The following is a 72,089-nucleotide window of genomic DNA, read 5'->3' as shown; positions in this document are numbered from 1 at the left end:
CTCTCAATTGTCACTGCCATGCCTCTCTTGCTACCACGGTAGCACCTAATGTGGTCAGCACCAATCGTGTTCGGGCAACAAAGCTTACAATCATTCACATTGGTTCATCCTGCTATGCCCCAGGCCTTTTGCTCTTCTAACGTAAAAAAAAGGTGGACGACCATTCGTCAAGAGCGCTGATATGCTAAAGGTTTACCTCACCCAGAAAAATCATATGTCTGTCATCTGGAAGATCTATTCGATGCCATCCAAATTTATTATGTGTTGGAGGTATATCTTGTCTGGATGAACCATGTATCCATCACTTGGAATGCTTGACTTTGCTAATGGATCATGTCCATTATCTTGGTTGGACCTGCAATTGGTCCTGGAAATGCTGGGTTGAAACTATCTTGTAACTAAACGCGTCCTCCATCCAAAAATATGGATAACATTTAGAGTAGTTTGTGGCATAAATACCTAAGTTTATTTCCCAGTTGCAGATTAATACCTAAATAAAAATTTTGGCAATAAAAATACCTTATGTTAGGGTCCTGGAACTTCCGTATGTATTTGGCCGTTAAGTGCCAGGTCAGTGTACATGTGTCATTTTCACATTGGTCCACATCATTTAATTATTATCTTTTATTTAAAAATTCATTAAAATATTTAAAAATTGGTTTTAAATTGAAAAAAAAATTAAAATTAAACCTAATTATAAATCTAAATCTACAAAAATAAAATAAAATAATAATATTAATAAAAAATCTAAATCTTCATCGTGTTCTTAATAGAGGCATCCCAACACTCAAAAAAAAATTTCACCCAAAACCCAGTTTATCCATCCACTTAAAATCTAAAAATTTCTCACTAAGAGAAGACTCATCTACTCAGTCCAACAAAATAAGCTCCACTAATGAACACTGAAGCCATACAAATATCCCCTAAAAAAAAATCTTATAAGTACAACATCAACATATATATTAAAGTCATACACAAATCTAGCACAAAAATCAACATCCTACCCCTACTCCTTTAATTCAAACCCATCAATCTACAAATACATATTATTATACAAGATGAGTCATAAATAAATAAAAGAGAAAAAAAAAGGAAATAAAAATCAAGAGGACCAGTATAATTTAGATCTATCCAACAAACAAAGTTCACTAAAAAATTTCAGATCTAAATATACCCCAAAATCTTAATGTATCAACCCATCTTTTTCTCTTCGGTACAATAAAAAATCCATGTCGAGATTTCTCCTCAACCTCCTCTGTTGCTAGAGGCCAAGTCCTTTGCCGTGATTTTTTCTCCAAATCGATATTGGAACGTAAATTCATCGTTCTCGGTACCGTTGGTGGTTTCGGCTAACCACTCTCCCTCCTCACGAAGCTTAACCCTCTAATCTCGAGCCTCTTTCTATGATATTGTTGCCACTGTTGCTGTTGCCGCCCATGTCAGCCATACAAACACCAGATCTCGTTACCAACTCTAATGAGCAAACAAAAACCCATCTCGCACAATCCTAAAATTTTTATTCACGATAGACCTTTTGCACAGCAAAAGAAGGAAAAATGTGTTGCAACCCACCGGAGACAGCTCAGAATTTCACATTCGAGGACCCATCGAGACAAATGATGTGATCGGGGTAGTTCTGGGCTGAAGATGAGGAAGGAAAAGGAAGAAGAAAAGGGGTGGGTGCATCTGAGTTAACGATAGGGTTTTTTAATTTAGGTTTAGTTTATTTTTTAATTCAGTTTTCTAAATCTTGTATTTTATTTATGTTTTTATTTCATTAAAAAAATTACGTTTTTATTTAAATTAAGTTTTTACTAATTTTTTTAATCTTTAAATTATTTCTAAAAAAATTAAATAAAAAATAAATAAATAAATGATGTGGACTAATAAAATATTAACACGTGTGTAGTGACCTGACACTTAACGGCCAGGTACCTACAGAAGTTCCAAGACCCAAACAGAAGGTATTTTTACTGCCAAAATTTTTACTTAGGTATTATCTACAATTGGAAGATAACCTTAGGTATTTATACCGCAAATTACTCTAACATTTACCCCCAAGCTTTGGAAACTTAAGGGTTTTCAGAGGCTTGTATTCAATCTTCCAGATGGCATGAGGGCATGTGGACGTTAAAAAAGTGGAAACTTTTTTGAATTCCAAATAAATTTACTTATGGTTGACAACTTCTTGGTTTTTGAAAGGAAGCGACACGTGGAATTATTTGTTTGGGTTGTGGGGATTACTTTAATTAATGGAGTGTGTGCAATATTGATTTGTGAAATGATGGTTGATCATGTGAATGAGTGTCCCGAGGAAAATATCATCACTTGAATATTGAGATTCCAAACAACCCATTAAATGCAAATATAACATCTCTTCTGGATCGTTCGATATATTTTGTATTTTCTTGAATATCATCTTGTAGCCTTTTGCTTCATCTTTCTGATCGGGCTTTCAACTATTTCATCTACCCTTATAGCGATATCATCTTGTAGCATTACTTGTACCCGCATAATGTAATTTGGCGGGTAACAATTTTGCTGGCAAAAATTTTTTGTCTACATAACTGTTATCTGCCAAATTACATTACATGGGTACAAGTTATGTCGATGCCAATTTGCGTTGGTAAAACCTTTACCTGCAAAAAAAAATACGCCAACTTTAATGGGTGCATCATTGCATCGAAAAAAAAACCAATGAAAATTTAGCCGAGACATAACAACAGCATGTCACCTTTAGGGCTGTACAAAAAAAATCGTAAACCGCCCAAATCGAATAACCCGCCCAAACCAAACCGAAAAAACCGATAAAAATTACAAACCGAAATAACCTGAAAAAATTACAAACCGCCCAATCTGTTAATTGGGCGGGTTGAAAATAGGTCCAACCCGCCCAATTAAACCGACCAACCCGATTTTATATTTTAGTTTTTTTTTTTAACTTTTTAGTTTTTATTATATATAACATAAATGATTAAATATAATAATATAAAGTTATATCCTGAATTGTTAGTTTTAAAGTCATATATATTGTGATAATTTTAATTTATCATTTTAATTTTTATTGATTTTGACTTTGAAACTAAAAAAAAAATAGTTTGGCCGGTTTGGGCGGGTTAACCCGACCAAACTGCCCAAACCGTTGGTCGGTTTACAGATTTTTTTTTTTAAATTGGGCGGGTTGCACTTAAATTTTAGCAACCCGAACTTTAGATTGGGTTAGAAAATATATAGGATAAATCACCCAAACCGACTGATGTACAACCCTAATCACCTTTTGCCGATGAAGAAAAGCACTAGTGTAAAGTTGTTTTGCTGACACATTTACCAATTGCGCCAAAAAAACCTATTTTACCGACTACGTATTGGTAGAAGGAATCTGCTCCAGTAAAAGTTTACCGACGCATGCACTAGTTTTGCTGGCACAAATTTGTGTTGACAAAACTCTTCTTTCTTGTAGTGAAACTATCAACAAAAACACGAATAATGACATGTCAGCTATCTGTGATCCCAACTACCCCTATCAACTTACAGAATCCTATAAAACACCATATTAAGTTTAAGACAGACACCTAAAGTATTTTCTTCCTTCGTGAGCTAAGTTTAGTGTAACACCCTAACTACCTTAGGCGTATTACGTGATTTTTAAACGTACTGTGCAGCTCGTTGCTAATCAACGAGGTTTATGGAAAAACGTGATTAATTAAAATTTTGCTTTTTGATTAAACTCGTAAAACATATTACAAAAGACTCGGGATCCCGATTATAAAAATATTTACAAAAAAGTTTAACTGATTAACTATTACATCAAAATAAAAGTCGTCTAACGACAGTTACAAAAATCTCAGCCTTGCTGTCCCGAGGATCGTACGCTCCAGGCCTAACCGCCCCGACATGTACAATCTCATAAGCTCGCTCACGGTCCATCAGCTACGGCCTTGCCTTTACCTACACATGAACATAAACTGTGAGTCGACAGACTCAGTAAGAAAAGCATAATAATATCATACATAAAACTAACTGCCGTGTCCAACACGATACTGAGTCCCGCTACTGCCATGTCCAACATGGTACTGAGCCACTACTGCCATGTCCAACATGGTACTGAGTTCTGAACGTTCATAGGGACGGTACTATTGACACGTAACAACCCGATCGGCCGAACCGGCCATACTCCGCCGCTGGTCATACTCCAGACCGTACCGACGTGTTACTATATCCTCCCGACGGCCGAACCTAAGTCATACTCCGCCGTGGTCATACTCCACCGTACCGACGGATACGTCAATAGCACGGAACCACCAACCAAGTGTCACCGACGGTCAAACCGGCCATGCTCCGACCGCCGGTCATACTCCACTCGTACCGACGTGACAGGGTTGGATGGTTCGAAGCCAACATACAACTAATGTAATCTAATAGGCTTCCTACATGCACGCTAAACATGTAATCTACATATGCATACTGTTATACTAATCTTACCTGATTCCGATTTCGTGTGCCGGCCAACCCGACCGGAATCGAAGCCGAGCTACGGATTACGGCTCCTAAACCATAAAAATCACAACGCTATAAGTTGACACGCTAAATCACTTCCCGGACTAAAACTTGGAACTAAAAGTTTCCCTATCGATAAAAAGCATGGCAATACCCCTAAAAACATAAAAACGAGGAAAACTAGTGGTCCCCGAATTTTCCCCAACCGCAGACCTATTGTCCAACCGAATTCCGGTTCTGGAAAATTCAGAACCCTCATCCGGAATTCCGGATGCACAACCGGAATTCCGGTTCCTCGCAGGCAGCCAACTAAAAATCTCATAACTCGACCAATTCAACCCCAATTGGTACCAAACTTTCCAGACCTGTTCTAAACACCCCAAAGAACAAATCTAAAGCCTCAAAACCACCCAGACAGCACATACACAAAAATCACCATTGGAGCTCAAGCTTTGAGTTCCAAACTCAAGCTTGAGCAAATCCACCTAACATGCATCCAAACCTAGTTAATTCTACTCAAATAAGCATAATATCACCTCTGAAAACTAATAGAAACAACAGCAACATCACAGAATAGATTCACAATGTTTTCCTTCCAAAAACCACATTTTACATAGAAAACTCAAAGCTTGAACAACCTAACTAATCATGCTTCAAACAACTCAATTAACATCAATAAAACATGCTTTGAACCTCAGAAAATAACAACCAAACACAAATGCATAATCACAAACCACAAAAGCATGCATGCATCAACAATATATCAAACTTTTCCTAAAAAATAAGAGGAGAAAGCTAGAAGACACCTACCACAATCAAGAATTCAATAAAGTTTTGCAAATCAAGCTTGAATCACCACAAAAATCCAAAACTCTCCAAGCACCCCAAGTTCAAATTTAAAAAGAGAGAGAGAAAAGAGAGTGTTTTGCTTGAAATTTTCTTTCTTTTTTTTTTTTCTAAACTTAATATTTTGAGAAAATGAAAAAGAATTAAGCTAACTAAGCACTATTCATTTCAGCCAAATAAACCATGAAATAAACATTTAATTTTTCAAATAAAAAGTCACTAAAGACAAAAAGTCATTGGGGCAAAAAGACCATTTTGCCCCTCCACCATAAAATCACAAAAATCATACTAAAGGGGTATTTTTGGGAAATTCTAAATTCCCGGCCAATCCCGACATTCCCAATGTCTAAAACCCGTCCCCAAACTACTAACATACTAAGTTGTGATTTCTACTGAGCCAAACGCCGAGTTCCAAAATACCGGACACCGGAAATGCAGAATATGCAAGCTACTGGATAACATAAATAACAGTACTAAATTATTTAAATAGCTATAAATAATTTCATAATTAAACATAAACAACTGCTAATTTCCAAATTAACTAAGCGGGCTTTACAACTATCCCCCTCTTAAAAGGATTTCGTCCCCGAAATCTAACCTGAATAACTCTGGATATTGAGCTCGCAAATCTGACTCTAGCTCCCAGGTGGCTTCTTCCACCTTACTGTTTCTCCAGAGAACCTTGACCAATGCTATGGTCTTATTCCGAAGGACTTTATCCTTTCTATCCAGGATCTGCACTGGTTGTTCCTCATATGATATGTCTGGCTGAAGCTGAAGACTCTCATAACTGAGTATATGAGAGGGGTCTGAAACGTATTTTCTCAACATTGAGACATGGAATACGTTGTGCACTGCTGATAAGGCTGGAGGCAATGCTAACCGATATGCCACTTGACCTATCTTCTCGAGAATCTCGAAAGGTCCTGTAAATCTAGGGCATAACTTGCCTCTTTTCCCGAAACGTTTAATCCCCTTCATCGGAGATACTCGCAAAAACACATGGTCCCCTACTCGGAACTCAACATCCCTGCGTTTCGGATATGCGTAACTCTTCTGTCTGCTCTGTGAGGCAAGCATTCTAGCTTTTATCTTTTCTATTGCCTCATTGGTCGGCTGAACTGACTCTGGACCTAGGTATTTCCTCTCCACTGTCTCATCCCAGTGGATAGGGGATCTACACTTTCTACCGTACAACAGTTCATAGGGAGCCATCCCTATCGTACTCTGATAACTGTTGTTGTACGAAAATTCTATCAACGGTAGATACTTACTCCATGAGCCTTCAAAGTCCATAACACAGGCTCTCAACATATCCTCCAATATCTGAATTGTCCTTTCGGACTGACCATCTGTCTGAGGATGGAATGCTGTACTGAATTTTAGCTTCGTACCCATTGCCCGTTGCAAACTTTGCCAAAATTTGGAGGTGAATTTCGGATCCCTGTCCGAAACTATAGACTTCGGTACCCCGTGAAGTCTCACTATCTCTCTGACGTACAGTTCTGCCAACTGATCCACTGAAAATGTTGTTCTGACCGGCAGAAAATGAGCAGATTTCGTAAATCGGTCCACCACTACCCAGATGGAATCATGCAAACCCGTGGTCCTAGGTAACCCGACCACAAAATCCATCGTAATATCCTCCCATTTCCATTCTGGTAGGGTTAGAGGCTGCAACAACCCTGCTGGTCTCTGATGTTCAGCCTTAATCTGCTGACACGTGAGGCATCGCGATACGAATTCTACCAAATTCTTCTTCATACCGCTCCACCAGAAGTACGGTTTTAAATCTTGGTACATCTTGGTGGTGCCGGGATGCAGAGAATATGGAGTAGAATGAGCCTCCTCAAAGATCTCATTTCTAAGTTCCGCACTGCTCGGAACACAAACCCTGGCTTTATACAAAAGCATCCCACTATCTGACATCGAAAAGTCTTTGGCTTGACCAGCCAATACCTCATCTCGGATCTTCACTAACTCCGGATCTGTCATCTGAGCGACCTTTATTCTTTCCAACAGATCAGATTGCAGCGTTAAGTTGTGAAGCTGACCTACCACAAACTCAATGCTGGATCTAACCATATCCTCTGCTAGCTGAGGTGAGATCTGAACCATACTAGCTACTTGCCCGGGACCCTTTCGCTCGTGGCATCGGCCACTACATTGGCTTTTCCGGGATGATAGAGGATCTCGCAATCGTAGTCCTTCACTAATTCCAACCAACGCCTTTGTCTCATGTTCAAATCTTTCTGAGTAAAGAAATACTTGAGACTTTTATGGCTCAGATAGATCTCACACTTCTCCCCATAAAGATAATGCCGCCAAATCTTCAGTGCAAAAACCACTGCGGCTAATTCTAAATCATGAGTCGGGTATCGCTGTTCATAATCCTTTAACTAACGGGAGGCATAAGCGATAACCCGATCGGCTTGCATCAATACACACCCCAAACCCTGTTTGGATGCGTCGCAGTAGACTACGAACTTCTCCTTGTCCGAGGGCAAAGCTAGTACCGGAGCAGTAATCAACCTCTGTTTCAGCTCCTGAAAACTAGCTTCGCATTTATCTGACCAGATAAACCGCTGATTCTTCTTTGTAAGTTCGGTTAGGGGCATTGAAATTTTGGAGAACCCCTCCACGAACCTACGGTAGTACCCAGCTAAACCCAAGAAGCTTCGATCTCCGTCACCGTCTTCGGTCTCGCCAATCTCTCGACGGATTCAATCTTCCCGGATCCACCTTGATCCCATCTTTACCCACAATGTGCCCTAGGAAGGACACCTGAGACAACCAGAACTCACATTTCTTGACCTTGGCGTAGAGCTTATGTTCTCGAAGTCGTTGCGCACCATCCGAAGATGTAACTCATGCTCCTCTTCCGATCGAGAGTACACGAGGATGTCGTCGATAAACACAATCACACGTATATCGAGGAAATCCTTGAATACTCTATTCATCGTGTCCATGAATGTCCGCAGAGCATTGGTTAGTCCGAAAGACATAACCAGAAACTCGTAATGTCCATACCTAGTGCGGAAAGCCGTCTTTGGAATGTCCTCCTCTCGGATTCTCAACTGATTATAACCCGAACGGAGATCAATCTTAGAAAAGACCGTCTTCCCCTGAAGCTGATCGAACAAGTCATCGATCCTAGGTAATGGATATTTATTCTTCACCGTCAGCTTGTTCAACTCCCTCGTAGTCGATGCACATCCTCATAGATCCATCCTTCTTCTTCGACGAACAAAACCGGGCTCCCCAGGTGACACACCGGGCCGAATGAACCCTATGTCAAGCAACCCTTGGAGCCGAATCTTTAATTCCTTAAGTTCACCGGAGCCATCCTATACGGGGCTTTGGAAACCGGATCCACCCCTGGTGCCAAGTCAATCACGAAGTCAATCTCCCGCTGAGGTGGTAACCCTGGAAGTTCTTCGGGAAAAACGTCCAAAAATTCCCGAACCACTCTGATGTCCTCTGGCCGAACGGTGTCTGGCCGAGTGGTGTCCACCACCACGGCCAGAAACCCTAAGCACCCGCCGTGCAATAATTCTCTCGCTGACATAGCCGAGATCACCGGGATCCGAGATCCCTGAACCGAACCCACAAATACAAACGGTTCTTCACTTTCCGGTTGGAAGACCACCATCTTCCTCTTACAAACCAATGCTCGCCGAATATTTAGATAGGAAATCCATTCCTAAAATAATATCAAATTCGACTAAGCTCATCTCTATCGATCGCCGCTTAACTCTCTACCATCTATCCTGATCGGCATAGACCTAATCCACCTATTGGAGATAACCAATTCTCCGCCAGGTAACAGGGTTCCAAACCCTGATTCATATCTATCAAAGGGTCTACCCAACTTACTAAAGACTCTGGCCGCCACATAAGAATGTGTAGCCCCAGAATCAAACAGCACTGAATAAAGCGAGTTGTTAATAAAAAGCTGACCTGTGACAACTGATGGGCTGGCATCTGCATCAGCCTGCGTGATAGCGAACACCCTGGCTGGAGTGGGTATCGTTGGAGCTCTCGGTGCCTCCCGGCCGAGCCGGGGACATTCCCTCTTGAAGTGTCCGGGCATGCCACAATGAAAGCATCCCTGACCTTTGCACTCACCCCGATGGTGCCTCTTGCAGCTAGGGCACTCGGGGTGGGAGAATCGGGTCTCAATACCACCAGGACGACTCCCTCTGTTCTGGTTCCCCCGGAACCTCTTGTTCTGACTCGAGCCGCCGGAAGTAGTGGGTGCCCCCTTCCTCTGATCAATGGCCGAACCACTACTCCCCCTACTATAGCCTGATGCAGGAGGGGTAGGAGCTCCGCCACTCACCGGAGTACTGGCTGATTCTGACATGCACCCCACTGCGCCCTCAGCTCGCAGTGCCTTCTCCACCATCTGAGCATAGGTGGTGCTGTCGTCCGTGGTGATCATCAGGTCATGCCTGATCTTGGGATTCAACCCGTCCAAGTACTTCTCCTTCTTGCTGAAGTCGGTCGGCACAATTCCCGAGGCTAACCTCGCCAACCGATCAAACTGAGTAGTATACTCAGTGACACTCATGTTCTCCCGCTGGGTCAGGTGTACGAACTCTTTCCTCTTGGCGCTTCTGACCGCCTCATTGTAGTATTTCGCATTAAAGAGTTCCTGGAACCTTTCCCAGGTCATGGTGGTGACGTCATGAATCTGAGACACCATGTCCCACCATACCAGGGCGTCCTCCTGGAACTGAAACGTGGCGCACACCACTCTGTCGTTACCAGTGACACCCATGAAATTCAGGATTCTGGTAATCACCGTTAGCCACTGTTCGGCTTTCATCATGTCCGGACCTCCCAGGAATACCGGAGGTGCTTGCTTCCGGAACCGCTCATACAATGGTTCCAATCTATGGGCCGCCACCACTATCTCGGCCTGGGCAGCAGGGGCAGGTGCCACTGGAACTACGGGCACAGAAACCGGCAGAGCACCCCGCCGTCTCAACCTCTCGAATCTCGAGGTCTTGTTCTTCGATCCGGCTTGCATCTCCGCAAACCGCAACTCCCAATTCCGGGCTCCCGATCGGCCGGGGGAGCCTGGGCACTGTGGCGGGTTCTCATCACCCCGGCCACGAGCCCTGCCTCGGGGACCTCTGCCTCGGCCCCTAGCAGGTGGGGGAAACTGAGCTCCCTGTCCCTGATTCGACCCTACGGAGTTGCCCTGACTCCTGGTAGTCCGCCTGGCGTCGATCTAGTTAGAACCGCCTGCGAAACCAAGAGTTGGCATATCAGGTCGTATTCAAGGCGAGCTTACTAATGCCGCTTAATTTGGAAATTAGAAAACGAAACATGCGCCTATTCTACTATCAGGCTACTAACATGCTTCCTAACAGGCTTTTCTTTTTCATAACTGAATAAAATAAACTACTAAAGCAATAAAGGCTTACTGAACCGTGAACCGAGCTAACTGCTGATGATGATTGTACATGTCGTGACGATCTTCTAAGACAACCCGCGCTCGATACCAAATTGTAACACCCTAACTACCTTAGGCGTATTACGTGATTTTTAAACGTATCTTTGTGCAAAATTTCGTTGCTAATCAACGAGGTTTATGGAAAAACGTGATTAATTAAAATTTTGCTTTTTGATTAAACTCGTAAAACATATTACAAAAGACTCGGGATCCCGATTATAAAAATATTTACAAAAAAGTTTAACTGATTAACTATTACATCAAAATAAAAGTCGTCTAACGACAGTTACAAAAATCTCAGCCTTGCTGTCCCGAGGATCGTACGCTCCAGGCCTAACCGCCCCGACATGTACAATCTCATAAGCTCGCTCACGGTCCATCAGCTACGGCCTTGCCTTTACCTACACATGAACATAAACCGTGAGTCGACGTACTCGCAAGAAAAGCATAATAATATCATACATAAAACTAACCGCCGTGTCCAACACGATACCGAGTCCCGCTTACCATGCCATGTCCAACATGGTACCGAGCCACTACCGCCATGTCCAACATGGTACCGAGTTCGAACGTTCATAGGGACGGTACTATTGACACGTAACAACCCGATCGGTCGAACCGGCCATACTCCGCCGTCGGTCATACTCCACCGTACCGACGTGTTACTATATCCTCCCGATCTGGCCGAACCGGCCATACTCCGCCGCCGGTCATACTCCACCTCGTACCGACGGATACGTCAATAGCACGGAACCACCAACCAAGTGTCGGCGACTGATCGGCCAAACCGGCTCATGCTCCGATTGGCTTGTCATACTCACCTCGTACCGACGTGACAGGAGTTGGATGGTTCGAAGCCAACATACAACTAATGTAATCTAATAAGGCTTCCTACATGCACGCTAAACATGTAATCTACATATGCATACCGTTATACTAATCTTACCTCGGATTCCGATTTCAGGTGTGCCGCCAACCCGACGAACCGAAGCCGAGCGGCGGACATCGGCTCCTAAACCATAAAAATCACAACGCTATAAGTTGACACGCTAAATCACTTCCCGGACTAAAACTTGGAACTAAAAGTTTCCCTATCGATAAAAAGCATGGCAATACCCCTAAAAACATAAAAACGAGGAAAACTAGGGTCCCCGAATTTTCCCCAACCTAGACCGGTTGTCCAATCGAATTCCGGTTCGGAAAATTCGAACCCTCATCCGAATTCCGGATGCACAACCGAATTCCGGCTCGCAGGCAGCCAACTAAAAATCTCATAACTCGACCAATTCAACCCCAATTGGTACCAAACTTTCCAGACCTGTTCTAAACACCCCAAAGAACAAATCTAAAGCCTCAAAACCACCCAGACAGCACATACACAAAAATCACCATTGGAGCTCAAGCTTTGAGTTCCAAACTCAAGCTTGAGCAAATCCACCTAACATGCATCCAAACCTAGTTAATTCTACTCAAATAAGCATAATATCACCTCTGAAAACTAATAGAAACAACAGCAACATCACAGAATAGATTCACAATGTTTTCCTTCCAAAAACCACATTTTACATAGAAAACTCAAAGCTTGAACAACCTAACTAATCATGCTTCAAACAACTCAATTAACATCAATAAAACATGCTTTGAACCTCAGAAAATAACAACCAAACACAGCCATAATCACAGCCACAAAAGCATGCATGCATCAACAATATATCAAACTTTTCCTAAGAAAATAAGAGGAGAAAGCTAGAAGACACCTACCACAATCAAGAATTCACTAAAGTTTTGCAAATCAAGCTTGAATCACCACAAAAATCCAGCTCCAAGCACCCCAAGTTCAGCCGAAAAAGAGAGAGAGAAAAGAGAGTGTTTTGCTTGAAATTTTCTTTCTTTTTTTTTTTTCTAAACTTAATATTTTGAGAAAATGAAAAAGAATTAAGCTAACTAAGCACTATTCATTTCAGCCAAATAAACCATGAAATAAACATTTAATTTTTCAAATAAAAAGTCACTAAAGACAAAAAGTCATTGGGGCAAAAAGACCATTTTGCCCCTCCACCATAAAATCACAAAAATCATACTAAAGGGGTATTTTTGGGAAATTCTAAATTCCCGGCCAATCCCGACATTCCCAATGTCTAAAACCCGTCCCCAAACTACTAACATACTAAGTTGTGATTTCTACTGAGCCAAACGCCGAGTTCCAAAATACCGGACACCGGAAATGCAGAATATGCAAGCTACTGGATAACATAAATAACAGTACTAAATTATTTAAATAGCTATAAATAATTTCATAATTAAACATAAACAACTGCTAATTTCCAAATTAACTAAGCGGGCTTTACATTTAGAGTGAGAAATTAGAAAGAGAAGCTCCTCGGAGCTCCATTGTAATTATAATACATAAAACCAAAGAAAGAAAATTTAGAGTGAGATTGAGAGAAATCAGAGAAGAAAAACACAGAGTTAAACTAAATGATTATCAACCAATATCTATGGTTTGAAATCTAAAGCAAGTTTGTAATTACTTGTTGATTTAGTGGAGATCAAGCTACTATAAGGCGAGCTTGATGGAGACGTAGCCCCTATTCTGGATTGAACTCTGCGATCGAACTCCTGTATTTCTGATCTAACTATTTTTTCTCTCTAACCCTAAAAAATCTCTTTAGTGATGTTTGTGTTTGATTGTGTTCTTGAATCTGTGTGTTTTTCTAAGTTCTTAATTTTTGGATAGTAATTGTGTGTGTTCTTCTCGATTTGGAGCCCTAGGGTTTTCTCTATGAGAGAGAGAATCAGCTCGATCGAGATCGATATCTCAAACATTCTGAGTGTTTACTTAGATTTGGTTAGGGTTTTAGCCTTGTGTGTTTAGGATGAATTGATCTTATCGGACACTATTTTTAATTTTACCATTTTTAGTTATGGAGACATGTAGGGGTGTTCGCAGTGCGGGTGGTGCGGTTTATGACCATTTTTTTAAACCAACCCGCACATCCAGTTTTTCTAATTTCCCAAACTGCACCCGCACCGCAAAACTAAAAAACTGCAGAAACTGCACCGCAAATAATGGTGCGGTGCGGTTTTTGCAGTTTGGACTATCACCAAATAACTAAACTATCACAAATACCGCAAAGCTTGAGCAACACCTGTCAAAAATACCATAAGGCTTAAAAATATGAAAAAAAAAATCAACAATACAATAGTAGTGGGCTTTGAGTTGAACATTCACATATTGGACCTAAATAAATATAAAAATTGGTATTTTTATAATGTGCGGTGCGGTTTGGGTTGAACTGCATATTAACAATTTAAAACCGCAAACTGCACTGCACTGCGCGGTTTAGGAAAAATTCAAACCGCAATCGCACCGCAAAGAATTTCAAATCAAATTTTTTTAGCGGTGCGGGCGGTTTGAGTAGTTTGATGAACACCCCTAAAGCATGACTAAATTTGCAAAATTATGATTTTTTGTCTTTGTGTATTAATTGTTGTATTTTATGAGTTAGAAGTTGTAGATTCTAACATCAACCAAACATCAAGGTTGTCGTGACTCATGGTGATGATTGTAGTTGTATTGTGAAGACTAAAAGGTAAGAATTAAGGGAATTTTACACCACGTAGTGAAATTTTAAACTTTTTTATTTTTTTTACTGTGGGGCGGAATTTTTTTCAAAAATATTGTGTAAGTTTTATATTGTGTACTGTGTTCAGTTTTCACGGTTATTCCATGGTTGTTTTATAGTTGTTCCACTGTTGTTTTAATTGTTCTATTTTGTTGTTTTATGATTGTTTTATAAAAAGAGTATATTTGTAAAAATATTCCGCGTGATAGTAAAATTGTAAATTTTTGTCCAAAATTTAGTATTTTTGTAAAAATTCCAAGAATTAATGTAGATAAATAAATGAATCTATTATGAGTGTAAGGATGTATAATAATTATAATAATAGGGTAAAATTGAGTTATTTTATGGAGTTTTGTCAATTTTGTCCCTTGTATGAATTAATTTCCTCTTCTTTTTGTTTTTCTTTTTTCTTTTTGAACAATTCTTCCTTTTGTTGCTTTCACATACTTCTTCCCCCTAAATTAATATGTATATTTTCTCTGACATCAAAATATACATGTATATTTCTAGTTATCTATATCCACAAATGTTTCTGTAGTAATGTCAGAGGTGACTTGGCCATTCACAAGATAATTAAGATGATAATATATATTGGTTTTTCAGAACAGTTCAAGGTAACTTCCATACCATTTCATAATTGACCAATATCAATATATATAAATATTAAATATGTATCTATATTTCATTAATTTTATATAAAAGTTTATAAGTAGTACCCTTTTGGGATTACTTCATGTTGACTATATAATTTTAATTTATTATTTTAGAAAGAATTGCTTTTACTTTGAATTACATGGAAATTATTGACCATTATTATTAATAAATGTGATGGCACAAATTATTATAATACTTATTAAATGAAAGTAAAATAAAGGAATCCCAGACCAACACATAAAGTGTAATATATATAATCAGATCATCTTTCTTATATAGATATAATCATAAAAAATCATATATCATCACACAATATAGATCAGAGAAGAATAAAAATTAAAATGTACGTAACAAGGCCTATGTCAATGTATAGAAGACAGCATGAGGCACTGTCAATAACACCTCAGTTGGAAGGTCCGAATTCTGGTTATCTTGTAATTTTTAACGAAGATGATTATGAGTTGAAGGAGAGTTGGACTGGATCATCATACAAAGACAACACCATCAGGGACTTGCCTTTCCCTCAGAACAAAATTCTCAAAGTTGAGGATGATGACTTCTATCAGGATGTCCTTTTTATCCCTGTTCTCAATCACCCATTATCTTCCAATCTTTACTATGCTATTGTTCAGGAGGGCAACCATATAGGGTACGCATATATAATATATGTATCATCTCTCTTGTTATGTATATATGTATGTGTATATCGATCGACTAATAATATAAATTAAATGATATTGCGATATCAAATAGACTTAGTTATGTATTTGATCTCAACTGTTTGGATCCTATTTCAATGGCTATTAATTATTAATGATATCGTATAATTAATAACATAGTCCTCTTTCAATATATGTATTACTATATTATTTTATTTTTAATGTGTTTTAGTGTTTATGTTTCTAATAATTTCGATCAACTGTGCATAGTTAATTTTGTAATTTTTTTGATAATTATAAATAGTATAGCACCATTCTCTCCTCAAATTTATTATTTTTTTCCTTCACTACTACTTAATATCTACCTCATTTTATTACTCTAAAAAAATAAGTACCTCATTTTTTATAGAAACTTTGGAAAATAATACCATATATGGCTAATTAACTGTAAAGTAATTTTTTTTAATTATTTGATTAAATAAATTTGTTTGTTACTTATAGAGAAGCATACACAAGTTCGAAGAAAAAGGAGAGCAGTACTAGCATATTCGGTAGCTATATTAAAGACGTTAAACCAAAGCCATTAGATCCATGTGATCAATATCAACAGGTTGAGATAACTCAACACCGCCATGGTTTCACAGCCACGTCCATTGCCTCAGATGGGTTTCCTCCTTACTTTTTGAGGAACAAACATTGGAGTGTCGAAATGTGCACTCCAAAGTACTACAAACTAAGCCAAGCCTTAGGTCTCAACTCAACTCTCCGCGCAACTCTTCCCCCGTTCAACACCACTCAAGTCGTCGGGAAATGGTACTGTCCGTTCATGTTCGTGGAAGAAGTTATGAAATTGAAAGACCAAATGAAGAGATCTATGTTCTACGAAATGACGCTTGAGCAAAGATGGGTTCGGGTTTTTGAGTGTGGAAACGAGGGGAACTTGGTGTTTGTAAATGTTGTTGTTGAGACGGAAGATGTTTTTATTGTTGGGGGAATAAGGAAAGCCATTTGGGATGAGAAGAATGTGAACACCAATAAGGTGGTGTGGTTTATGAGTGAAAGAGTTGGAGAAGATTGTGGAATAGGGTTGAATGCAGCTATTGTTGATAGAATGAAGTGGGAGCAAGAAAGAGTTGGTTGGGTTAGGGATAGGAGAAAAGGGAGAGTGGTGAAAGCTTATGAGTATGATGGATTGGATGAATGGACTAGCTTCGGTTGCTATATTTTGGTGGAGAGTTTTGTTTTGAGAAGAATGGATGGATCTCTTGCTTTGACTTATGATTTCAAGCACACCCACCAAATTAGATGTAAATGGGAATGAAAATTTATGCCATTTTGGTTTGTCATTTCCACTCTACAAAGCTATAGATATTGTAAAAAAAATTTCTTTTATCTTTGTGCTTGTTGTGTGAATGTATATTAGTTTTTATAGGTTTATATTCATGTGTGGGTTTACTTTATTAAATTAATTAATGATTTATGTGATATATATATTTTGAAATAGATTTTATATGTTATCATCACTTTGTGCTTAATTGTAATTACATGTTTGAGTTGTGTTATATATACATATATTCAAAAGTTAATTATAATTTTTATTATCTAACTATATATTTTCGTGTCTCTTGAATTTTTTAACTCGATAAAAGGGTTTATGAACTATTCACAATATTGTTAAGTGATCATTCTATCAGGTTTTGTCACGCATGACAAACAAAATGATAGTGTGGCTATTTAGACTATTACTGTGCATTATTTTATTTTAATTTTAAATTACACACATGGCACTGATGTGACAATGGTATAAACATCCACATTATCATTTTATTTACCACGTGTGATAAAATTTAACAGAAGAATTACTTTACAACACTTTGAATAGTTCGATGACCATTTTCAAAGTGCAAAAAAATTTAAGGGACACAATAATGCATAGGTCATAGTTTTGGAGCTAAAAATTTCAGGATGCACAATAATGCCTCTATAGTCCATCTTCTCCATATTAGAGAAATATAAGAGACCACCATCAAACTGTCACATAGTCAGAAAGAGAGGCCACAGAAGGAGTAAGAGACTACTAAAGGAGAGAGGAGAGAGACTGAGTGAGACCACTGGTGGACGGAGAGAAATGCTATCTTTTTAAATTAACTGTGGTAAAGTTTGAATTAATCTTTAAATTTGTTTTAATGTAACTGTAACTAACTTTAAAAAAAAAAGCTACAAACAGAGTTACAGTTACAAAGCTAGAGAGGATATATTAAACTCTCCAAAATAAATCCCTATATAGTCGTAATGCATCTCTTGCATTATGATGGGCATCCCCATTATCAATTATCGGAACATGGCAAAGAGATACATTTAGAAATTTTTATGAGGATTCTCAAATTAGGGTAACAAGACTTGATAAAGCTGATCGATTCTTCCATTTATAAAGTCACTGTATAAAACCAACCGTTTTTAATTTAAAATGAAACTAATTCTTACCTTAAGCTCTCATTCTCCAATGATTTGCTATCCGCTACTACCGGAGCTTAGATCGCTAGGTTTTGAGTTGAAAATAAAAAAAAATAGATAAAGAGGGAAGAGGGTTTCGTTCGTACGGTAGAATGAAAGTTTCGTTTTGTACTGTTAAATTTATAAACTTAAAACATATATATAGATAAATATAAATTTATATAAGTTTTTATAATAAAAACAATATTATAATTGTTGGGTTTTATGCCCTAAATAAAGCTCATTTCAATATAATCAGATTTACGTACTAATATAGATCAGAAATAACATTTAATGTTGCATGGTTCACATGATTTATTTCATGATTATATGTACATAATGTATAAATTCATTTGAAACCCTTTTCACATACTTGATCCTGTTTATTGTGTTGTCAACTAGGGCTGAACATTTTGAGCGGGTTTGACCCGAACCCGAGCAACCCGCCCGAACCCGAACCGGTGAACCCGCAAAATTTTTTTTTTTTTAAAATTTCGGGTGGGTTGGGTTGAACCCGGTACCCTTCGGGTGGGTTGGCGGGTTGAGATTTTAGGGGTACCGGGTTTCGGGTTGAACCCGTGAACCCACCCGTGAACCCACTTTATAAATATATTATATATTTTTTTATTTTTTTATTACTGTTTTTAACTTCTTATATATATATATATTAAATTAATAATTAAATAAATAATAAAATCCTAAAAAGTAAATATTAATATATTATTATCATTTACTAACAAACCCTACAAAATATTATAACAGATTCACAGCCACCATTTTCCCACAGGACTCACCACTCACCAGTACCACCACCAGCCATCACCCACTCCACTCCACCATCAGCCAGCCACGATCTTCACCACCCACGCCACCCACCGACGACGAGTCGAAGACGCAGGGGAGGGATCGACGACGAAGACCTCGGCTCCTCCTCCTCTTGGCTCCAAGATCGGTGACTCCTCCTCGGCTCCTCCACGAGTCCGTCCGTTCGAGTCGCCCACCGCCGCACCACTCCGTCGTCGCCTGGCACAGCGGCTGTAACTCTGGTAATCTCTCTCTCAGAGTCTCATCTCAGGTTATATATAAATATATATTCACTATTCATTTCAGCTTTTTTTTTTTTTTTTGAAATCCAAATTCATTTCAGTTTAATTATATTATTATTATATATATATATATTACTTGAGTTATAAATAATTAAATATATATTCTTTACTTTTTTTTTCTTATTTCACATGTGGATCTATTACAAAATACAGATTACTAACATTAGTTTTTTTTTTATTTGAATAATTACTATTAGTTTTTTTTTATTTGAATAATTACTAACATTAGTTAATTTTTAATTATGTAAATCTTTAGTTTATCTCTAAATCTTTAGTTAATTTTATTCTGTACCTAAATTTCACACTCATTTTTATATGTGAGTTATAATTTATTGTAATTAACTCACATTTTAAGTGAATGATATAAATTATAAAATTAGAGGGTAAAAAAATGCCTAAAAAATGTCCTTTTATTTTAATTTATTGTTTTTTTTATTAATTTTAATTTTTTTAATATGTATAATGTATAATATGTGTGACATGACAGTGAATTAGTCCGGTTTGCTCGAAGGCTCGACGCTCACGCTCACTTTCACTAAGTTTCTTTTGCTGCCAAACTTTGCATTTCAAGGTTAGTGTATTAAAAAATTAAAATTGTTCATAAATTGTTAGAGGAGTTTGAATATCTTAAATATTCATTCATAGAGAAGTAGGTTCTGTGATTAATTATACTGCGGTGATTGTAGAATATGCATGTTAGAAGAGTTTGAATATTTTAAATATTCATCCATAGAGAAGTAGGTTAAATTTGTGATTAAGCGCGTTGATGGGTTGGATAATTAGATTACCATTTATATATTTTAAATATATCTTAGTTTTGTTATTTGTTTGATTTTAACAGGTTTGAAAAAATGGTTGATATAGTAGAAGATAATGTTAATGAATCTGGATCATCACCATCTGCCAATGAGGAGGAGAATCAATCAAGGAAAAGGAAAACAACAAAGAAAGCAACAACAAATAGAAAAAAGCCTCCTTTGCCTCCTAAGGTTAAACCTAGTGGTAGTGGAAGTGGAAAAAGTAATAGAAAATCGTCACATGTTTCGAAGCACTTTGAAAAGTTGCCAAAAGTTAATCCTAAGGATCCCAATGAAGCTCCTAAGTGTATGTGCATTTATTGTGGTAATGAGTTCAATTGTGCTACTAGCAACGGGACGAGTCACTTAAACAACTACTTTCGAAAAACTTGTGAGCAAAGCCCTTTTAGAAATGATGAGGATAAGCAGAAGGTGCTAAGTTTCGAGCCGCTTAAAGAAGGAGAAAAAAGTTTAGTTGCGGTTGCTTTCAACAAAGAAGCATGTAGAGTTGCCTTGGCAAAGTATATTGTGATCGATGAGTTGCCCTACGGAGCATATCGAGGGGGAAGGTTTCAAAGAATTTGTTCGGACCTTGCAACCAAGATTTGAAATCCACTTCTAGAATCACCATTGCAAGGGATGTTCTCAAGTGTTTTTGTGAAGAAAAGAGAAATTGAAGGATATTTTGAAGAGTCAAAGGGTGTCCATCACCGACACATGGACATCAATTCAAAATCTCAATTATATGGTGATAACGGCACATTGGATTGATGATGATTTCAACTATCAGAAAAGAATTATCACATTTTGTATAGTTGAAGATCACAGAGGAGACACAATCGCGGCACAAATTCATGAGTCTTTAGATGCATGGGGCATTACTAAATTATTTGCAATCACAGTTGACAATGCTTCTTCGAATGATGGTGCTATTCGGAGCTTGCGACGAAGTATGGTCAAATGACAGATGGTATCATATTAAATGGGAAATTTTTACACATGAGATGTTGTGCTCACATCATCAACTTGATTGTTGTGGAAGGTCTAAAGGAAAAGAGTCATTCAATTTCAGCTATAAGAAATGCCGTGAGATATGTGAGGTCTTCTCCTGCCAGGTTGACAATATTTAAAGAGCATGTTGAGAAGGCTAAAATTGAATGCAAAGGTCTCTTGAAATTAGATGTCCCAACAAGGTGGAATTCTACTTTTCTCATGCTTAATATCGCTTTGAAATTCAAGGATGCCTTCAATAGTTGGTTGAAAGATTTGAACTACAAGGCCTATTTTGAGGAGTTTGACAAAGATGGAAACAAGAGGGACGGGCCGCCTATTGAATCAGATTGGGAGAATGCAAAGGTCTTTGTGCGATTCTTGGGAGCTTTCCACGAAATCACTGTATGAAGTTTAGTGGCTCGACATATGTCACTTCAAATAAGTACTTCATTACGATTAATGGAATACAACAACGGTTGTATAAGTTGTCACTTACGAGAAAATGAAGACCTATTATTAGTGAGCATGGCTAAGAGCATGAAGGAGAAGTATGATAAGTATTGGGGAAGCATTGATAAATGTAACGAGGCACTCTTGATTGCCTTAGTACTTGACCCAAGATACAAGTTGAAGTATCTCCACCATTGCTTAGTAAATTGCATGACCCAATCACGTCAAATTTGATGGTGAACAAGATTGAAACAAGTTTGAGAACTTTGTTTGAGGCGTATGGTGGGTATGAGCAATTACTGACAACCATCATCGATTCAGGCGAGTCAAGGTGAAGACATTACTAGTGTTGATAATACTAATACATTCTCATCAGATTCTTATTCATTTCTTTCGGATGACATGCATGTTGAGTTTCTGCAAGAGAGGATCGAGCAATATGGTGAAGTGTCAAAAGATGAATTAGATAAGTATTTCATCTCTCGATGACGTTGAACCTATAAAAGTGGGTCAACTGACCGCTTTGATACTGCTGAAATGGTGGTGTCTAAATTCATCCAAATATCCAACCTTGGCAAAAATTGCTCGTGATGTCTTAGTGCGTTCAGTTACCACTCGTTGCTTGAGGCGGCTTTCTCCACCTGGAGGGCGTATTTTAGATCCTTTTAGGAGCTCATTGAATCCAACAAGCTTGTGGAAGCTTTGATATGTACGAAAAATTGGTGGAGCCAATCACATCAACCTATAGTTGTTCGTGAATATGAGGAGGAAGAAGAAAGTCTACCGACAATGGAAGACCTTGCCATTGGTATGATTATACTCTATCATATCTACTATCTAGTATTTTTAACTTTATATTTTATATAGATTATAATTATTAAATTAAATTAAGTCATTAAATTTTATACTAATAGTTTTGTTATTAAAATTACAGATAGTACTCCCACTAACACCGCCGCCACTACTTCTTCAGCGACTGCCACTTCATCAATGCAGTCAACTAACTTCACTTAGATCTTAGTAAGTAGTAGTAAATAATAACTAATAAGTATTGATTGATCATTTGCCCATATCTTCTACATATTTAAGTTGATTTCATTGTTCAAGCTAGCTAAATCTTGTCGTGTGTTTCCATTTTGAAATACAGATGATGTCCTGACGGAAAAAGAGAGGAGTCGAAGCGAAGTCACCCAACAACTTTCAAGTCATTATATGGACTTTGGATTTATAAGCATTTTTTAGTATTGAGACATTACTATGGACTTTATGGACTTTAGATTTTCATTTTATGGACTTTATAGATTTTATGGACTTTATGGACTTTAGATATGGATATTGGATATGGATGTATTTTGAAATATTTTAGTTTTCACTTTTATCATGATTCATGAACATGAATATGAACTTTGATTTGATTTGATGAACAGGTTGTTTGTTTGTTGGTTGGATTGATTAATGCATATTTTCTTCAATAGTATATAAACAAATTGTTATATTTATATATGCTTAATTTAATAAATAAAAAAATTAAAAATAAATAAAAAATTAATTTTTTTTAAAGAGTTGACCGAGTTGGCCAAGACGGCCATGACCACCCGCCAACCCTTGATAAACCCGACCAACCCAAACCCGCCAACCCGAAACCCGCCAACCCGCCAACCCACCAAATTATGCCCATTCGGGTTCGGGTTTGGGTTCATTTTTTTAAACCCGAAACCCGTGAACCCGAAACCCGCCAACCCGAAACCCGGTAAACCCACCCGATGTTCAGCCCTATTGTCAACACATTGGAAAGTAAACATGACTATGTAAATAAAGATTCTTAGATTTATCAGACACAGGATTTTACTGATGATAATCTACAGCAGAGTTTACTTGCATTTAGTATAATGCTATGTTCTTTCCAGAGCATTGGTTAAAGTAAAGCTCAGGTTGGGTGCATGGAGTATGCATCGGAAGGGACCGATATTGAACTTTGACTTAGATTTATTAAACTTACCGTAATATCTATTCAAGTCAATATCGCCTAGTTGATTCTAGATCAAATGATCTTAATCCTGTTATGATTAGGCTCAATCTCCAGAGTGTTATTCGTATTCTTTGATTTGTTAGTTAAGCCTACTTTTGGGTCAGGGTGATACGTACATTTTGGGAACACGGTAGTGCAATTGAGTGGGAGCGCTAACATAAACATGGAATCTATAGCTTCTATCTGGCGAATAGTAAGTAAAGGATGATCTCCTTCGAGCTTGACCAAACGAAAATAAATGGTGGAGTACTCATTTCACATAAGCTAAAATATCATTTATACGGGGTTAAGTGTTTTAAGGATAAAATACATTGTAGGGTGTTACGGTAATCTAATCCCTTTACAGTGTAGATCATTCATATAGAGGATCATTGATCAAATTAGGATTATAACAATGGATAACTAATGACGTGTCTATATGGTGGAACATATAGAGCGTTCTATATACTGAGAGTGCAATTCTAAGTTCTATGCGTGGATTCAACGAAGAATTAATAAGTCAGTGAATTTAGGTTATAAATTCTTGATCTGCTTATTGGAAGCTCGGTTATATAGACTCATGGTCCCCCCACTAGCTGAGATAATATTGCTTGTAAGACTCATATAATTGGTTTTGATTAATCAATTATAATTCTCAAATTAGACTATGTCTATTTGTGAATTTTTCACTAAGTAAGGGCGAAATTGTAAAGAAAGAGTTTTAGGGGCATATTTGTTAATTATGATACTTAGTATGGTTCAATTAATAAATATGATAAATGACAATATTATTTAATAATTATTTATAGTTATTAAATAGTTAGAAATTGCATTTAAATGGTTGAATTTGAAAATTGGCGTTTTTGATAAAATCAGATGCAGAAAAGATAAAACTGCAAAACCCAAGTGAGGCCCATTACACTACATGGCCGGCCACTTGGAATGATTTTTCAAACTGATATTTTCATTATTTTAATGCCAAATAATTCAAACCTAACCCTAGTGGAATGCTATAAATAGATAGTGAAGGCTTCAGGAAAATTACACTTTTCTTCTGACTTTTCATTCAGAAAAAACTGAGCCTTTCTCTCTCCCTATCTTTGGCCGACCCTTCTCTCTCTTTCTTTCCTCTTCAATTTCGAAATTCTTAGTGTTAGAGTAGTGCCCACACACAACAAGTGATACCTCAATCATAGTGAGGAAGATCGTGAAGAAAGACTTTCAGCAAGAAGGAGTTTCAGCACTAAAGAATCAGAGAAAGAGATCCAGGTTCAGATATTGATAATGCTCTGCTACAGAAAGGAATCAAGGGCTAGATATCTGAACGGAAGGAGTCATATTATTCCGCTGCACCCAATGTAAGGTTTACTAAACTTTATATGTGTTTATTTCATCATTTTAGAAAGTTCATATTTAGGGTGTTAATCAACATACTTGTGAGTAGATCTAAGATCCTGGTAAAATAATTTCCAACAATAATAATATTAATATAATAATAAAATATTAATAATATAATAATAATATTAATAAAAGCTTTATTATTAATAGTTATTTTATTATTCTTAGCTATTAAAAAAATCTTTAATTCTAGGGTATTTGGTCAACTCTGAGTACTCCAAAATATTCCAATATTTTTAAAATTAACTTATCTCAATAATTCCATTAATATTTCTAACTAAAACTGTTGTGACATTTTTGGCTTCCAATCGGGTCTCCTGGGTCGCCGAACTTGAAAATATTTTTATTTCACAAATAACTCATATTATATCCACGTATTTCAAATAAATCTCTGTAATTAACAAATTACGCTTGTTTATCCACTTATCGAGTCTTCAGGGTTGCCGAACCTAAACATATTTTTATTTCAAAAATAACTTATATTATAATCTCCGTAATTAATAAATTACGCTTATATATTAACTTATATCAAAATGTATAATTTATGCTAAATTAAATTAGCAGGATCATTACGTCAAAAAAAAAAAAAAATTAGCAGGATCATAATCATACTCATTACTACTTAATTAACTCATAATATATAATAAATCCTAATTATTCATAATTATATTTCGAGGATATTACATAAGAGCTCTTCCATTTATATCTGTTAAGCCAAGCTCAAAAGAAATCATTATTTCAGTTCTAAATAGGTATAGAAGCTATAAATTCCATATCTATAATTAGTGCTCCCACTCAATTGTACTACCGTGTTCCCAAATTGGTCAACTTTAACGAATAAGGTAAAAAACACAAAATAATACAATTAAGCCAGAACCTAACCATCTCAGGGTTTAGATCTTTTGATCTAAGATCAACTAAGTGATATTGACTTAGAAAAGATATAACGGTAAGTTTATGATATCTTTTCCAATATCAATATCGATCCAGTCCGATATATACCCAATACATTTGATAATAGTATACTTTGCTAATGCTCTGGAAAGGACATTTCACATATAATTGTGTAAGTAAACTTTATCGCTGATTATCACATCAGTGTAAATCTAGTGCACTGATAAATCATGGGACTAAAGACTTTGAATCATATAATCACAATTACTTTCCACTGCAATGACATCACTGTAGTTGTGAATAACTATATGTTTTGGATTTAACAGAAATTGTATATTAAAACTATAATCATGAAAACTACATGTAAATTTAAATGACTTCTAATCTTCTATTGATAGTAAATAATGGATTTTATTTAGGGCATAAAATCCCAACATTTATGTCCATCAATTACAACCTTCAATTGCTGTTGGAGCTGCAATTTTCAGTCCATTATGTTGAAACTGATTCCCTTGTGGTTGCGAAAGGATTGCAAACTCCTCTAGATGTAGTTTCTGACTTCCATTGTATTCTTACTGATATTAGAAATCTACTGTCCAATTTTTTAGGAGTGCAGATCTGTTTATAGATTTACGAATACTGATGCTCATAAGCTAACTAGGTATGCTCTTTCGGTAGACACATATTATATTTGGTTGGAGGTTACTCCCCCTCCGTTAGCTACTATTGTATCTTAACTTTTTGATTATATATAATAGTTTATTCTCTAAAAATTTTTTTTTTTATTTTGAGTAAATAACGACATAAGTACTTAAAATTTTAAGTTTGTAAGCGGCATAAACTTAATATTTATTTTTAGCGACATAAGTACCCAACATTTGTAAAATTGTAATTTTCTTTCAGTTTCGTCAGTACAGACTCTGTTTTAAATTTATTAAAAAAATATTTAGAAGTAATTGATACTACATGTTTCTATCTAGACCCAATGATCTAGATTTCAGGCCTTATATGTGCCTTGTTTAAGACAATAACAGAGTATGTACTAACGAAATTAGAGAAAAATAGTAGTTTTACAAACATTGAGTACTTATGCCGCTAAAAATAAACATTGAGTTTATGCTACTTACAAATTTAAAATTATGCTGCTAAAAATAAACATTGAGTTTATGCTACTTACAAATTTAAAATTTTAAATATTTATAGCGCTATTTACCTTTTTATTTTTCCCCATATTTTGTAAATTTCTAAAAAAAAATAAAAATCCCCTTTAATTTGGGCAAACCCTATTTGGATCGGATCATCGGAGCTCCGAATAAGGAAACAAAATTTCGAGACTGCCACTGTGATGTGTGAGCCTCCATATATAAGCGCAACCCATTTCAAAGGCAGGAAGCGACTAGACTGCTGCTGACTAGTACAACTGTCTTGTCTTTTGTTAGCAGCGTCTCCATTAATTGAGCGGGAAAAACCCACACACAAAATCCGAAGGGCTAAACTGCAGAGCCCACGCTTTTTGTAACTGTAATCGAAGTCCAATACTAGCCCTAGGGTTTCGCCGATAATGGCGAATGTTCATGGTGTTGTTGATCAGGACCAGCAATGGTTACTCAATTGTTTGTCCGCCACTCTCGACCCTAACCAAGAGGTTCGCTCTTTCGCCGAAGCTTCACTTAATCAGGCCACTCTTCAGCCAGGTTTATGTTACATAAGTCTCAATCTAGCTAAACTTTCATTTCATTTCATTTCAAGCAGGATGATGATTTGTTCGAGACTTCGAACTTGAGTTTGATTTGTATTAGGAGAATTGTTCAAGGAATCGATATTTGATGCTTGAGCTAAGTATGTGTGTTCGCATATGCTTTGGGATTCATGTTGGATTATCTTATTGTCGTCTTATGGGAAATGATGGTGCCTGAAATAACTTTGTACAGAAAGTATAGGAGTTACATTGTTCACAAGGGACATGAATATGGATTTTTTTATTATTATTATTATATTGTCTATTGCTAAGCAGTTAATGCTAATCCGTTTTGTACTAGTTATAGTGTTTTGATTTGGCATTTCAATGGATGAATGTGTCAATATGTCTTTGATTGTTTTGCGGTTACGTAAATTACTTGTTTATTTTTTGAAGGGTTTGGAAGTGCACTAGCCCAGGTTGCTGTAAACAGAGAGCTCTCACTAGGGTTGCGCCAGATATCCTTTTCCTACGTGCTTGATTATAGATAAACAATAATGTTTGAATGTATATGCGACTAGAGGTTTATCCTTTCTTTTATTGAATCATTTATTTTCCGAATTATTTCATCATTTGCTAAACAAAAATAGTGGTCTAAGTGCAAAGTTTGTACACTCTCATGGGCACGTGGCTAAGGAGTTTTGATTGTTGAAAGCAGCTCATGGTATTGACTCAGGAAGAAAATGCTTAGCGCCTAATGTAGAAAGGGAGGGTAGTTTTGTTTCTCATGTCTTGTTGTCTCTTCTCAACTCTAGTTGGAGTTAATTTCTTGGGAGGTTTGTGGAATTAAAGAACCTTTGATGTGAATTGTAAGCAGTTTTTGCAGAAAGTAGGGTGTTCATGGGGGTGCCATGTTCTCAGCGGAACTTTCCTTAGTCGTTTATTACATGTCCTTTTTCCTCTGTCACATCTCAGTAAAATATACAATGTCATTCATAAAGATTTATAGATTCTCCGCTCTCTCAAAGATCTTGTAGTTTTTCTCTTTGTAAAAGATATATTGAATTTTGTTATTTATATATCTAGCTATATCAAATTTTCTTCTCTTTATCTTGTTGAATTTGACAAAAAAGATACCTAGCTGCTGTCCTTCTGAAGCAGTTTATTAAGAAACACTGGCATGAGGGTGATGAATCTTTTGAGCATCCTGTTGTTTCCTTTGATGAAAAGGTACAGTTCATTGAAAATTCTTTTTGTTTTTAACTTCATGTTTAATAGGAAAAATATATTATGTGCACTCGTTCTAGATAGTATGTGTTTTTCCTTATCTAGCTTCTCTTTCTTTAATGGAGTAACAAATATGTCGATAAGTTCATTTTTCCTGCTATTTGGAAAAGCAATATGATAAGAAAGTTTTTCGTCTTAAGAGTCTAATTATTAACATAGAATTGTTGTTCAAGTTTTATTTCACTAGTTGTAGTGAGCTATAAATAAAATGGTTTTATAAATTTAATTTTATAACTTTAGTTTTGCTATTGTGTTGTTGGATCACTTTAATCTAGTGAACGGCAACGATCCATAGGCACCCCATATCCCCCCCACAACAGAACATACTGATGGAAATTCATGTTCCAATCCCAGTAGTTCAGTGCACTGTCATATTTTGGCACATCCCACACTAGCTTCAACTCTAAACCATAATTTAAGAGATCCTACAATGGGAATATATGATCTGCAGAATCTCTGTTATTTTTTTGCCCAGAACACCCAATAATAACAACCCAAGCCAGTGAATCATGAACATGAGACATTCCAAAATCAACAACAGAGCAAGCAATTAAAACTTTGGTGTAGCTGAACTTTTACACAAAATCTCTGGAGAGGGGCATTCCTTAATAGATTTCAGTTATTGCTACAAATGCTCAGTCGAAAATGATAAAACTTCCAGCAAGTTTGGAATTTTCCATCAGTCTAATTGTGCATGAATATCTTTTTCTGGAAGTTTTCATAAGGCAATGCAGCTGTGAAGGGTTCCATCCAAAATCAAATGTGTTCCCACACTTAGCCCCGCCCAATGCCCCTTTCCCACAAAAAGACATTTAAAATATTTCAGACTTATAATTTTAGCTGTGAGAGTTTGTAATTCAGTATTAATAATCAGGTCATAATATCTGTATATTAAATCTTATGATTTCCAAGGCTAATAAGACCATGTTCACACACGCAGGAAAAAATACGCAGACTTCTATTGTTGTCACTGGATGACTCCTATAGAAAAATGTGCACTGCAATTAGTATGGCTATTGCATCGATTGCGCTTCATGATTGGCCAGAGGATTGGCCTGACTTGTTGCCTTATCTCCTGAAGTTAATTAATGACCAGACAAATCGGGATGGAGGTATGTATGCTGTCCTTGCTCTTACTGGCCTTTGTTTATGTGATTTTAAATACAATATTTTTCTACTACATGGTCTATGTTAATGATTTTCATGTTTTCATATTTGCTTTGCGAGCATATATTGATCTATCAGGCTTTGAATTTTTCTCTGAGGTTGTCACAATGTCCTCAAAATCATTTTGTAAGAAATTGGCCAGGTTCCTTTGTTACATGGTTTGGCCAAGTCAAATTATTTGATGGCCTCAATTATCGCGTCAATATAAACTTTGTCTTAAATCAGGAAGCCCAAAAGGAAACTCAATGTATAACATGTCATATACCATGATTTTAATTTCTGTTTTAAACATGATTACTCATCATCATCTAGTAGATTTCTTGTCCAGCAGCAACTAGTGCTGAGCTGTCTTGTTTATACAGAAGGAGAATTTGTTGTTATTCTGTTATTACTTAGTACTGCTTCTGTTGCATTGACAACTTTAACCTCTAGATGCGTCCTATTTTATGAAAAGATTTTGAAATCCTCTTGGAGCAGCAGTAGTATTTTAGGGTATTCGGGATTTTAACTTGCTCAATTGTTGCAAGTTGTTGTTTGTTATCTGTTTCATATTTAAGAGTTTCATGACTTATACATCTGAAGATGCATATTTTTTGCTTCTAAACGTTGTAGTAAATGGAGCTTTGAGGTGCTTGGCTCTTCTTTCTGATGACTTGGATGATAAAGTGATGCCCACATTAGTGCCTCTTTTGTTCCCATGCCTGCTTACTATTGTTTCATCCACTCAGGTTTGTTTGTGTTATATTTTGGTTTTAGTTTCGGTTTTGTCAGCTCTTTAGAATCCTATATTGAAATTTGAATATGTTTTCTAAACATAAATTTTTAATTTTTATTTTTGTAAGAGGTATTATTCAAGAAAATCTGAAATAAGCGTAAATAGTCAATTATGCTTTTGAGTTTACATTAGTACTTGCGCATGTGCATAGCAAATATAACTTTTGAGTCATTTGCTTTTTCGAACAAATGGAGTGAGGTAAAGAGACCAAGTGAATGGGATTTTCATGTTAAAACTTTATGAGGAATTTGAGGGTTCAAGTAAAAGTTCACATTGCTCATTGAATGAGGTTCTTAATATATATCGGGGGGAGACCTGTCTAAGACAAGTGGTCTCTTTCTCTTTTTCAAAAAAAAATTAAAAATAAAAATTGAATGACTGAATTGGATCTTGCATTTATGTCTGTGCAAACAGTGGGCATCTTATTTATTTCTTATTCTGAAGGTGGGTAATTTGTGTCGTGATAACCCGTATAAAACGTAGTCTATTAGAAAGTGAGCAAAGTTAAGCCTATCCTCCAGCACAACAACCTCTATTCTTTTGTGAGGCTGTGTGCTGAACAATAGGTAAATGCATTTGAAAATATTTAAAGGCTATGAGGAAGTATAGGGGGTTTGAACTCAAGCTTTTGCTGTAATCCCATACTAACATTGCTGAATTTCCTTAAAGATTAAGCATTAAGCTATGGGGCAACACTTGAATTTGACTATTAACAATGGATTTGATTTTAATTTTTGTCAATGTTTTATTTTAAGGGATATTGGCGGCTAAACCACCTGAACTTTACGGTTTGTAACACTTAACCACAAAAACCGAATTTTTGGCGGCTAAACTACCTAAACTCTGATTCCGTTTTGCTCTGCACACCTCCGTCCAAAAATCACAGTTAAGTGCCACGGTGGACTGTCCACGTGTACACACTTGTACACGTGGCAAATTTTTAGTGGTCCACGTAATATTAGTTTTAAAAAATAATTATAAATATTTAAAAAAATTAAAAAATCAGAAATTTTTTTATTTTTTTTTTCTTTTTTACTTTTTTTTTTTAATTTAAAAAAATTAAAAAATTAATTTATTTTTTTATTTTTTTTTCTTTTTCTTCTTCTTCTTCTTCTTCTTCTTTCTTCTTCTTTTTCTGCAAAAACCCTCCAGCTCATTAGCTGCTAACCCATTAATCATCAATTTCCATGAGCTCACACTTCGCTTTGTCATTCTATCAAATACCTTGCGTGCATCTTTTATACTCTCACACTTCCCATACATAATAACAACTCATGGCTGGCTAGTTATGGCACAGTTGACCATATCATAATACTTATCTCTTTGTAATCTGAATTCCCAATTAGAGAACAACTAATTGGCCTACTAACTCCATGATTATACCCCCTGCCCAAAAAGTCCAATACCACCAGTTTAATAAGACCTTTTTTTCTGGTGAATAATTTTGCAAAAACAATCAAGGTAATAAAAACAATTTATAAAACACAAATAAATAAATCAAACAAAAAAGCATAGAAAATTAGATGAATTTAAAGTTATTGAACACCTCATCGTTTCAGCATTATCAATTGTCAATTTTTTTTTTTTTTTTTGAAATTTATATATCTCAACTAATTTACATCCAACCCCATTCTATCAACTATCCCCTCCTCAACTACTTTCGAGTTTTTTAAGAAAAATATATATATAAAAAATATGGGGCAATCACACTCGATTAGAGTCGAATACCAAAGAGACTCCTCCACCACCACCCATTGGCGCCGTGGTGTCCGGATGCTGATGACTGTGACAAAGAGCTATCAAATCAACATTCTGTTGGCGACCGTGAAATGGGTCACTTTCATTTTGATTGTTGAACCGATGGTCGTTGGAATTAGGCTCATTCGGCCGTTGGAGCTGGCTCTTCTTGCGCCTCTCTGAAGGTTGGAGCTTGTTCGGATACCTTGAGCCTTCACACTCGGAGGATCCGCCGTAGCGATGAGAGACTCCGTGGCTTTTCGCATTGGGGACGGCGTAGGTGCAGAGAGGTTTGGATGAGGTGATATTATGAGAAGAGGAAAGAGGATGAGGGGTTCTTAGGAGGAGAAAGTGTGTTGTGGGGTGTGAGAGCTGAGTGATTGTGGATTTGAAGTTGGAAGACGATGAAGAAGAAGGTACTGCGGAGTGAAGTGGTAATGTTTATTGGGCTGGAGGGTTTCTGCAGAAAAAAGAAGAAGAAAAAGAAAATAAAAAGGTAACAAAAAATAATTATTTATAATTTTTTTAAATTAAAAAAAGTAAAAAAGAAAAAAAAATTATGATTTTTTAATATTTTTAAATATTTATAATTATTTTTAAAACTAATATTACGTGGACCACTAAAAATTTGCCACATGTACAAGTGTGTACACGTGGACAGTCCACCGTGGCACTTAACTGTGATTTTCAGACAGAGGTGTGCAGACCAAAACGGAACCAGAGTTTAGGTAGTTTAGCAGCCAAAATTTCGGTTTTTGTGGTTAAGTGCTACAAACCGTAAAGTTCAGATGGTTTAGCCGCCAATATCCCTTATTTTAATATTGTTAAAAGATGCTAGCAGTTTTGTACTACTCATCAAACAGTTGAAGAAAAAAATCATGACTTACTATGTAAAAAAAAAATCATAACTTTCTAAATGAGTACTTGCATGATTTTGCTATGTATAGAACGAAATTTAGTTTATGCATGCTTATTTCCTTCTTGTTCTCTCTGATTTTTTTCCTTTTCAAGATTATCACAGATTGTGCTAGAGTTAATGAACTATTATTTGGTGGCTTGCATAAAGTTTAGTAGCTTTGACAGTTGTGGTCAAAGGTTTTTTTTTTGTTTTGCAATTGTCATTGAACATATAGCGTTGACATGCTAGGGGTATTCATTGTTCAAATTTTGCTAGAAGGAAAACCATGTTCCACTGAGTTCCACTTTATCACTATATTGTACGGTTTGTTTGTGCAGGTGTATGACAAATACTTACGTGCAAAAGCTCTTTCAATTATTTATTCTTGCATCTCCATGCTGGGTGCAATGTGTGGCGTTTATAGGGTATTTTCTTCTTTCTGTTTTGGTCATGTTCAGTGATATGATTCGGGTGATTGAATTAATTAACAGATTAAGATGTTTATATTCAGATGGAAACCAGCACAATATTAATACCTATGATTAAACCTTGGATGGCTCAATTTGCTATTATCCTAAATCAACCAGTGGAACCTAAAGATCCTGATGATTGGAGTATCAGAATGGAGGTCAGATTGTTTGAGAAAATTCTGTCATGATGCATGTAGTCTCTTTGAATTACAATAAGCACTGAAATTCGTGCTTTGTTTTTCATTAATTACCAGGTTTTGAAGTGCTTGAATCAATTTGTTCAGAATTTCCCTAGCCTTACGGAAAGTGAATTCATGAGTATGTTTCTCACTTCACTCAAGCATGCATTTCTTTTCTTCATTTTTTCTTACCAATTCACATTGTAAGGGCCCCAATAACAACACTGTTCTATTGCAGTAATAATGGGACCATTGTGGCAAACTTTTGTAACATCGTTAAGAGTAAGGTCATCTGTTGATAGTTTGGAAGACCTATATGAGGGAAGGTATGATTCTGATGGTACAGAAAAAAGCTTTGACTCCCTTGTGATCCAGGTATTCTACTAAAATCTAGTGTTCCTTTCAACATTGGTTCTATCTAATGGATGGAATATTTTTCTTTCCATTACTTTTGCTGAAAGTCTTTATTTATTTATTTTTTTAATTTAACATCGAGGATGAGCCCCGAAGATCTGAGGTACTGTAGCTATGTATTATGTTGTAGGAGATGCATCTCTTCTGCCGATTTCAGGAGATCGAATAGTGTTCCTTGAAACATTTTGTTCCATGTAATGGATAGAATATTTTTCTTTCCATTACTTTTGCTGAAGATATGATTACTTTTGTATGTTTATTTTTTTTTACATAGAGGATGAGCCCAGAAGATTTTAAGTAGTGTATGGTTCCAGGATTCTCTTTTTCACTGATTTTCTATCCATTTAGGTTGGCTGCATCTTTATATATCTATATTTATTATGATATATAAAATATATTCATGTGTATAAACATTACTACTGTACGAATGCTTCAATGGAGAGGTCTTGGTGATTATAGTATCTTTTTAAATGTCACAGCTTCCCTTTTCTTATTGACTGACTTGACTGATTGTTAGCTTCTTTAAATAATCTTTTTATTGTAATTATTCTCGTATGGCATTTGCTTATTTTATTTACTTCTTATTCTGTTTTTGATTTTTTTTAGACAATTTTTTGTATGTGCAGTTATTTGAGTTTCTGCTGACCATTGTGGGTAGCAAAAAATTTGTAAAGGTAGGGCAATATGAATGGTATTTCTTCTTACTTCTTTCTTGATCCACTAGTTTTTCACTGTATTAAAGTTTCTCCCTTGTAGGTTGTTATGAACCACATTAAAGAATTGGTGTACTATACTATTGCTTTTCTGCAAATGACAGAACAACAGGTAGTTTTGTCGTTTGTTTTTCTTATGGATCGTTGTATCTTACATGTAAATATATGAAGTGGCTATCTCATCTGCAGTTGATTAGATTTAGATTTTGGATTCCGATTAAACTTCAATTCCATTTGTTTCCCCTACCAACTAATAGAGTCCCATTACCTTAGTCTTGGTAAAAACATTTAATACCTAGTTTTAAACTTACTACTTCACATTGTTTTAAGCTTTAGAAGTCTAGGATATTATCTTTGTTTCAATTCTTGTTGAATTCTTGTTGCACTTTTGTATTGTCCCATTTGGCCATTTTCCATGGTGGGATTCTTTTATGTCCATCCATCTTTTTTGTAGCTTTATCTTTATTTTTTTCCATCTTAAATTTTGGTTGTATTTGAAAGAAACAAGAATGCTTATTTATATCCTATTTATGTTTACCAATTATGACTATTTTCATTTAGTTGTAATGATTTCCATTTATGCAACGAACACACTGGGATTGCATGATTGTATATGCATCAGTATATGTTTCAGTTTATCTTTTATTATCTGGCACATGAGTTTTATGGTAAATACCTGCAGTTTCACAGTGAAATAGAATATACATCTGTACTAATGATAGTTTTTTGTTTACCTGTCACCAATTAATTAATTTGAATGTGTCTATGCTGTTTCGGGGAAGTTCTGTAAAATTTAGGGACTGAACTCATGGCCAAGCCTTCTTTGGACCCAAACCAGTGAGACGCTCACCAGAGCAATAGAAGGAGGCAACAGTCCCAAGCCGTTTTTCTTTTTATAACATTCGCCTCCCTTTTTGCATTCCATGGACTAGGTTCTTAACAAGGAGTAGGGAATAACACTAGGCAAAACAAAATAGTTTTTGCAAGCCTATAATAAGACAATATAAGCTAATTGAACATAAAACTGAGTAGTTCTTAATCTTGATGTAAAAGAAATAACAATGACAAGTTCAATTCAACCACTGTGTCAGTTTTTATGTCATTCTAGCTCTTGTCATTTTCTTGTGGTTTGTTTCTTAATTTTCACTGTTCTCTAGGTCCACACATGGTTAATGGATGCCAATCAGTTTGTTGCTGATGAGGATGAGGCCACTTACAGCTCTCGTGTTTCTGGTGAGTCTATCAATTCCCTTGGGCACCCGAACCATATTTTTCTCATTTTCTATGATTAGTGCATATGTTCATTTGTCACTACTGCAACTTCTTTAAACTACTTTTTAAGAAAAGAAAGCAAATTAAAGAGCTGAAATGTCCATATATGTCACTTAGCCATTTTTATGACTTCGTTCCAAAGGAATTTTACAAAAAATTGTCTTTTCAGTTGTATTTTGTTGATCTACACCATATCATTGTGCCGGAACTTTTTGGGTCTGTTCTAACTTCCTGTCACGCAATCTCATCTAGATCATGAAACTTTGGGACTTTAATGAAGATTTTGATTACTTATATTTGAGGATTTATCTACAGTTAAGCTCCATTCTCACTGAAAAATTATATTGAAAGGTGCACTTTTACTTGAAGAAGTGGCAAATGTAGCTGGAATGGAAGGGATTAATGCCATCATAGAAGCTGCTAAAGAACGATTTAGTGATTCTCAAAAGGAAAAAGCAGCAGGTTCTGCAGTCTGGTGGAGAGTAAGTGGAGAATATTATTTTTATTTGGTGTAGGCATCATTGAAGGCTTGTTCCACCCACCATGTTACATTGCATTTTTTGGCAGCTAAAGGAGGCTACTTTATTTGCATTGGCGTCTGTGTCAGAACAATTGCTTGAAGCAGAGGTTTTATGACTTTCATCTTTCTAATTTTGGTTTCCTATTTTTATTTTAGCTTTATTTTTGTGAGGTGTTTCTTTAAATAAATTGAGATGAATCTTATGATGTTTGCTATATTTCCTAGCTCTCTCCAATTGATCATTTAATAAATTTACCCTTATATATATATAACAGGATTCAGCACTAGTGAGAGTTGGTTTGAGGGATCTTCTGGAACAAATAATTGTTGAAGATTCTGAATCTGGTGGGTAATTGCCTCTATCTCATGTCCAAAAAATATGAAAACAATTAGAAGAGGAAGGAAAAACCAAAATTCGGTGTTCTATTTAAATTTGTTCAGCAGTGAACTTCTTGCTGCTGTTGTGCAGGAGTACACGAACATCCCTTTCTATATGCTCGAATTTTCACATCCATTGCTAAGTTCTCCTCTTTGGTAAGTGATGTCCTAGCTTCTCATCCCTTTTAATTTCATTTCCTATTAAGTGTCTTAGGTGTATTTTCCTGCTTCCAGATCAGCCGTGAAGTTCTTGAGCATTTTATTCATGCTGCTACAAAAGCAATTGGCATGGACGTGTAAGTTCCTCTTTATTTTGACATTCCAATAAATCAGCAACCCCCCTTCTGGCCCCTCTCTCTCACACAGAAGTTTGGTGAAGTTAAACTGTCATTGACATTTTGTTTTCAGGCCTCCTCCTGTGAAAGTAGGTGCGTGCAGGGCACTGTCTCAGCTCTTACCTGAAGCAAACAAAGGAATCATTCAATCCCAAATGATGAATTTATTTTCATCTCTTATTAATCTTCTTAATCAGGTAATTTAAAGTTAATGAATTTGTAGTTTTAATTGCATTTGCTGGGTTAAATTCCTAATGTTTTGCTGCACAGGCATCAGATGAAACCTTGGACTTGGTACTTGAAACACTGCAAGCAGTCATTAAGTCAGGTAATGTTTATCTTTTACACACGTAAATACATGCATCCTTGCAATAAGTGCACACACCGTCTTTATCTGCTCATCAAAATAAAAACTTACCAGTCTTCTTCGAGAACAAAATGAAACCTCACAAGATTGCTATAGATTGTCACTTAGATTTAAGATGGTCCAGATTCTTTTGATTTTTCGTAGTAACATCTTCTATGGTCTGTATTGTGCTAATTTGCAGGTCATGAATTATCAGCTTCAGTAGAGCCTCTAATCTCTCCTGTGATCCTTAATATGTGGGTATCACATGTTTCAGATCCCTTTATCAGTATTGGGGCAATTGAGGTTCTGGAGGTAATAATGTGTTTCTTGGTTGCCATTTTAATATTGCTATATTGTTTTTTTTAATGCTTTGTTTGTTTCAGTGCATGGATTGATGTCTTGATTTTATAAAATCATTGTTTCTTTTTGTTTTCTTCCCCTTCTACTACATTGCGAGGCCTGCGGAAAGCACTTAAATATTATTACAATTTTGGATATTTATATAGACAGGGTTTATTTTAACTAGAATAATTGAAAAGTTAGTTTACTAGTCTATTATTTGCTGAATATTGACAAGGTAACACATTCAAGAAAAAACTTGTATAAACAATTTTTTTTTCTCTTTCCAAAATATAAAGGGTATTAGTTTTATTAATATCGGTTACCCTTAAGGATTACAGGCAATGTTTTTGAACATCAATTTTTGTTTTGGGTTTAAAAGACAACAACGAAAAAGAGGATAAACATCCTTAATTTTGTTCATAGGGGACTTAAATGTTAAATCTATGCCTTCTACAAATCAATTACTTTCTTTTGTGTAATATATATGCTCTGATGAACTGTCCAATATATACTGAAAACAGATTTATAGTAATATATCTCTCGGGCCTTGATGTCTAAGCAACGGTAAGGGTTAAAGTTTAGCTTTGTTGTTGGCATGAAAATGACCATTGTTCTAAATAGCCGCACACGATACAACAATTATGAGTTTTCAAGTTCATGTCGAGAAGAATGACTGTCAAATTTAACTGAATGTCATATTGCTTGAAACCTCAAGCTTCATTAGTCATTTTTCATATACATTTTGACAGTCTATTGCTTTAACATACTTGATTTTGATAGTAGGATTTAATCTGTACATATTTTGGCCAACACTAAAGTAACCTTGTTCCTATTTTTATTTATTTATTTTTTATTTATATATCTGGTGATTTTAGGAGTATATCTTTTTACAACATAATGACTTATTATTATTATTATTGATATTGCATATTGGTTTACGTATGTTCTTTTTTTTTTCCTCATATTATTTTCCCAGGCACTGAAAAATGCATATTGGTTTACGTTTGTTCTTTTTTTTTTCTTGTATTATTTTCCCAGGCACTGAAAAATGCTCCTGGTTGTATCCATCCACTGGTTTCCAGAATTCTACCATACATAGGGCCAATCTTAAATAATGTATGGCTATAACTGTGTAATATAAAATGCATTTCATTATTGAAGATAGTTGGTTAGGTAATTGTTTCTGATACATTTTCTATGATTGTCAGCCCCAGCAGCAACCTGATGAATTAGTTGCCGGGTCATTGGATCTTGTGACAATGTTATTAAAGGCAAGGATGGTCTTATTTTTTTTTTCTTCTTCTTCTTCCTCTTCCTTTTTTCTCTCTTTTGAAAATCATATTTAATTTTGCTAATTATAAATTTGGATTGCTCTGTCAGAATTCTGCTGTTGATGTCGTAAAAGCAGTTTATGATGTTTGTTTTGATGCTATTATTCGGATAGTTCTTCAAAGTGATGATCACAGTGAAATGCAGGTAATCTTGTATATGAAACTAGTTATTTTGTCAATATGTATACTAGTTATATTGATCCAATTTTTGTGCTATGAATTTGACCAGAATGCAACAGAATGTTTAGCAGCTTTGATATCTGGGGGAAGGCAAGATATGCTCGCTTGGGGTGACTCTGGATTTATAATGAGAAGTTTACTCGATGTAGTTTCAAGGTATGTTTTTTTTTTTGTGGTTTACGTGGCAGTATGATCCTCAACATACCAATAATGCATTTATGAACTACCCGGCTGATACACAATTTTTACTGCAAGTGTACAATATTGTTATAGCAAAGTTTTAATTCTAAAAAGATTGTCGAATCCACAGGGATTGATTATTAAATTTCACTAATTATTATACTTTTTGGTTTTATGTTTTAATTAGACAATTTAAAGTAAATAATGATTAAGAGGACTCGTTTGGAACGCCGTATTAAGTCGTATTGTATTGTATTGTATTATATTGAATTGCATTTTATGCAATATTTTTATGTAAAACTATGTGTAGTATTAACTTTTATGGACACCTAAATATATAATATTTTAGTATAAATTAAAGTTTAACATAGTATAATATAAAAATATGATATATAACTCAATTCAATATAATACAATACAATACAATACGACCTAATACGGCGTTCCAAACGAGCCCAGAATGAAATAATAAATAACTGAAAAATAAAATCAGAAAGACCTAGAGCATTGACTTCCCTATTTCAAACTATGAATCTCAATTTACCAATTATCCTAATTTATTCTATGATTTGTAGCTTCAAGAATTCTAATGTAATCTATTAACCTTTATTGAGTGATGATAGAATTAACTTAATTAACTAACAAGATATTTCTATTAAATATTAATCAATCAAGCAATAATAAAGCAATATGATTCTCTTTAAATGAAACTCGTAGAATTAGTGGAATCTCTCAATCTCGCACTTTTTCTATGTCATGCAATTCTAAGTTTGATTTTAGATTACATCTCTCAAGTGAAAAACCTAAAATCTATATACTAGTTAATGGTGATCAAGCATTAAAAAGATACTTATTAACACAAAATTGCATAAACAAATAGCAAGAGAAAATATGAGAATAATCTAAAAATTTTAATTGGTAATCTAAAACAGTTCTATCAACATTCTAAAAAGAGTGTTTAGTTCATAATCACAAACATAATAACCACAATAATCATGTTCATAATTAAATAACTAAACAAAAGAATAAAGAAGAAGAAGAAAATGACTAATGATAATAGTTGATGATGATTATTTCGAATCTCTTCTCTCTTGCTATTCAATGTGCTTTCTAATCTCAAAATTGTTTTTTTTTTTGTATCTCTCCAGTCGTCCCAAAAGCCGAAGTTATAATATTTTTTTTATAGGACAAAGAAAGATGAAAAAGATGACGTTTTAAAAATAAGATAAATATCAAATTGTACGGACGACGCTATAGTGCCATGTGATATTCTCCGAGGTTTCGTTTTAGCTCAAAAGCCTATTTTTTCTAGAACATAGCGTCGTTGCTATAGTGCCACACTTTTGGCGCTACAGCGCCACATACCATTTTTTCACTGTTTCGACCTTGGTCAGTAAATCATGCATAACATTCGCGTTTGGATTCCAAATGAGATGTTTTAACATGTTTTGAAAAGTTGGGAATGAGCTCTATCATTTTGGATTTCATAAGCTCGTTAAGATAATGATGAAAATATTGTCAAAAATTAGTTCAAAAATCTTAATCCATCACAAAATTGTCTTTTAAGCACAAACTTATGCACTTGGAGAAAACACATTAAATCTGTACGATACTTAAGAAATACATATTAATTCATCTAATTATTGACTAAGCATAAATGTACAACTGTGCACTCATCACAGACACCTTTTTTATTTTCGCAGTTTGTGATTTAAATGTCATGTTATTTTTCCAGATGTATCAGGGCATTATCCTTGTGCATGTTATTTATGTAGGCCTAGCTTAGGATATTGACGAGTTGTGGGCTTAATAATTTTTTATTCAAGAGAGCATCAAAACTGTGTTTATTGGGTCTTGAGGGATTTTCTAAGTTCCGAAATTTTTCATAATTGCAGGCTTCTGGATCCAGATTTGGAAAGCTCTGGATCTCTCTTTGTTGGTAGCTACATTTTGCAACTTATACTTCATTTTCCATCACAAATGCTACCTCACATTCGAGATCTGATTGCTGCTCTTGTTAGGCGTATGCAATCTGTTCAAATAGAAGGGTTGAAAAGCTCATTGATAGTCATATTTGCTCGATTGGTATGTTCAGACTAAGTTCATCTGAAATGAACGCTGTCCATATTTATATAAATAATTTTAATTACTATTAGTCCTGCTCTACAGCTTTAGGAAGGCTACAAAACAGACTATTATGTATTATTCTTTTTCCTTTTCCAAACTAAAAGATACTTCTTTTCGTGCATAGCTTTGTGATTCACATATTGTCCCGTTCTTAAAATGAGCTCTGCATGGTGTGTTTTTATCTAAATACAGGCCCACTTGAGTGTACCAAATGTCGAACAGTTTATTGATTTACTGACCACTATCTCTGCGGAAGGTCATGATAATTCGTTTGTTTATTTGATGTTGGAGTGGACTAAACAACAAGGTAAAGCTTCTTGCCGTGTAAATAATAATGTTTCAGATGGTGACAATGTCCTGTGTATGTATAAATCATGATATGATGGTTTTAGTAATCCCACAGCACAAAAATTTATTGTATGCCATGCGAAATGAGATGTACTTTACAGATTTTCTACTTGTCAATTGCGTGCAGGAGAGATTAATGGGGCATACCAAATTAAAGTGACTACGACTGCTTTAGCCTTACTGCTATCTACTGGGCATGCTGAATTAGCAAAAGTAAATGTGCAAGGACATCTAATTAAGGTTCAATTCTTACTCTTAACAGTAATTGAGTCTTTCTTACTGATTCAGATGCTTGAACTTTTTTGGTGTAAAGTCTGTTGCAGGGATAACCACTCGCTCCAAAGCTAAATTAGCACCAGATCAGTGGACCGTGGTCCCACTTCGTGCAAAGGTACATTAAATTATAATTCATCACTCAGTTGAGTATGAGTGAACAATATTTTGTTTGACACCACCATATTATAAACTATGGCATGGTTGAATGATTATTTGTTGGAGCTTGAAATATTTACTCAAGGTATACTTGTTCAGAAGCAGAATATTACATGAGCAATAACCTTTCATATTTCCCTTTCTCCTGGGAATTGCAGATACTGGCTCTATTGGCAGATGCATTGGTTGAAATACAAGAGCAGGTTTTGGCTGATGATGAGGAGGTAATATCCTCTAGTGTCTTGTCTTGCCAAAAATTTTACTTTGATTCTACAAAAAAAAAAAAATAAGAATAATAATAATAATAATAAATACTTTGACAAAACGTCAATTCCTTGTTTAATTCATGTTGCAGGGCAGTGACTGGGAAGAAGTTCAGACCGAAGATGCCGAAGCTGATAATAATTTATTGTATACAGCTGGGATCACATCACGTAGCAGAACTACAAATGAACATCTTGAAGCTATGGCTAAAGTTTACAATGAGGTTTAATCTTCCTGCATGTTTGAAGAGTTTCATTGAAGTCCTTAATTTCCTGAAATCTCTCAAACAAACGTGCTTGACATTTTTTTGTAGGATCAGGAAGATGGTTACGAAGATGACCTAATAAGTGTGTCTGATCCTCTTAATCAGGTAGCTTATATGTTCTAAATTAATGAACTTGCTAGATATGTATAATGCTACAACTATATTAACTTGTCTGTGCATTTCAGATCAATCTTGCAAGCTATCTTGCGGAATTCTTTGTAAAATTTGCACAATGCAATAAGCAACTGTTTGATCATCTATGCCAGGTGCTTTTTTGAGTAGTGTTTAATGAGCCTGATTGCATTTGCTTGTATAGTTTCAATTTATGAGGTTTTTATTTATTGATGTTTTCCTCAATGAAATTGCAGAGCTTGACTCAGACTCAGAAGAATGCTATTCAAATGGTTTTGAATTGCTGACCAATTTGTTTGGTAATATATTTTTTTATATTATATTCTTCAAGGGTTTACTTGCTTAGTTTTGTACAAGAATGATATGAAAAGAAGGTTTTTTTTTAGTAAGTTCATATAGTTTGGCCAAAGATGTCTCTGAGTATTGTGTTTTTGAAATGAGAGCGGGTTTTGATTTTTAGTGTTTTAGAAATGAGAGCGGGTTTTGATTTTTCAAATTGGGTAGCTGCCAGTTCTTTGCATCATCTACGTTGTATGTAACATTTTCTTTGTATATTTTTTCATTTATTATTGAGAATACATGATCTGTCTATTTTTCCCGCTTATTCTATTTTTGTACCATTAACAAATTTTAAAACTGAACTTAGAAGTTGCTGGATTATGATTTTCTAAAATTTCTTTTATTATTTTTGAATCATTAAAAACGGTCGCTGGGCTTGGAGGTGAAAAATTACAAAATTTCAACTATCAGATCGTGGTGACTAGGGCTGTTCACCCTATCCAATCCGCACTTTTTTGGTCAAACATTCAATCCGCACTAAGTGCGGATTTTATTTTTTGGATCCAATCCAATTCGCACAATAGCTCAAATCCAATCCAATCCAATCCGCAAAAGTGCTGATTGGACCTGTTACTTTGGATTGGTTATTTTTTAATATTAAATTATTTAATATTTATGATATTTTTTTTTTCACATAACTAGCAACAAAATAAAATAAATTATAGTTATTTTATGTCTTCAACAACACATTAAATAAATAAAATAACAAATTAAAAATTTAAAGGAAGAAAAAAAATTGTATATATAAAAAAAATATTTAATTTTATTTTAAATTATAGGGAAATTTACATGTGCAGCCGTTTTTTATATCTTATTATCAGTAATATTGTACAACATTTAATTAATAATTTTACCGTTTGTTTTATACCGTTTTTATTTTAATTGATATACTAAGCTGATACCTTTTTCTTTCTTTCTTTCTTTCTTTATATATTTTTTTCTTTTTTCCTTTTGTTTACTTATTTATTTGTACAGCATGTGGAATTAAGCATAGATAGATCCAGTTTATCCTTACCATCTTCCCCTCTCTTTATCTTTTTCTCTTTCTCTCTTTCTCTCTCTTATCTTTAAATTTTAAAAAGAATTTATGGTCATGTTGTTACTCAATTGAGCCTAGAAAAAATATTATTGTAATCTACGCTTCAATGTAAGCATTTTAAAATGCAGAAAACATATATTTTTTTGTTATTTCGAAAATTAAAGAAACCATTAGATTACTCATAATACTAATCATATACTAATTAGTTATCTTGTTTTTAATCTTAGTCAATATTTATTTTAGAATTTAGTTAACTTAATTATTATACTATGATAACTAATTAGTTTTTACAATAAATTAAAATTACAAAATTGTATCTTAAATAATATTAAGATATCGTAATATACCTTTAAAATAACTAATTAGTAATTAATTTAGATGACTAATTAATTTTCAATCAATGGTTAGCTGATTGTGTGGTTATAAGAATAATGAAAATTTGTTTTAATATGCCAAAATAAACTTATGAACAAGACATTTCATGTGAGCAATGCATTTCATATTCAAATCTTTGACAAGTGCATATATCGTTATCCAAGTTTACTATATAAGACATGTTACAGTCATGTACTTTGTATACAGCCAAATTTGATGTCTAGACTTGAAAAAAAAAGACCAATTGATTTGTTATTTTATAGCACACATTGTCTTTGAAATAAAAAAATAAATTGTTGTTCCAATATACGAAAAATAGACTAATAGATTTATCGGCATATATCATTATGTTTGATTATAGTTTACTCTGTATTGAAAAATATAAAATGTTGTTCCATCAAACAGAAACTAGTAAGTTTATTGACATATATATTGGTAGGCTATATGAAATGAATTATTGTTCTAATATACGAAAAGAAAAATAAAAATTTACTTCATCATGCCAAAATAAACCAATAAATTTATTAGCATGTACGATGGTAGGCTATATAAAAAATATAAACAAAGAATGAAATTTTGTTTCAATATGCCAAAATAAACTAATAAGTTTATTTGACATATATGAGTATATGCATATCTGATTATAGAATATTTGGTCTGATCATCATCTTTTTTATTTTAAAATTGATAATTTTATCAAAAGTAACCAATTGGTATCTTATCGAAATCATAACTAATTGGTCTAAAAATATCTTTTATTAGTAATAATTCAAAAGTTATTTGTAACTTCATTCTTTATTTAACTAATCAAAATGCATATATCAATTTATATTTAAAAAATATGAGTGACTTAAACATTTATGATATATATTTTTTTAAATACAATTTACTAAAATGGTAGTTTACTGGATGACAACTCATTATTTTCGAAAATAAACTTGAAAGTTACTCAAATGTATTAATATAATCTAAATAATTAATTGATTATTAAAGTTTATACATGTAAGTTTTGGAGGTAACCAAAATGTATCTCAAATTATATGATATAAAAGTGATACTTTTTAAGAAAAAGTTACTTATTAGTTTCTTATCAGTATCATAAGTAACCAAAAGGTTACTTTTGAAACGCAGGAAAATTATAAAAAAAAAAGAATTTCGGGAATAGTTTCATTTCAGGCATATTATTTTGGAATTAAGGTATTTTTTAATGACGTGACAAGATATTATTGTAATTGAGATTTGTTAGGTTATTTTTGTAATTATTTTGTATTTTATGTATATTTTTGAAAAAATCCCTAAATTATATGTAGAAAAAAAATATATAAGAATAGAATATACATTTTATCTATTAAATTTTGCAATATAATTGTATTATATGTATTAGATTTTAAATTACTATTTTTTTTATATTAAAATGTTATTTGTATATATAATTTTTTAATTTTGTTATAAATATGTGTGGATTGGATTGGATCGGTTACTTTTACATGTCAATCAACATTCAATCCAATCCACACATAATTCAATCCGCACAAGTGCGGAAATTCACACTTTACGGAGTAGATTGGATTGAATCGGCTATTTTATGAACACCCCTAGTGGTGACTAGACTAATTTAATGGCTTGAGTTGTGAACGGGAGAATATTAGATCAAAGTCAAAGATGTGATGATTGTCATAAGCTACTACAAAATTACAAAATGCTATTTCTTCAAGTTAACTAGTTCACTAGACGTTCTAAATGGACAATTAGGTCGATTCATTTTTCTTTGTTAAAAGAAATGACGAAGATGTTTGCTAAAACTAATAGCTCTGCTTTGAAATGATTTCTACTTTTCTAGTGTGGTAGGTCGAATGGAGTGGAAGATATTTTCGTTAGAGAACGAGTTTAGCTATCTGTTATTCTGATATTGTAGTTTTCTTTTCCCGCTTAATCTGCTATTATAGTTGTTGAACACTAGTTTTCTGTTAGTAGTCCTGATCTTAGCTATACTATTTTCTAAACTCTATATGAATACAAGCCTAGTTCTCAACCGATTTATTCGGTCTGAGGTTATTTCTCAATCACTTTCACTGATTCACAATTTTTAAAAAGCATCACTTGATGATATCGGTAAGAATATGCTCAACTTGAATTTGCCAGATAACTTATCACATGTAGTCAACTCCGAAACTAAGGAAATGTGGGAAAAGCTTAGAGCTGCCAAGAGCTGATCAACGCACTAGCAATCAAAAAAAGTAGTGAAAAGAATTCTCGTCTTCATTTTAGAAGGGAAATTTGACATTTTATGCTAAAAAAACACACATGGTGTTATTTTATGCCACCCTCACAAAAGTTTTTTAACTATGCTAATCTTTTAATCTTAACCCCAAAATGCCCCGCTCCTATAATCAAAAAATTCAGCCTCCTCTCTCTCTCATTCCATCTCGTGTTGCTCTCTCTCTATTCTCGCACTACTCTCTCTCTCTCTCTCTCTCTCTCTCTCTCTCTCTCTCTCTCTCTCTCTCTCTCTCTCTTTTTCACTTTCTCTCTCTATTACTACCGACCGCCATTTTCACCCTCAACGTCCACCGCTCACTGCCGCCATTTTCGCCCTCAACGTCCACGGCCGACTGCCACACCTCCACCATTTCCACCCTCAACATCCACCACACTCAACAAACATATGGGTAAGTGTTTTTCTTAGTAAATAATGTTATTTTTTGTTGTATTGTATGGATCTGAACGTAATTAGTTGTAATTTGTGGCTTTTGTGACCTTGAAATCGAGGTAGAGTTTGTTCCGAGCAGTCTGTATTTTTCTGGATTTTTTCATTTTTTGCGATTTTATGCGACATTGTGCGATATTATGTGCGATGTCATGAGAAATCCAAGGTTATGGATGAAATGATTAATTTTGGCGACTTTGTACGATTTGCATGCGATTATGTGTGCGATTGTGATATTTGGCGATTTATGTGCGACCTTTGTGCATCGTTATGCGATTTTGTTATGTATGGTATATTGTGCGACCTTATGCGATATGTTTCCTTCTTTGTGCGATTTGTGTGTGATAACTCTTGAGTAAAGAGTTATTTGATATCACTTTAAGCATTTTTTTTTTATGTAATTGTGTGTCATTTAAGTTATGTTTGTCTCTTAATTTGTGAAAGTTTCAGTGTTTTATGTTTTTGTGTGTATTTTGAAGTTGTTAGTTAAATCAATAACTCTTGTGCATAAATTGGCAAAGAAAATAGCAAGTTAGTCATGTTCTTAATTTTGCTGAAATTCTGTGAAGTTTTTGCTGCAGCAACCAGATTTGTGGCTGATGTGTTTTATTTTCTTAGAAAAAGGGTGAGTTGGCATTTCATTAAAAGAGGTGGCATTTGTGGAGATGACGTGGCAATATAAGAGTGGTGGCTGGAGCTATTACATGGAGAGGCTATCAACATGCCATGTGTAGGGTTTATTTGGGGCAAAAAGGTACAAAACCTAAGGAGAGAAAACATAGAAGGGAGCCTCCATTTAGAGAAAAAGGGCTGAACGAAAAGAGAGACTGGGAGGCTGCCATTTTTATACCGAAAAAAAAGAGAAGATTGGAAGAGGAAGAAGAAGAAGGAGGAAAGAGGAGAAGCACAACAAGATTCTACATCCATCCTTTTGGAAAAATCCTCTATTATTGTTTGCTATTTCTTTCTTCTCTCTTTTAATTTCTTTAACTTAACATTCAAACTCCATGTCTAAGTTTTATCTTGTAATGGTGGTTCTTAAGTTAGCTATGAGCTAAACTTTTTTAATGGTTTGAATTGTTGAAGAACCCTATGTTTAGTTGAGTAATTTTCTTATGCAAATATTTAGTAAAAATTCTCATGTTCATTCAAGTGTGTGTATTGCTAATTTCTTGATATTGTTTGGCCACCAATAGCTTGATTATTGAGTTATATTTAATTCTGGAAAGGTTAAATGTAATGGACTTAGCTTGAATGACACAAGTTCTTAATCTTTTTTAGGTTAGATTTGAAATAACATAGGAATATGTTATATCCTTGTGTAACAATTAAGAACTATGCTTGAAATGGTATTCTTGAGCTTGCTTGGCATAGGAATATGTTTGAACAGGTCCAAGGATTGATTGCATAAAATTTGGAAGAGTTTTGTGCACTTTAATGGAGTTCTTGTTAACCTGGGATTTTTGCTAAAGATTTGCTAACCTTTTGCTGCAGCAAAAACGCACAGTTTTTGCTAAACATAGGGGGATTCAATAGTTCAAGCCTTTCACATTTCAAAAGCTTACAACTAAATTTTATTTTCATCTTGCATCTACTTTTGAGTTAATTTACTTATTTTCTTACTCCTTTAGTTGATTCATTAATCATTTAATTTTAGTTTTTAGGCTTGTTGCTTGGTAATTAATTTTTGCAATAGAAATTTTATTTTCACAGTCCTTGTGGAGACGATACTCATTACTTATCACTGTATTACTTGTTTGTGACTACGTGCACTTGCGTATCTAATTTTAACACAACAAGTTTTTGGCGCCGTTGCCGGGGACTGTAAATATATTTTGTTGTAATTGTCAATTAGCTTGCAATTTAGTCTATTATTTTGTACTCATTTTTGGTGACTCTTGTGCATTGGCAGGTGGAAATTTTTTATGAACGAGTACCAAGAATTTGTTAATATTGATCTATATCCTATTGATCCTGAAATTGAGCGCACATTCAGAGAGAGAAGAAGAGCTCAACATAGGGCTCAAGGGGAAATAGAAATGATGGATGACCAAGGAAATGGACGACGAGCTCAAGGGGAAATGGCCCCTAATAATGGTCAAAATGCAGTGATTATGGCGGATGATAGAGATAAAATCATCCGCCAATACGCAGCACCTCTTTTCAATGAGCTCAATCTGGGCATTGTGAGGACAGAAATTCAAGCTCCACAGTTTGAATTGAAGCCAGTTATGTTCCAGATGCTTCAAACTGTGGGACAGTTTAGTGGCATACCCACCGAAGATCCTCACCTTCACCTTCGTCTATTTATGGAGGTGAGTGATTCTTTCAAATTGCCCGGAGTTACGGAGGATGCCTTGAGGTTAAAGTTGTTCTCCTATTCTTTGAGAGATCAAGCCCGAGCTTGGTTGAACTCCTTGCCTTCTGCGTCGGTTACAACTTGGCAAGAATTAGCGGAGCGGTTTTTGATGAGGTATTTTCCTCCCACTAAGAATGCCAAGCTCCGGAAGGAAATAACTTCCTTTCAACAATTTGAAGATGAGTCTTTGTATGAGGCATGGGAGAGGTTCAAGGAGTTGTTGTGGAAATGTCCTCACCATGGTATCCCTCATTGCATCCAAATGGAAACATTTTACCACGGTCTCAATGCTCATACTCGAATGGTGGTTGATGCTTCGACAAATGGTGCTTTACTTGCCAAGTCCTATAATGAGGCCTATGATATTATTGAGAGAATTTCCGACAACAATTATCAGTGGCCCACTACTAGAGTACCTTTGGGGAAGAAGGTTGCCGGTGTTCTTGAAGTTGATGCCATTACTGCTTTATCTGCCCAAGTTGCTTCTATGTCAAATATGATCAAAAAGATGAGCATGGGTCAACAAATGGGTCGACAGAATGTTTCCCCACCTGTGGGACAACTTGAGGATGTTTCTTGTGTTTTTTGTAGTGAGGCTCATACCTTTGACAATTGTCCATTCAATCCTGCATCTGTGTTTTACATGGGAAGTCAGAATGCCTACAACCAAACATACAAGCAACACCCAAACTTGGCATACAGAAATCAAGGGGCTGGTACTAGTAATTCATCCATGCTTCCTAGATCCAACTTTCCACCTGGTTTTTCTCAACAAGCCTTTCAACAAAGACAACAACAAGGTGTCCAAACAAGTTTTCTTGAGAGTATGATGCGTGATTTCATGGCCAAGACAAAAAATTTCATGACAAGAACTGAGAGTTATATGGCGAAGAATGACACTGCGATCCAAAGTCAAGCAACCTCCATGAGAACTCTAGAAAATCAAGTTGGGCAACTAGCTAATGAGCTTCGAAATAGGCCACAAGGTACTTTGCCTAGTGATACTGAAAATCCAAGAAGAGATGGAAAAGAGCATTGCAAGGCGGTAATCTTGAGGAGTGGTAAAGTTCTGGAGTCAAACGGGGAAGAAGCTAAGGATAAAAATGAGCCCACTTCAATCCAAAGTCGAGTAGAGAAGAATGTTGAACCTTCTAATATGGCAAAGGAGCAACCTGAAGAAAATGCTGCAGCAATTCCTCATCAAAATGCAGCAGAAAAGTTACTTAGCAAGCCACCCCCACCATTTCCTCAAAGATTTAAAAAGCAGCAAGAAGATGGTCAATTCCGAAGATTTCTTGATGTTCTAAAGCAGCTCCACATCAACATACCATTAGTGGAAGCTTTGGAGCAAATGCCCAACTATGTAAAGTTTTTGAAGGACATTTTGACAAAGAAAAGGAGGCTAGGGGAGTTTGAAACAGTGGATTTGACGGAAGGGTGTAGCGCTATGTTGAAGAGCAAAATTCCTCCTAAGTTGAAAGATCCCGGAAGTTTTACAATCCCATGCACCATTGGCGGAAGAGATGTGGGTAGAGCTTTATGTGACTTGGGAGCTAGTATTAATTTAATGCCCATGTCTATTTTCAAGAAGTTGGGAATTGGAGAAGCAAGGCCAACCACCGTCACTTTGCAATTGGCCGATCGTTCCATGGCCCATCCGGAAGGAAAAATTGAAGATGTCTTGGTGCAAGTTGATAAGTTTATTTTTCCGGCCGATTTCATCATTCTTGATTATGAGGCGGATAGAGAAGTTCCTATTATTTTGGGAAGGCCATTCCTTGCTACCGGGAGGACCTTGATTGATGTGCAAAAAGGGGAACTTACTATGCGGGTGAATGATCAACAAGTGACTTTTAATGTGTTCAATGCCATGAGGTTTCCGGATGAGATTGAGGAATGCTCTCGCATAAGTGTGATTGATTCTATTGTTGCTGAAAAATTTCACAAGGAAGCTTCGAAAGAGGAAAAGATGATAAGTTCTCTTGAAGAGCTTGAAGCTTTAAGTGAAGATGAAGAAACCAAAGTTACTTGGGTAGAGTCAAAGCAGCCTTTCACTAAATTTAGGAGGCCATTTGAATCTTTGGAGTTGTCAGAGAACAATTTCAAGCCTCCTAAGCCTTCCATTCAAGAACCACCCGAGTTGGAGTTGAAGCCGTTGCCTAGTCACTTGAAGTATGTTTATTTGGGAGATGGAGAGACCTTGCCGGTAATTATTTCTGCTATGTTGGGTGCCCAAAGAGAATGCTTGTTAGTTGATGTCTTGAAGAAATACAAAAGAGCCATTGGTTGGACCATGGCGGACATCAAGGGTATAAGTCCTTCGATTTGCATGCATAAGATTCTGTTGGAAGATTTGTGCAACCATTCTGTAGAGCAGCAGCGACGGCTAAACCCCATCATGAAGGAAGTGGTTAGAAAGGAGGTAACAAGTGGTTAGACTTTGGCATCGTTTACCCCATTTCAGACAGTTCTTGGGTAAGCCCAGTTCAATGTGTTCCAAAAAAGGGCGGAGTCACGGTGGTAGCTAATGAAAATAATGAGTTGATCCCTACAAGAACGGTGACGGGATCGCGTGTTTGTATGGACTATCGGAAGTTGAACAAGGCCACGCGAAAAGATCATTTCCCGCTGCCATTCATTGATCAAATGCTTGATCGTTTGGCGGGAAAAGAATTCTATTGTTTCCTTGATGGGTATTCTGGCTATAATCAAATTGCCATCGCTCCGGAAGACCAAGAGAAAACAACATTCACTTGTCCATATGGTACCTTTGCCTTTCGGAGAATGCCATTTGGGTTATGCAATGCTCCCGCCACTTTTCAAAGGTGTATGATGGCGATTTTTTCAGATATGGCAAAAAACATTCTTGAGATCTTCATGGATGACTTCTCGGTATTTGGGGAGTCTTTTGACACTTGTTTAGTTAACTTGGAGAAGGTTTTAGCAAGATGTGAAGACATGAACTTAGTTCTCAATTGGGAGAAATGCCATTTCATGGTTCAAGAAGGAATTGTTTTGGGTCATAAAGTTTCTAACAAGGGCATTGAAGTGGATAGAGCGAAAGTTGAAGTTATTGAGAAGCTGCCACCTCCTACTACTGTCAAAGGAATTCGAAGTTTTTTGGGGCATGCAGGTTTTTATAGGAGGTTTATTAAAGATTTCTCAAAAATCTCCAAGCCTCTTTGCTCTTTACTTGAGCAGAATAGATCTTTCGAGTTCACCAAAGACTGTCATGAAGCTTTTGTGACTTTGAAAAAAGCTCTTGTGTCCGCTCCCATTATTGTAGCTCCCGATTGGTCACTTCCTTTTGAGCTAATGTGTGATGCTAGTGATTTTGCAGTTGGTGCTGTTCTTGGTCAAAGAAGAGAGAAGGTGTTCCACTCAATTTATTATGCAAGCAGAACATTAGCTGACGCCCAATTGAACTACACTACTACAGAGAAGGAGTTATTGGCTGTGGTTTTTGCCTTTGACAAGTTTCGAGCTTACCTTGTTGGAACCAAAGTGGTGGTGTACACGGATCATTCCGCAATCAAGTATCTCATTGCCAAGAAGGACGCCAAACCGAGACTGATTCGTTGGGTGTTGCTTCTTCAAGAATTTGATTTGGAGATTCGGGATAAAAAAGGAGCTGAGAATCAAGTGGCTGATCACCTTTCTAGACTAGAAGGTGATGATGAGATAAAGAAAGTTGGGCAGCCAATTAAAGAGATGTTCCCCGATGAAGCTTTATTGATGGTGAGCTTAGTAAACCAAGACTCCACTCCTTGGTATGCTGATTTTGCCAACTACTTAGTGAGTGGGAGGACTCCATCTGATTTAAAAGGGCAACCGCTCAAGAAGTTCTTCCATGATGTGAGGTCTTATTATTGGGATGAACCTTTTCTTTATAAGCAGTGTGCTGATCGTGTGATAAGGCGTTGTGTGCCGCAAGAAGAGGTTCAAAATATTCTTGAGCATTGTCACTCATCACCTTATGGGGGGCATTTTGGAGGCCAAAGAACAGCTGCAAAAGTACTTCAATCGGGGTACTATTGGCCTTCCATGTTCAAGGATGCTTATGAGTTTGCTAGACGGTGTGATAGATGCCAACGGGTTGGTAATATTTCTGCCCGAAATGAGATGCCTTTGCAAGTTATCCTCGAGGTAGAGTTGTTTGATGTTTGGGGCATCGATTTCATGGGACCCTTTCCCCCATCCTTTGGAAATTTATTCATTTTGGTGGCTGTAGATTATGTGTCAAAATGGGTGGAAGCAATTGCAAGTCCCACCAATGACTCTAAGGTGGTGATGAAATTTCTACACAAGAATGTCTTCACTCGTTTTGGGACTCCAAGAGCTCTCATTAGTGATGAGGGAACTCATTTTGTTAACAAAGTGTTGGCGGCTCTTTTGGCTAAGTATAGTGTCAAGCACAAGATAGCTACGACTTACCATCCTCAAACGAATGGCCAAGCGGAGATTTCCAATCGAGAAATCAAAGGAATTTTGGAGAAAGTGGTGAATCCTACTCGTAAAGATTGGTCACAACGGTTGGATGATGCTCTTTGGGCCTATAGAACCGCTTTCAAAACTCCTTTGGGCATGTCTCCTTACCGTTTAGTTTATGGTAAGGCTTGTCATTTGCCCGTTGAATTGGAACACAAAGCTTATTGGGCCACGAAGAAGTTGAATATGGATCTCCAAGCGGCGGGGGAAGCTTGAAAGTTACAATTGAATGAGCTTGAGGAAATGAGGTTGTTTTCGTATGAGAATGCCAAACTTTATAAAGAAAATACCAAGAAGTGGCATGACAAAAGAATTCAACCTCGAGTGTTTGAGAAAGGGCAGCGAGTTTTGCTTTTTAACTCGCGGTTGAGGTTATTTCCGGGCAAATTGAAGTCTCGTTGGTCGGGCCCATTCACCATAACCAAAGTTTATCCTCATGGAGCTGTGGATGTTTGTAATGAGCAATTCGGAAAGGAATTTAAAGTGAATGGGCAGCGTCTAAAGCATTATCTTGGTGGTGAGGTCGATCGAGCAAAAACCTCAATCACTTTGGAGGATGCATGAAGCGGAAAGTGGTTGGGTTGCCTTGTGCTCGAATTGTCAATTCTATTTTTAGGCAACCCAATATTGGAAAAAGAACAAGTATTGTAAATATTTTTGAAAAAAAAAAAAAGAGAAAAAAAAAATATATATATATAGAAAAAATATGAAAGAAAAAAAAAAGAAAAAAGAAAAATGAAAAAAAAAGTATATATTTCTTCATTTTCCTTTATTTTTATTTTATTTTATTTTTTGTTCATTTTTTTTTAGGTGTTTGGGTAGATTTTACACTTGGTTTGATGTTTCAGGTGGTTTTGGAACACAATTTGGAGCCTTGGAGGTGATTTGGAAGTTTAGAGATTTTGCTAAATTTTTGATGGACTTTTGCTGCAGCATTTCTGTGAAGCACAAAAGGAAATTTTCGTTCATGTGGAGAACTTCCGCCTGCTGCAGCATTTTTCTAGTAAAATTTTAGCAAAAGTAATACATGTTCAAAGAGCATTCAGCAAGATTTTTGCTGAACTTTTGTGGAAATTTTGCTACAGCAGGCGTAATATCACTCACATTACGAGATGAAAGGTCCATCTATTACATATTACTCCTATTTTACTTATATATATATTTATATTATTATCAAAAAAAAAAAAAACATAACAGAAATTATTATTTTTTTTATATATTAATATTATATTTATTTTAATCAATCCTATTATTACATAAAAAAAAAAAAAATTTAATTTCAAATTTTTTTTACCCTACCCGACCTTTCACCCAGCCCATCTCCTTCGACCAGACCTCCAGCCCATCCCCTTCGACCCCTTCCTCCATTGTTCCAGGCGAACCCGACTCCACTCCAGAACCATCTCCGTCCATTGCTCCGCCGACCCCACAGCCGAACTCAGTCAGCCCCACCAAATCGACGACCTCCACTCCAGCAGCCCCGCCCCCATTCCACGACCAGAAACCACCCAAGTCGACTCTTCCTCCTGCCCAGAACTAGTCGCCGCCCCTTTTGTCTGTTTGCCCAGACCCGAAACCACCTTCCACCACCATCGGAGGAGTTTCAACAATGAGAACCACTCCCAAAACATCTCGGGGCTGATTTCAGACTTCATTCTGTGGATTTTCAATCATGGTGAGATCTTTCTTTATTTCTCTTTCCAGATTTTGGTTGTGATAAGGTTGGAGTAGATTTCTCATCACAAATGTGTTGAAATTAATTTTGTACATGCTGCCCATTTTTGGTTATTAATGATTTACCTAGTGTTGGGCAATGGCATTTTGAGAATCTGCACTGTTTAGAAGAAGGAATATCTAAATGCTTTAGGATTAACTGTGGTGAACAATAATTTTGATTCTCGTGGGTGATATTCAATTGGGCTGATTTGTTGCTAAACTCAGTGTGTTTTTGTTGGTTGTTGATGTTCTGTTGATATTCCTGAGATTGTGTAGCAGATATTCTTGCCCCTATCACAGGATTTTGAGCCTACTGTTGTGATATTGAGTCATGGCAACCACCAAATCCAAACCTCGTAAGCGTAAAGCTCCGGCCAACACCTTGCCCACACCTCCACCACAACAACCAACCCAACCAAACCCACCAACCCTTGCCTTGCCTTCCTCCACCACACACTCACCACCCCGTACTCGTCCCCGTAAGGCCTCCTCACCTAAACCCAAAGCTCCAACCACCAAAGCCACTCCCTCAACCTCCAAGGCCAATAGTTGACTTCCCATTGTTCCCACAAGAAGTGTTTGCTCGATGGGCTGATCCAAAAACTCCGGAAGACTCTAGCGCTTCAGAGGATGACCCCGAGGGATAGACAGAGGGAGTACTTTTTTTTCTTTCAGCTTCAGTATTTATTTTTCAATTGTCTTTTCTATTTGTGTTCTTGTTTTTTTTTTTCTGTTATAGTTGTTGTTGTTTGTCTTGTTGTTTTATGTTCGGGTTGTATCTTGTCTTTGTTAGTGTTGCCTAGGGGGGCTCGATGACGATGTCGTGTTTCCACTTAGTTCTTGAAACTGAATGTTTTTTCTTTTTGAGTTTTAAGCTGCCTGTTTTAAGTTAACATGTTGGTTGCCCTTCGTTGTTGAAAGTTTGCCTCTCTTGATTGTGCTCATAGCTTGACTAAATGGTTTGTGTCACTAATTCGTTTGAACTAAACCTTTGTGAGAGTTTAAGTCTCTAGAATTACTTAGCAATTCTTCCTTGAGGCGAAATCCTAGACATCCCTACCCCGAGGAAGTGATATAGGCCGTGTTTGGAACGTTTGAACCTTGAAGCCTACCCTTGAATATTTTATCCCTAGTTTTTCCCCCTTGAGCTTGATATTCACATTTTCTTTTCTTCGCCACTACATAGCCTAGCTAGACATAAATTCTCTTTTTCACCTCACCCCAAGACGCATTGGTCTTTATAAGATACTAATTTTTATTGCATATTTGGGAGTTGTGGGGAGCGTAGTGAGTGAGTGTCAATTGGGTGAATATTTGCCAATTTTCTTTTTCTCTTTTTCTAAACATTGAGGACAATGTTGTTCTTTAAGTTTGGGGGGGAGTGGTTCTCACCTTTATTGTTCTCTTGCTATCTAGCTAGTTTATGCCATTTCTATTTATTTTATATAAGTTTATTACCAAAAAAAAAAATTGTACTTAGAAATTGTCCCCCGTTTCTTGAAAAAAAAAAGAAAAAATAAAGAGAGAGAGAGATCAAAGTCAAAAATAAGTTTGGGGGTGCCAAAAAAAATATATATTCATGTATATATATATATTAGCAAAGAATTAAAGCTAGTGGCAAGAGTTACATTTTGTTTGTGGGGTTTCTTTAGGGAAAATTTTTTTGTGCATTGCTTAGGTCCTATAAAGATCAATGTGTTTAGGGTGGTTCGAACCAAAATTAATTTTCCTTATCCCACCTTCACCCTAGCCTATCATTACAAGCTTGGCAAAGTCCTATTGATCCTTGGAGTGGTGTGTGTCTACATTAGTGGAGAGGAAGTTGTTAGGTAACCTATGGAGGCATCATTTGAACTTGAGGACAAATGTTTAGTTTAAATGTTAGTTGATCGAAAGTGTTTAGGAAAAGCTATGCTTTAAAAAAAAAAAAAAAAGAGAGAGGGGCGCTTGACACCTACTTTGGGCAGCGGCATTTAAACTTAAAGAATTTGGTTTAACGCTTGAACAAGATCTTCATTCAGTTGCCTTTTGCAGAACATTATTCCTGAGAGCTATTTCCCCTAGGTGTGTGCATTGACAAGACAAGTGTTGCATCCTGTTTTTGTTGAACATCTTTGTTCAGTTCAGTGACGTTTGTTTTGAAATTCTGTGAGCTGTTTGTTGTTCTAGTTGTTGTGGTTTTGTTCTCATCACTCGAGGACGAGCAATGTCATAAGTTTGGGGGTATTTGATAACTCTTGAGTAAAGAGTTATTTGATATCACTTTAAGCATTTTTTTTATGTAATTGTGTGTCATTTAAGTTATGTTTGTCTCTTAATTTGTGAAAGTTTCAGTGTTTTATGTTTTTGTGTGTATTTTGAAGTTGTTAGTTAAAATCAATAACTCTTTTGCATAAATTGGCAAAGAAAATAGCAAGTTAGTCATGTTCTTAATTTTGCTGAAATTCTGTGAAGTTTTTGCTGCAGCAACCAGATTTGTGGCTGATGTGTTTTATTTTCTTAGAAAAAGGGTGAGTTGGCATTTCATTAAAAGAGGTGGCATTTGTGGAGATGACGTGGCAATATAAGAGTGGTGGCTGGAGCTATTACATGGAGAGGCTATCAACATGCCATGTGTAGGGTTTATTTGGGGCAAAAATGTACAAAACCTAAGGAGAGAAAACATAGAAGGGAGCCTCCATTTAGAGAAAAAGGGCTGAACGAAAAGAGAGACTGGGAGGCTGCCATTTTTATACCGAAAAAAAAGAGAAGATTGGAAGAGGAAGAAGAAGAAGGAGGAAAGAGGAGAAGCACAACAAGATTCTACATCCATCCTTTTGGAAAAATCCTCTATTATTGTTTGCTATTTCTTTCTTCTCTCTTTTAATTTCTTTAACTTAACATTCAAACTCCATGTCTAAGTTTTATCTTGTAATGGTGGTTCTTAAGTTAGCTATGAGCTAAACTTTTTTAATGGTTTGAATTGTTGAAGAACCTTATGTTTAGTTGAGTAATTTTCTTATGCAAATATTTAGTAAAAATTCTCATGTTCATTCAAGTGTGTGTATTGCTAATTTCTTGATATTGTTTGGCCACCAATAGCTTGATTATTGAGTTATATTTAATTCTGGAAAGGTTAAATGTAATGGACTTAGCTTGAATGACACAAGTTCTTAATCTTTTTTAGGTTAGATTTGAAATAACATAGGAATATGTTATATCCTTGTGTAACAATTGAGAACTATGCTTGAAATGGTATTCTTGAGCTTGCTTGGCATATGAATATGTTTGAACAGGTCCAAGGATTGATTGCATAAAATTTGGAAGAGTTTTGTGCACTTTAATGGAGTTCTTGTTAACCTGGGATTTTTGCTAAAGATTTGCTAACTTTTTGCTGCAGCAAAAACGCACAGTTTTTGCTAAACATAGGGGGATTCAATAGTTCAAGCCTTTCACATTTCAAAAGCTTACAACTAAATTTTATTTTCATCTTGCATCTACTTTTGAGTTAATTTACTTATTTTCTTACTCCTTTAGTTGATTCATTAATCATTTAATTTTAGTTTTTAGGCTTGTTGCTTGGTAATTAATTTTTGCAATAGAAATTTTATTTTCACAGTCCTTGTAGAGACGATACTCATTACTTATCACTGTATTACTTGTTTGTGACTACGTGCACTTGCGTATCTTATTTTAACACAACAGTGTGCGACATGATACTTGTTTATATTGTTGATTTATTAGGCGACATTGTGCGACATTAGTAGTAGCTTGTGCGAATTAGTGTGCGATATAATATGCTTATTTTTTCTGTTTATTTGTTTGAACGTATTTCTTTGGGACAGATTCAACTGTATTTGTGCCTGTACTGTATGATGGCGTTTGGACTGTCGAGGGTTTGAACTGGGTATTTGATTCCTCAAAAAGTAAGACATTGATGTTGGACATTGACTCTACACTGAAAAAGGTGTGTGAAGTTTTACATGAGGAGTTGGAGGTGGACCCCTTGGTGTATGAATTGAAGTTAGAAGTTCTTTACATGTACATGAAAGGCACTAAGTTTCCACCTGAAGTTTTAGTGAAAGATAGTCAACTACTAGTGTTCTTGAGCATGAAGGCGAAAATGAGTGTGGACAACTTGTTGCCACTATTTGTGACTAAAGTGAAGAAGAATTTGGCAATTTCACTGGTAACATGCCTAATATACTAACTGTCTACTTTTTACGATTTCTATGCGATGTATGTGCGACATTTTTAGCAAGCTAAACAAGTTATTATTTCAACTTTGATAATATTTGCGATTTGTATGCGATATATGTGCAACAGTTGAGCGATTTCACATTTCACAGTATAATATAATACAATTGCAAAAGTTTATCATCATTAAGTCTACACATTTCACAGTATAATATAATATAATACAAGACATAACATTACATAAAACTACCATGTCAAGTTCTGGTAAAATAAGTCTACACACCACCTATCTCTAAAGGTGAGCATGTTATCATCATTAACTAGCTCTAACGATCGCTCCAGCATGCAGTGCTCAATGTACTCCATGGAAAACACTCGACAATCGCTACTACAAATTAAAAAATTAGTAAATATTAGCAACAATTAAGTTAAGTAATTCATAATGGAGTGCAAAATCAAATAAATTACTTAAATTAAAAAAAAGGAGAGATTTACCTGGTCTCCGTTTGTGGTGCAACTCGTCTATAATGTAGGGGTAGGAGCTGAGATATCGCCAAAATCGGCAAAAATCGCATAAACATCACATAATATTACAGAGAACACATTGTTCAGAGTAAATCGCACAAAAATCGCCAAAAATCGCATAATATAACAGAGAACCCATTGTTCAGAGTAAATCGCACAAAAATCGCCAAAAATCGCATAAACATCGCATAATATTATAGAAACTATCTAAGCTAGCAAAAATCGCACAAAAATCGTACAAAATCGCATAACATCGCTCAAAATCCCTAACAAAAACTTGAATTCAATATTAAATCGCATTAAAGTCGCATAAAATCGCACAAAACACCAAAATCCAGAAAAACCAATTCCCCCTAGCCTACATTCATCCCCAAACACAAAAACTAGCAATTCGAAACTTTAATAAACTACATATTTCAGTTATATAACAGATTCACAATTTAAAGGATAAATTGCAAAAAAAAATTAAAGGAAGCTCATACCTGGTTCGTCGACGGTGCCGGGGACGATGATGAACGGATGGAGTGGCTCGTGGGTCGACTGGGATCGAGTGGCTCTCGTGGGTCGACTGGGATGGAGTGGGTCTCGTGGGGTTCGGGTCTCGTGGGTCGTCACTGTTCGTGTGGGGTCGAATGGGTTCGTGTGGGTTGATGTCGACTGGGTTCGTGGGTCGACTGCGTGTGGTGGTTCGAATGGTGCGGTGGTGAGAATGAGGGTTAGGTTCGAATGGGGGAATGATGGTGAGCTTGAAACCGAGAAAGGAAGAGAGAGACGAGAGAGAGGGAAGCTAGAGAGATTGGGGGGAATTGAAATGGGGGGTATTTTTGGAACAAAATTGAAAGTTAAGAATAATTATCAAATGTATATTTTCTGTGTATAAAATAACACCATGTGCATTTTTTTAGCATAAAATATCAAATTTCCCTTTTAGAAACATTGTGAAAATGCTGGTCAGATTGATAGAAGATTTTTTTGGATTGTGAAGATTGTGAAAAAGAATGAGACTGCAACTGTACAACTAGAAGTACTTGTGGAGTGTTGTACAACTAGTTTAAATAATGGGATAAATTGAAAACTATCATTTTTAATTATACATTAACTAAATATAATTTTAAATAATTTTAATTGATAAATATTTTTTTATAATTAAAGTCCTAAATATAACTTCACATAATTTATCAGAATTAGAGTTCTTAATATACATAATAGGGATATTACCTATAAAACTAGGTATTATTTAAAGAGTAATAAAATAAAGGTAAAAATTAAAATAAGAAATAAAAAGTGGGTATAAAGGATAATTTTCTCATAAATAAATGTAGAATTTCTAAAAAAAAAGTTCGGCTGTCCAACAATCTTGGGAAGAAGATTAATTCTTCCATGGTTTCAAACAATGGTTATCCAACAAGCTTGTGAAGATCATCATCTTGATGCAAACTCTCTAAAGAAGCATCACATTAAGGACTTAAAATGTATACTAAACAAGATCAACTTTATCTCTAATTATATCATGGAAGCTAATATTTTAAAATCCATAATGATAGAGATAAGGTCCTCTTCAGGACAAGTCTCCCAATGCAAACTCTTGCAAATTCATTCCACACAAAAATCCCAAAATTGTTTCAGCCAAGTATTTATATGTTTGTTAAACAGGAAAAAGAAAACACAAATTACATTGCAATGGAAAAGTAAAAATGGCTCTACCAGCTGGCTTCTCAACTCCTTTCAGCCATCACAAAATCTCTCAACCATTTGGGTCCTCCTATGTGCTAGAAGCTCTTGCCCACCTTCAGCTACTTCCTCCCCTTTGTTGACTGTTGAAGCCGAAGACTCCACCTCTTGGTGTTGAGCACAATGATCTACCCATTCCCTTATTTTTTGGTCCATCAACTTTTTGGATCAATTGGTATTGGGCTCCTCCTTCAATTCTTTTGAAGTCATTTGATCTTTTTCCTAAGAGAAATTTACATAGTATACTAACTTTTGTAATTTTTTTACAAAAATATTGTCAGGCGGTATTTTTTACTTTTTTACTGTGTTTTTTTATAAGTTTCATACTGCAGTATACTGTGTTAAGTTTTCACTGGTGTTCTACTAGTGTTTTACTGGTGTTCTACTGTTGTTTTGAGTTATTCTGCTTTGTGTTTTACTGGTGTTTTATAAAAACACAGTATTTTTAATAAAATTTCCGTGTGACAGTATTTTTGTAAAAATTAACCCAAATTTCAGTATTTTTGTAAATTTCCCTTTTCCTAATTCAAGACTTTGCTAACACATAACTTTAAACTAAATTATAAGATTGCACCAGTATATTAAGTTACTACATTAAAGAAGCTAATATTTTAAGATATTCAAGGTTAAACTAAATCATAAGATGTCATACCCAAAAAACAGAAAAAACATAAAATTGGTGGATTTGATGTATATATAAAAAAAATATCTCAATAAATGGAGATTTTTTTTTTTTCTTTTTTGAAAAAAAAAAATATGAAAGGGTTTTCTAACAAAACTAACATCATTGTTAAAATGGAAAAATTTCACGAACTAAATTTCAGAGTAATTACTAGTTTTAGTGCGTTTGTATAACTAGTAATTGAGGAGTCTAATTACCAAGTGAGTGTAATTACGATACTATCAAATTTAAATAATTAATTTTTAAACAATTTGTTCTGTAATTATTAAATTTTTGCCAAATATAAAAATTAAATTATACTGTACATGAAAAAATAATTTAAAATCTTCCAAACGCACCATTTATAATGTTAATAATTATATTCTAAAAAAGAAAACAGAAATCATGCAATGTATATAAATATGTATAAAACATCTTTAACATTGCTAAATTAGAATTCGTATGATTTATTTATATGTATGAAAGCTCAAAATTTAGAGAAATACGTAAGTGAGTTTGTGAACAGCTAGTGAGTTCGTTAGTTAGTTTGTGACCGTTGCTCCGTGCTTATAAATATTAATACCTTCGTTTCTCTCTCATCAATTCTCAAGACCTCATTTACTCACCCACTCTCTCTCTCTCTCTAGATCTCTGTGCTTTCTTGTTATCAGCAATGGCAGACACAAATGATGATTATGAATTCATCAAAGAAGAAGAGGGTTTGACTTTGACCACCTTCAAGAATTCATCTACTGATATAGGAGGTTGTCATGAATATCAGAATCTTGAAGAAGAGTTCAAGAAAGTTGATGATCATGATGATCTCGAGGATTACTCCGATCCATTATACATTACAGATGATGATTATGATGAGAGTAGCTATGGTGCTTATGAATTTTCCATTCCATTGAGCAGGAAGCTTAAACTGATAAAGCATTACTACCTTCCTGATCTTTCTCAAGAACATGTTCAAAGAGAGGACAAGTTCAAGTGGCTCAAGCACCGAAGAGGTGAAATATTCCAAAAGGAAAGTGACAACTTTGATTTAGATTTGAGAGTGAAGAACGAGGATGAACTCAAGTACAAGATTCAAGAATTGATGGAAGAAAGGCTGAGAGGGATTGAGAAAGCTCAAGCAAATGGTAAATCGTCTTACTTTAATTGGTTTTTCATTGATGATTGGCAACTTCATTCTAAAATCATTCAGACTGCGTATAGTCTTTGCTGCCATCTATGCGAGTTCATATTTGTTGTCTTGAAAAATTCAAGACACCAAAGAAAGTTGAAACTCTTTAAGGATATACTTGAGTTACTAATGGAAAATGATAAGAATAGTAAGATCATCAAGAAAGTTGTTTCTTTTATTGAAAAAGCTGAGACTGAGCTTGTAATGACTGTGAAGCACAATCATTTCTATGATAAAGATGGTGATGAAGATGACATGGAGGAATATTTTGATAACAACTTTGACATATTCTTGGTGGAATTTATGTGTTTGGAGTCGATGCTGAGTTATCCGAGCCTGACTAATGATTATGACACTGCAAGAGATGAGCTCGCAAATGATCAGATTGTTGTTACGGAATTTGATAATGAAGTTGCTAATATTGAATCTGAAATGTGTGCTTTGAAGATACAGTTTCTAGATGAAAATCCAAGGGACGAACCGATGATGGAGCAATTTCTAATAACACTAAAGCTTTGGATTGCGTCACTGTGGAAAAACTTAGAAGGTGAAATGCACTAGCTACTTCTGCTATGAAAGCTTTTCTTCTGTTTTGATGTAAACTCTCATTCTTATTGCTTTAATTTAGAAGCAGAATTTAATAAAATTCGACCTATTAATGGTTTGATCAAATTAAGCATGTTGGTTGCAGCTCTTAAAAATCTTAATAATAGGCTTTTCAATTTTCTTTCCAACCATATACTCATCTTCCTATCATCATGGATATGAAGCTTATTATCTTCTTATGTGTACAACAGTTTCACATCAGACTCATTATTTGATCATTTGATTATTCTCAGAAATTAAACTCTTCCAGTTATTTCAATGTCTTGTGATCTTTACTTTTTTTGTGCTATTTTATTAATTAATGAGAAACATGTGTAGTCGATCAAGGGTAGTTTTTTTTTTTTATTCACCATTATAAAACACATAAACATAAACAATGATATGATACTACTATATTTTCATTATCAAGGCTGCTGGTGTAAATTTGAAGCTCATAAAGTTTACATCAATTGATCTTGGTAATTAAATTTATAAATGAATCATTTAATCTTAATAATTTTAAATGAATTTGTTAAGCCATTAGTTTTCTTATCATTTTGTGATATCATGATTAACAATCAAGACAAACAAACAAGAGACAAAATAAACTTTAAGCAAGGTTTTCATTTTTATGTTATAAAAAAAAATTGAAACTGTTTTTGAGACTTCCATTTTACTATGCTTTTGGTTTAACTTTGAAATTAGGCTTTTCTTTTTCCTCCAAGTGAAAATTTTATCGAAGAAAAACGAAGTGCTGCCACAGTGGGACCAACTCCCCAACATAAAAAGCACCAATAGAAATTTTAGATAAGTAGGCATGTCAAAAATATTCATTTAGTTGGATTGGATTGGTACTCTAATGTGATGGATCATTTCTGATTCGAAACATTCGAATATTTTAGATCTCGAATTAGATTTGTTCCGCCATTCGAAAAAGGAGTTTTTACAAAAATATTAAATTTTAGGTAAAAGTTGATAACTTTTTATAAAATAGTATTTTTTGAAAAAAAAAACAGTATTTTTGAAAAAATTCTGTTCCACAGAGAGAGAAAAAAAAAAGTAAAAAAGTTAGAAATTTCCGTATGTAATGTAACCCCAAAAAAAATTCAATTAAGACTAGGATTTGGACCTCGAACCGAAGACCCAGGACTTGGACCGAAGACCCGGACTGGAGATTGGGACCTAGAGACCCGCACCAGAGACTCAGAATTAAAATTGTAAAAAAAGGAGTTAGTTTATTCGAATAAGTTGGTTCGAGTATCTGATCTAACAGGACGAACCGGATCAAATTTGACATGATCCATTTACACTTTTATGGACATGTATATTTCTTACCGAACCATTCAATTTTACTTTTCTAAATGATTTAGTTAAGCCATCAACTAGTTTTTCTTTTATCAATCTATGATATAATGATTAACAATAATGAAGTAGTAATATTATTGGAAAGAAATAAAAAGAATATTGATCAAAAATCAAAAGACAAACAAACAAGAAGAGAAAAGGAGAATTGCTCAAATTTAGACCTTAAACCTACCCAGTTGAGTTTTTTCTTAGCTCTTTCATTCTAATTGCTCAAATTAAGACTACCTAAGGAGAGTTTACATGTATAATGTTTTGAAGCTATGTATTACTTAATGAATCAGTAGCTGTTAAAAAGCTTCATTGTTTTAGGAGAATTATAATGTTTTGTAGTTGAATATCACATGCTTTCAATTCTAAAACCATCCAAAAATAGCAAAATCTCATCACTCACATTTGTTTTGTCATGAGAAAAAACTACACTTAAAACACATAAGAAAAAGCTTTTTATTGTCTTGAACCTTTCCATTCCTTCAATCATGACATTAGAAAAAACTTTTTATTCATCATTTCAAAACAAAATAAACACATAGTAATAGTGAAATGGCATTATTAGGAACAAGATTGAAAATGTCCATAATATTGAGTCATATATATATAAAAAGGACAAACAAAACAAGAAGAGAAAAAGGCTTTCTCTTTTTCAATTAAACTTTAAATAAGGTATTCATTACCTTTCTTTCAATGTGATCAAAATACTGTAACTTTTTCCTTAAACTTTCCATTTGTTTTTGGGTTTTGTCTCCTCTATCAGGCATGAACTTAAGAAGCCATCCCATATCACCAAGTTGAAGCAATGAATTATTGGCTTCCATGATTCCACAAAACCTCAAAATCTCAATGAGCAACGCTTTCTTTGTGTCCTCATGAAATTTTTTCACTTCATTGGCTTTGTTGAGGGTAATACTTACAAATCTCTTATCTTCTTTCATTTTTCCAATTTTATCTATCACTTCATTCATCTTCTTATCTGTATTCATTGAAATAACACAAGACTTTGACAGGGCTTGATTCAATTCCCTGTAGGTATCATGAGACTCAATATTGATTCTCAACATCTTTATTCCTATACCTAGAAAAGTTAAAATGGAGTGTTTAGAAAATGATGGAAAGGTAAATTTCCGCTCAAAACAAATTTTTAAAATAATAGTATCTGAAATAATTTGAATTTGAATAAATAACAGAATGCTTAATTTTTTTTTGAATGAAACAGAATGTTTGAAATTAAAATTAATAAAAATAAATTATTGTTTCAAATTCTGTTAGCTTAACACAACAAAGTTCGACATACTTACTCTGAATTCGAAAATACAATAATAAATATCAAAAACGTTTTATGTAAATTAGATATATAGTTGAAACAACAAAATACAATAATCAATATTGCTAAGATTAAGTCACAAAGCACCAGTGGTCTAGTGGTAGAATAGTACCCTGCCACGGTACAGACCCGGGTTCGATTCCCGGCTGGTGCATTAAGCTGTGATGAAATATGCGTGTTGTGTTGGAGGGGTCCATCACTCTCATCTGAATCAAGATGGAAACAAGCGCTTCTGAGCTTTTTAATTATCATTTTCTTCTTTTTTATTTATTTATTTATTTATTTTTTTTTATATATTTCCTGGTTTGCAATTCACGAGAATGGTGTAACTCCATTCTTAAAAAACTAAGAAACCATTTTCTAGCTAATATATATTCTATATTACTTCTCTACTCTCTCCCTGAAAATGTTTGACCAAAATTTTACTTTATATTTTACCTCATACTTCTAAATTACATCATCAGCCTTGCTATTATAATATGTTTACACTTTTAAATCTTATTCCTCTAGACATAGCTAACCACCATATTCTAGTTGGGCCGAACTTTTGACACGACATGAAATCAACACGAGCTCAAAAAGTATGAGCACGACACGAAACAAAAAAAATATAAACTTAGACACAACACAACATAAAAAATATGAGCTCAGGAACGACACAACAAGCTCGAAAACATAACACATAAACACGAATAGAGTAGTTCGAAAAACATGACACATTAAAAAATCTAATAATATGATAATAATAACAGTGATAAATATTTATTTATCAATTAAAATAATAGTAATATTTAAATTATATAATTATATTTTTATATGATAACAATTATTAAAAAATAATATAAAAGTAATTAAAACTATAAAATACACGTACATTTTAGTATTTATCTCATTAATTGTAATAAAAATATAAAAATATGGAAAACGAATTTGAGCTCGTATAAGAAAATAAGTTGGTCTATTTAAGAAAAACAGATCGACCCGAATAAAGCATGACATGAATCCAAATACGACACAAAATTACCAGACTTACGGGTCGTGCTGGGCCTACCCTATAAAATTGTTGCACGACATGACACTACCTATATTTTTTTATGATACAACACGATACTACCCATATTTTTATGGCCCGATACGACACGATCCGTATTTTAAAAAATTCAAAAAATATGAACCGAACTAGCACGACACGCACATCTTTACAACTATGTTGCAGTCATGAACTAAGTATCTTAACTATAACAACTCATTTAATGAATCAACAATTTTCTTCATTTTTGACCTCTTACCTAAATAATTTAGCTATTCTATTGTATTTGTGACTGCTCTTAGTTATACATATGATCAATATCAATGTACTTTAGCATGATCGTTGGAGATTCGAGACTCAATCTCATACACTATGGGAGTTCAACATAAACAAGAACAATCCTCAAAGTACTCAAAACAAACTGCAATATGCCTATGAACACACTTAAAGAACTTAGAATAGAAATGAATGAACACTTTCTTTATTGCTTTTATTCTGAATTACAAAAGTGAAGATCGAAAACTGATTACAAGTATAGGGGTATTTATAATTAGTGACCCCGAGTATGTTAAATGATTAACTCTACACTAACTAACTAGATTAACTAACTTGAAAAGTTAGTTAAAACCAGTTGCTTAAGTGTCATATTACTTAGGCATACAATTCTAACAAATCTCTACCTTGACAAGTAATATGCAAAGAAACTAAGCAACTACATAAAGGACTAAACACTGCCTAAACTTCCATTACATTCGGTAGTTTCAAAAAGTGACAGAATTTAGAAGTAGGCAGATCTTTAGTGAGGATGTCAGCTGCATTGTCTTCAATGGCCACTTTGTCCAACTTTACTTCCCCTCCAATTAGTGTGTCTCTAATAAAATACAGCCTCACATCAATATGCTTGGTTCTCTCATGGAAAACTTGGTTTTTTACTTAAGTGCAAGGCACTTTGCCTATCACAATGGATAGTTATACATCTCTGGTCTATGCCAAGTTTCATGGAGATACCCTTAAGCCACATGGCTTCTTTCACAGCTTCAGTACATGCAATGTACTCTGCTTTTGTTGTAAACATGACAACAATGGTTTGTAAGTTTCATTTCCAGCATATTGAGCATCCACTTGACTGAAAAACATACCTAGATTGAGATCTTCTAGTGTCAAGGTCTCCTGCATAGTCAGAATCCACAAAACCTGCTATGTTGACAGTTTTTGAGCTTAATCCATAAACCAGTCCAAGCTGTTTTATGCCTTGTAGATATCTCATGATCCACTTTACTACATTACAATGTTACTTGCCAGGTTGCCCCATAAACCTACTCACCATACTTACACCATAGCTGATATTAGGCCTGGTGCAAATCATGAGATACATATGACTCCCCACCACACTAGAGAAAGGCACTCTGTCCATGTAGTTAGCTTTTTCATCATCTGCAAGGGCCTGTATTTTGGACAGTTTGAATAGTGGAGTGTAGGGACTTTTGATAGATTTTTCTTGGTTGAAACTAAACCTGTGAAGGATTTTAGATATGTAACCACTTTGAGACAGTTTGAGAGTTCTCTTTGATCTGTCTCTAATGATGTCAATACCTAAAATCCTCATTGCTGAACCAAGGACATTCATTTCGAATTCCTTGTTCAACATAACTTTAATTTTGTTTATCTATAAGAATGTCATCAACATACAATAGGAGATAAAAAATGAATTTGTATGTTACATGATTAACTCTACACTAACTAACTAGATTAACTAACTTGAAAATTTAGTTAAAACCGGTTGCTTAGGTGTCATATTACTTAGGCATACAATTCTAACAAATCTCTACCTTTGACAAGTAATATGCAAAGAAACTAAGCAACTACATAAAGGATTGAACACTGCCTAAACTTCCATTACATTCAGTAGCTTCAAACAGTGACAGAACTTAGAAGTAGGTAGAGCTTTGGTGAGGATGTTTGCTGCATTGTCTTCAGTGGTCACTTTGTTCACCTTCACTTTTCCTCCAATCAGTATATCTTTAATAAAAATCCAGCCTCACATTAATATGCTTGGTTCTCTCATGGAAAACCTAGTTTTTTGCTCTTGTGCAAGACACTTTGACTATCACAATGGATAGTTAAACATCTCTGGTCTATGCCAAGCTCCATGGAGATACCCTTAAGCCACAGTGCTTCTTTCACAGCTTTAGTACATGCAATGTACTCTGCTTTTGTTGTAGACAGGGCAACAATGGTTTGTAGGTTTTATTTCTAGAATATTGAGCATCCACTTGACTGAAAAACATATATAGACGATCTTTGACTATTAAGATTGTAACAATAGATAATCATAACGTATCAATATCTTGGTATATATAGAGCGTTCTACATAATTGAAAGTGCTATTCAATTCCAAATCTATAGTGGCGCAAGGAGGAATTAATAAGTTAGAGAATTTACTTGGTAAATTCTAGATCTACTGATTCAAAGCTCAGTTATATAGGCCCATGGTCCCCTCACTAGTTGAGATAATAGTGCTATCAGTTAATTGATTTTAATTAATCAATTATAATTCTAAAATTAGACTATGTCTTATTTATGAATTTTCACTAAGCAAGGACTTAATTGTGAAGAAAAAAAGTTTTGGGGTCAATTCATTAATTAAGAGACTTTGTATGGTCTAATTAATAAATAATATAAATAACAATTTTATTTGATAATTAATTATAATTATTAAATAAATAGTTTTGGCATTTAAATGATTGAAATTGAAAAATATGGTATTATTAAAAGAAGAATAAGTGGTTGAAATAAAGTGGCAAAATTGTAACTAGAGAGTGGCCCACTAA

General features: G+C 35.1%; 3 protein-coding genes, 1 long non-coding RNA gene and 3 other non-coding genes across 7 annotated transcripts; 6 read left to right on the top strand and 1 right to left on the bottom strand.

Moving 5' to 3' along the window:
• Window positions 1-15,163: 15,163 nt before the first annotated feature.
• LOC115699034 (uncharacterized) lies at window positions 15,164-17,269 on the top strand. Its single transcript, XM_030626241.2, has 2 exons — window positions 15,164-15,736; window positions 16,248-17,269. The coding sequence occupies exons 1-2, from the start codon at window positions 15,429-15,431 to the stop codon at window positions 17,065-17,067; spliced, it is 1,128 nt and encodes a 375-aa protein (XP_030482101.2). The 5' UTR covers window positions 15,164-15,428; the 3' UTR covers window positions 17,068-17,269.
• Window positions 17,270-22,312: 5,043 nt separating this feature from the next.
• LOC133030056 (uncharacterized) lies at window positions 22,313-23,111 on the top strand. The gene is made up of 3 exons (XR_009683960.1): window positions 22,313-22,393; window positions 22,520-22,605; window positions 22,733-23,111. It is a non-coding gene; the product is annotated as an uncharacterized LOC133030056 (long non-coding RNA).
• A 4,154-nt stretch (window positions 23,112-27,265) lies between these two features.
• Window positions 27,266-44,262, top strand: LOC115699697 (uncharacterized). Its single transcript, XM_030627224.2, has 33 exons — window positions 27,266-27,579; window positions 28,020-28,081; window positions 28,701-28,793; window positions 29,791-29,962; window positions 30,630-30,745; window positions 33,766-33,852; window positions 33,939-34,055; window positions 34,152-34,215; window positions 34,315-34,451; window positions 35,117-35,164; window positions 35,247-35,315; window positions 36,361-36,436; window positions 36,827-36,957; window positions 37,043-37,102; window positions 37,271-37,340; window positions 37,465-37,529; window positions 37,608-37,669; window positions 37,782-37,905; window positions 37,979-38,036; window positions 38,257-38,369; window positions 39,438-39,515; window positions 39,608-39,670; window positions 39,780-39,875; window positions 39,960-40,066; window positions 41,986-42,175; window positions 42,410-42,524; window positions 42,693-42,805; window positions 42,879-42,956; window positions 43,156-43,221; window positions 43,353-43,484; window positions 43,575-43,631; window positions 43,712-43,792; window positions 43,895-44,262. The coding sequence occupies exons 1-33, from the start codon at window positions 27,447-27,449 to the stop codon at window positions 43,943-43,945; spliced, it is 3,084 nt and encodes a 1,027-aa protein (XP_030483084.2). The 5' UTR covers window positions 27,266-27,446; the 3' UTR covers window positions 43,946-44,262.
• Window positions 44,263-50,616: 6,354 nt separating this feature from the next.
• On the bottom strand, window positions 50,617-50,723 carry LOC115701605 (small nucleolar RNA R71). The gene has a single exon (XR_004008598.2). It is a non-coding gene; the product is annotated as a small nucleolar RNA R71 (small nucleolar RNA).
• Window positions 50,724-55,208: 4,485 nt separating this feature from the next.
• LOC133030520 (uncharacterized) lies at window positions 55,209-55,529 on the top strand. Its single transcript, XM_061103293.1, has one exon. The coding sequence runs from the start codon at window positions 55,209-55,211 to the stop codon at window positions 55,527-55,529; it is 321 nt and encodes a 106-aa protein (XP_060959276.1).
• A 12,782-nt stretch (window positions 55,530-68,311) lies between these two features.
• Window positions 68,312-68,382, top strand: TRNAG-GCC (transfer RNA glycine (anticodon GCC)). Its single transcript has one exon. It is a non-coding gene; the product is annotated as a tRNA-Gly (tRNA).
• A 2-nt stretch (window positions 68,383-68,384) lies between these two features.
• LOC133030709 (small nucleolar RNA snoR114) lies at window positions 68,385-68,468 on the top strand. The gene has a single exon (XR_009684257.1). It is a non-coding gene; the product is annotated as a small nucleolar RNA snoR114 (small nucleolar RNA).
• Window positions 68,469-72,089: the final 3,621 nt, after the last annotated feature.

This window comes from Cannabis sativa, chromosome 8 (assembly GCF_029168945.1).
Source record: "Cannabis sativa cultivar Pink pepper isolate KNU-18-1 chromosome 8, ASM2916894v1, whole genome shotgun sequence".
Classification (NCBI taxonomy): Eukaryota; Viridiplantae; Streptophyta; class Magnoliopsida; order Rosales; family Cannabaceae; genus Cannabis; species Cannabis sativa.
Note: the sequence above shows the minus strand (reverse complement) of the source record. Positions and strands in the feature narration are given on the sequence as shown.

Bases quoted from the DNA above. Each gene is read 5' to 3' on its own strand.
- LOC115699034 (XM_030626241.2), top strand. From the start codon at position 15,429: ATGTACGTAACAAGGCCTATGTCAATGTATAGAAGACAGCATGAGGCA. The intron at 15,737-16,247 runs GTACGCATATAT...TGTTACTTATAG, and splicing joins CAGGAGGGCAACCATATAGG to AGAAGCATACACAAGTTCGA.
- LOC115699697 (XM_030627224.2), top strand. From the start codon at position 27,447: ATGGCGAATGTTCATGGTGTTGTTGATCAGGACCAGCAATGGTTACTC. The intron at 34,056-34,151 runs GTCAGATTGTTT...ATTAATTACCAG, and splicing joins ATTGGAGTATCAGAATGGAG to GTTTTGAAGTGCTTGAATCA. The intron at 36,958-37,042 runs GTAAGTGGAGAA...ATTTTTTGGCAG, and splicing joins GTTCTGCAGTCTGGTGGAGA to CTAAAGGAGGCTACTTTATT.
- LOC133030520 (XM_061103293.1), top strand. From the start codon at position 55,209: ATGAGGTTGTTTTCGTATGAGAATGCCAAACTTTATAAAGAAAATACC.